Here is a 72089-nt window from a genome sequence, read left to right on the forward strand (position 1 = left end):
CGATCGAACGGCATGTTCGATCGAGTGGGTTGTTCGTTCGGCTGGACAATCCGTTCGGACAGCCTGCTCGATCGGCCGGTAGGCTCGGTCGGTTGGACTGTTCGAGTGGATTGTTTCTTCCTTTTGAGTAGGATGTGTTTGTGTATGATGGTTTGAACTTTTGAAGTTTTTGTTGTAGCATTCGAGGACTCTGAAGTGTTCTTACCTTTCAGGTCGATCGATCGAACGGTCTGTTCGATCTATCGGCTTAACCGATCGGTTAGGAACTTCAGTAGTAGTTCTCAGCAGTGTGTCACTCGATCGAGCAGCATATCCGATCGAACAGCCTGTTCGTTCTGATAGCATGTTCAATCGGGTGGCACTCCAATGCGTCTAACGAGTTGAAAATCGATTAAGTGTTGAAGCATAGTATCTCATGATCCGAGGAGTAATGTTTACCAATCAGTCGTTCGATCGGACTACTTCGTTCAATACCATACCTCATGAGCTTGTAAAATTGTGGGGCCACATGCTAGTCGATCGGCTGGCCTAGTCGATCGGTTGGGCTGTTCGTTCGAACAGCCTAACCGTTCGGTCAGCATCCTGACCTGGTCGGCTTGTTCGTCTAACACTTGGTTGTCCTGGTAATTTGACGTTATATCGAGGTAGTTTGACAACGAGCTGAACCATGGAACTTCCATTCTTACTTGTTTCACCTGTTCGGACAGGAATCACCCAAATCCAGCCAGTGAACGGTTCGGAACGGTAGTTTAATGTTTAACCCGAAATCGGTGAACCTCGTAAATAGAATCCGAATCTTGAACCACTCATCCACTAGAATATTTGGTGAGTTGACTCAAGCTCCGTTTCTACCGGTTTGAAGGCATTGAGCGTAAAAGAGTTGAAAGAAAGTTGGAATTCCTTCTTTCAATCCTTCACATCATGTGAATGTTTAGATCTTCAGTAGATCTTAGCTTGTTTATATGGAAATCGGTTATGACGACGGGGGTAGCCCAAGGATAAACAAAATGATTAATATGCAAAGAGCTTAAAAGGTTGAAAGGTTCATCGGATGAAAAGCTGTAAAATGAGGGAATCGAGGAACAGTAATTAGTCATGTCTAACAGCTCGTCCCACCAACTCACGCTCACCAACTCACAAAGTCAGAGCAGGTCTGCACAAGCACACTCTATTAACCAGGGGTCCAAAGCCTTCAACCCCAAAAGGGGAAACCCTCCATAAGCAAACAGGTCTCGCTAGTATAGTCCATACCATTTCGGGAGGTGTCTTCCACTATAAGAAGACAGCTCATAAACACTTCAAAGACATTCCAAAAAGCATAGAGATTCCTTAATCTCTAGTCATTCAAAGAGTTCTTTGTCACTTCCAAATAACTCTTCATCAGATTCACCTCATTCATTCTATTTGCTTTCTTTTCTGGATCCGAGCCGGCCTTGGAGAAAGAACTTCAAAGCAAATAATTCAAACATACTAGTGAACCTCCTTCCACGTTTTGCAAACGTGGAGGGACCCCGTGACCTGCGTTAGGCAAAACTGAACCCTTCAGCCCTTTTGCCTGACCAGCCCAGCTACCATCCTTGGTCCCTTATTTGTTGCATCAACAAGTTGGCGCCCACCGTGGGGCTACGCCGCTGTTTCTCCTCGAAAGAGACCTGGTACGTGTAGCTCCTCACATTCAAAACCACCATGTCAGAAAGTGGATCTCCGGGAGAGGTAAACCAGATCCCTAACACCTCTACCCCGGGAAGTGGTCAAGCTCACACAACAATAACAACGCCTTTCTCAACTCCGGGGAGTACACCCGAGTTTCTTACCTTTAACACACCAACCCCATCTAGATCTGGAGCTCCGTCTCCCAACGTTGGTGTATCAGATACTCCGGCACGTGTTGAACTTACCCCCGAGGGGGTCGCTAATAACTTCCTTGAGCTAAGATCACTTCTTAACCAACATGTGAACAGAGAAAGGGAAAAAGGTGTAAGGATTCGTCTAGATTACGACGAACCTGAGCCAACGTTGTCTCCTGGACCACCTCTACCACCCTTCGTTACAAGAAGTGAAGCCGGTCCTAGCAACCCTTCAAACCTTCACCCTTATCTGTCCACTGTGACAAACCCCACCGTTCATCCTATTCTCTCTTCCCAACCAACTGTTAGTGGTACTCCTCTGGGACACGAGTTAACACTCGACCAACTCCTACAATCCCCAGTGACCAGTTGTCCCACTTCTCTAACTACTACATGGGAGCAAGCCCTATCCGTGCTCCCTTTAGCACGAAGTGCCGTTGCCAGCACCCCTCTTGGGGGTAAGTTGCTCAGTTGGTCCGGGAAGCCTTCAAGGTTTCAATTTCATACCCAACATGATGTCTCAGATGATGGCCAACTTCCCATGGCAACACTTCATCAATCAGGTGCTTGCCACCCAGGGAAACCATGGCAATAACAGCAACGTAGGTACAAGACATGAAGAAGACCTGGCTAAACCTTACAAGCCAAGTAACCTTTCATGCTTTTCTAGACAGATAGCTGATTATGATTTTCAGTCTAAAATCAAGATGCCAGCTCACATCAGAACGTATGATGGGACTGAAGATCCCGAAGATCATCTTCAGATCTTTACTGGAGCTGCTCGAATAGAAAAATGGACGAACGCTGAATGCTGCCTAATGTTCATGCAGACTCTTGTTGGGTCCGCTAGAATCTGGTTCAACGACCTACCTGCTCAAAGCATTCGAAGCTTCGATGATCTCAGCAGAGGCTTCCTGGCAAACTTCTCCCAACAAAGGAGATACGTTAAAGACGCAACAGTGATCTTCCAGATAAAACAACGCGATGACGAAAGCCTACGAGCATTCATTGAACGATATAAGAAAGAAGGGCTAACCTACGTGGGGGCCGATGAGAAAATGAGAGTGGCTGGTTTTATGAACGCCATAACCTCTAAGTATCTCACACGAGATTTCAACAAATCTCTACCCAAAACCTTGGAAGAAGCCCTTGAAAGAGCCGAGGCTCATATTCGAGGAGAGGAAGCTGTTGATATCAAGGAACAAAGAAAAAGGGGTTCTGGTTGGCGAAGTAGCAGCCCAGCCAGAAAGAGAGGCAACTTTAACTCTTACGACAGACGCTCAAAGGGTTCAGACCCTCGAAGGGTTGAAGGGCGAAACCCTTCAAGCAGAGATAAAGGAATGAATTTCACTCCTCTCACCAAAACCCCTCAAGAAATCCTGGCAACGGAAGAGGTCAAGCAAAACTTCAGACCTCCCAGGCCTCTTCCCAAAAGTCGGAAAAACGAAAACTCCACTCAGTTCTGTGAATTTCATGAAGAAAAGGGACATCACACCAACGATTGCTTCCAGCTGAAAAAGAGAATTGAAGAGGCTGTCAAGTCAGGAGAACTTGCCCACTTGGTCAAGGGAGTTCGAGACAAGATGGCTGAAAGCAAAGGGAAGGAAGTAAACATGGTATATTCTGACGAAAAGGTCCCTTACAAGAAGCAACGGTTGGAGGATTGGGAGCTTCAGTGTGTCTGCTTCCCCCCAACAAGGAAGGACCCACTCCCTGGTCCCCTTGTGGTTGAAGCCATCGTAGGAACCTTACAAACATGCAAAGCATACATAGACACGGGGGCAGCCACTGAAATCATGTTCAAGAAGTTTTTCAACCAATTAAGTGACGAGGAGCGTTCAAGGCTCCAACCCTCCGGGACCTCCATAAAAGGTATCGCTGATATAACCTTGAAGCCTTTGGGGCAAATAACTCTTAACGTCTGTTTCAAAGAAGGTTTAAAGGAAAGGACTCGAGCACTAACCTTCGTGGTTATCAACATCCCTTCCAACTACGACGTAATCATAGGGAGGCCCGGACAATGTGCATTTTACATGGCTGTATCTGTTGGCCATGGCACCGTCAAGTTTCCCACTGAAAGAGGAATTGCAACCCTTCAACCCTCTCAGGAAGCTTACCTGATCGAAGGAGAAAGTTCTAATGACGAGAAAGACAAGCAGGGGTTAGTCATCAACCCTAAGTACCCCGAACAGCGGATAAGGGTCAACCCCAACCTCTCTCAAGAGACTCTTTCATACCTTGAAAAGCTGCTAAAACATCACAGCGATGTGTTCGCCTGGTCTCCCGAAGACATGACCGGGATCCCTCGAAACATTGCTGAACATGAGCTAAGAATACCACCGAATGTCAAGCCAGTTGTCCAAAAGAAAAGAAGTTTGGCACCCGAAAGAAGCCTGGCAGCTTGCCAAGAGGTTGAAAAGCTTGTATCAGCTGGCATTCTCCGAGAAGTTAAGTACCAGTCATGGATTGCTAATCCTGTCATGGTCCGGAAACCCGATAACTCTTGGAGAATGTGTATAGATTTCAAGGATCTTAACAAGGCTTGTCCTAAAGATTGCTACCCACTCCCAGAAATTGATCTTAAGGTTGATTCCCTCACGGGATACCCGTTCAAATGCTTTCTTGATGCATACAAAGGCTATCATCAGATCCTCATGAAAAAAGAGGATGAAGAGAAGACGGCTTTCCACACAGACAAGGGCATTTTCTGTTACCAAAAGATGCCTTTTGGCCTCAAGAACGCGGGAGCCACTTACCAACGACTCGTCGATAAAGCCTTCGAAGACCAAATTGGTAGAAACATGGAAGCATATGTCGATGACCTGGTGATCAAAAGTAAAACGGAATACCAGATGCTTGATGACATCCAAGAAACCTTCAAGAATCTTAGGAAAATCAACATGAAGCTTAACCCGGAAAAATGCTCGTTTGGATTTGAGGAAGGAAAATTCCTGGGTCATATTGTTGGAAAGCAAAGCATCAAGGCCAACCCCAACAAGGTAAAAGCCGTTCTCGAAGCTAAACCACCAAGAACCAAGAAGGAGGTTGAAAGCTTGAATGGGAAGCTTGCAGCCTTAAAGCGTTTTACCTCAAAACTGGCCGAAAGGTCTCTACCATTCTACAAAACGCTCAAGAATTGTTCAGATAAGAAAGATTTCAGATGGACCGATGAGGCTGAGGAAGCTTTCAATCAAATGAAGCAGCACCTTGCTTCACTACCAGATATTGCAGCACCAGAAACTGGGGAGCTCATATCGGTGTACCTCTCAGTCGCCGACGAAGCCATCAGTGCAGTCCTCACCATCGAAAGGGACAAGGCTCAGGTACCCGTCTATTTTTTCAGCAAAACTTTAAAACTAGCTGAAACCAAATATCCTCCCCTTGAAAAACTAGCCCTAGCCTTGGTCCAAACAGCCAGAAGGCTTAGAAGGTACTTCCAAGCACATCCTATACAAGTGGTCACTGACCAACCTGTCAAGAACGTGCTTGAAAAGCCTGAAAACTCAGGTAGATTGGCAAAATGGGCAGTGGAACTAGGTGAACATAACATCACCTACGTCCCACGAAAAGCAATCAAAGCTCAGGTTTTGGCTGACTTCCTAGTAGAAGTCCCAAGCCAAAAGACTGAAGAAGTAAACACCACAACCACTGAACCCTCCAACCCTGAAGCCTGGAAACTATTTACCGACGGGGCTTCAAGCGTTGAAGGGTCAGGAGCTGGTGTGATCCTAATCAACCCTGAGGGGCTAGAGTACACATATGCTCTTCGTTTCAACTTTCAGACCACCAATAACGAGGCTGAATACGAAGCACTGATCGCTGGTCTCCGGCTAGCCAAAGAAATGAAAGTCAAAAAGCTTGAAGTGTTCACTGATTCACTACTAGTATCAAGCCAAGTCAATGACAGCTATGTCGCCAAGGAGCCCAACATGAGAAGGTACAAAGAAAAATCCAAGGAATTAATGAACACCTTCCAGGTATGCAACATCAAACAGATTCCAAGATCCCAAAACAAAAAGGCTGATGCCTTAAGCAAATTAGCGTCCCTCACATTCGCCCACCTCACAAAAAAGGTGTTGGTTGAAGTGTTGAAGGCTCGTTCAATTGACGAATTGGAAGTCCAAGATGTGGTCACCGAGGAAGATCCAAATTGGATGACTCCCATAAAGAAATTCCTTCAAAACAACGAACTACCCAACGATCAAATAGAAGCTGAAAGGGTAAAGATCAAAGCAAGACAGTATGTGGTGCAATGAGAAATCCTCTATAAAAAAGGATATCTTACACCATTACTAAGGTGTGTGGGCCCTGAACAAAGCAAGTATTTGGTTAAAGAAGTGCATGAAGGAATATGTGGAGCTCATTTTGGAGCTAGGTCGGTGGTTGCAAAACTCATGAACTTGGGATATTTCTGGCCTTCAATGCATCGTGACACCGTCGAGCAATTGAAGAAATGTGATGCCTGTCAAATCCACTCCCCAATACCAAAAAGTCCCAAACATGACTTGGTCCCCATAACCTCAGCATGGCCATTCCATAAATGGGGAATGGACATTGTTGGACCATTCCCTCCAAGCAAAGGGGGAGTAAAATTCCTGTTGGTAGCAATTGATTACTTCAGCAAATGGCCAGAGGTTAAACCCCTTGCCAAGATCACAGGAAAGCAAATCATAGACTTTGTATGGGAGAATATCATATGCCGCTATGGGCTGCCAGGGGTAATTGTGACCGATAATGGGAAACAATTCGCTGAGAAACCCTTCAGCCTTTGGTGCAAGGAGTACAGGATCAACCAAATCTTCAGCTCAGTGGCTTACCCGCAGTCAAACGGTCAGGTTGAAAGGACCAACAGAAGCATAGTAGAAGGCATCAAGACAAGATTGGGGAGATATGAAAATAATTGGCTGGAAGAATTGCCTAGCGTTTTATGGGCAATCAGAACAACAGAAAAAGCAAGTCACAGAAAGACACCTTACACCTTGGTATTCGGATCCGAAGCCGTAATCCCCGCTGAAATAGGAGTTGTAACCCAACGAATTGTCAACATGGATCCCGAGGTAAACACACAAGAGACCATGTTGAACTTACAACTCTTAGAAGAGGCCCGGGATCAAGCAGCAATACAAGAAGCCAAATACAAGCAAAGGATGGAAAGCTATTACAACAAGAAGGTCAAGAACGAACGATTCAAGCCAGGGGATCTAGTCCTCAGAAACAACGAAGCAAGCAAAAAAGAAAATCAAGGGAAACTAGGCCCGAAATGGGAAGGTCCATACACCATCCTCGAAGCACACAAAGGAGGATCCTACAAGCTGGGAGATCTAGAAGGCAAAAGGCTCCCAAGGCACTGGAACGGAAAAACTTTAAGAAAATTCTATGTTTAGAAAGTTTGGTTTGTAGCAAAGCAAAAACCTTTTGTAAAAGCAAATGTTGCTTGAATGAATGAAGTTACTTTATCAAACTTGTCTTTCTATCCTAATATCAGGTTGAGAACCTAGCAAAAAACTCCATGGCAAGGGCCATGTAAGGGGATGAGCTCCCAGGCCACATCGCTCAATAGGTTCAAGGGTTGAATGGACCTATATAAGGGGTGAGTTCCTAGATCAATACAACTCCATGAGACTTATCAAAGAAAAACAACAATGTCTCATAGACAGGTTTGAACAGCCTACACCAATCGTTCCTTAAGTCTAAAAAATGTACTCAATAAATAGACTTACGAAATCAAACAAATTACAACAAAATAAAAGAAAAGGATAGATACTACGTCTTGATGATAAACACTAAGGCAAAGTGACTGCAGCACTGAACCCTTTAAAGTGTAAAAAACATAAAGACAAAGTAAACAAAGACAAGGCAAGAATAAATAAACAAGCCTATCAACCAAACATACAAACCAAATCAGAAGCTACCCAAAGTTCAACCAACAGGTACCGAGCTTGAAAGGTTAAAGGCTTCAACCCATCAGCAACTGTGCAAAAAGCTTGAAGGGTTGAAACCCCACAAAACAAACCAAGCAAATGGAACAAACAAAAACACCAACGATAACCATCATGTCATAGTTAGAAAGGCCATAAAAGACCTTCATAAGATAGTCAAAGCAAGCCCTAGTGACTTGCAAATTAAACTACTGTTCAAACGGCCATATAGGCCTAACCAACCATAGGAACCTTAAGGGTTCCCAAAACCTAAACATTGTTTAAAACATTACAAAACATTAAAGTGTTTGCTAAGAAAGCTACGAATAAATGTCAGTTATCAGAGGGCCTAGAACATTCACCCTTAGACTTTTTGGCTTTCTTAGTCTTCTTCATCTTGGCACCTTCTTCACCACCAACAGCAGAGGTTTCCAAACCAGCATCCTTCGAAGTTTCAGGCAGACTCGAAAGGGTATCATCACTGTCCCCAGAGTAAGACCTCTTCCTCGATAAAGAACCCAAAACCTCAGCACAAACCTTCTCATTCAACCCCTCAGGCTTCAATCCCTGTAAAACAGACAAAGGCTTACCAAAGCAAGAGGATACCTCATGAATGTAAGGGTAGGTTAGCCTCTCCATCTGCTCAACAGAAGCCTCGGGGCGAAACATGGGGGACTTCTCCAAAGGTTGTCCAGATTCATGAAGTTTATAGCCAGCAGTAAGGCCCTGATGCTTTCCCAGGTTCAGCAGCTTTGTGTAAACATCACCAAGGGCAGAGTTAAATTCCTTGGAATGCAAAAGGTAAGTAACCACCTGCTGGAAACCATGCTCGATCAACCATTGATTGTCCGCAGTCACCTGACCAACTGAAGCTTTCAACCCTTCCTTTTCTTCACGAAAAGCCTGCTGCTGGACAGACAATGCCTCTCGATCAGCCTTCAACTTCAACAAATTTGCTTCAAAGCTCTTCCTCAGATCACCCATCTCAATGGCATGCATCTTCTTCAGATCATCAACCTCTTTCTTCCACGCCGCCTCCTTCTCTGCAAACCCAGCCACTTCCTTCTTCATCGATGCTAGGGAGGATTTCATTTTGTCTTTCTTCTTAGAGAAATCCTCATACTCCCGCATCCTTTGGCGAAAGCGTGTAATCCCTTGGGGAAGCATGGCAGCAAGGTTGCAGGTAGTTAAAACCATGCGAGATAACATAAAGTCATCATCCATCTCAACAATGGTTTCACGAACAGAGGGAGGAGCAAGATGACTAAGAGCATCCTCACAAACGGCAGCATCCTTGAAGGTATCATCATTCTTCACTTGCCAAGAAGGAACATAAACACCTTCAGGGTCCAACCCTCCAGCGTCCCTGCTTGATGATTCTTGAACAGGAGTAACCTTCTTACCTCGAACCTTCTTGCCATGAACAACCAACTCCTTATCTTGTTCAACACCCGCTTCAACCTGATCCTCCGAAACCTCAATATCATCAGTCAAATCCACTGGCTCAGTGGAAGTGGATTGAGGCCCAGCTTTCAGCAAACGCCGAGAAGATCGACGACTTGAAGACTTAGGGGCAGTAGACTTGGTAAAACCCTTAACATTGGCAACATTAGCATAACCCGTGCCCTCAAACCTTTGCTCAGAGGTTCTCACCACAACATTCTCACCCGGAACAGTTGGAGCATCTTCAAAAACAACATCAGACGTGTCGTCACTCTTGATGAAGTCCAAAGCAGACATAACTGCCAAAAAACAAATAAAGAAAAATAAGTCACAAACAAAGTAAGGTAAAAAGGCATAAAAGGGGAAAATGCATACCAACGCCATTTCTCATTAACACCGGATCCCGATCGGCTTTTGCCCAAATATTACTAACCCCTAAAAGCACTAACAAATGTTCGGGAAAGGGACGAACCCTCGAAGGGCACCCCCGAATGGCTGAAAGAAAGGCATCGTTCAAATCAGACTCAGAAGGTTCCGGATCATTGAGAACAGCATCCGGACGCCTCCATACCATTTTAAAAGGAATGATAGAATCAGAAACCCAGAAAAACTGATCCTTCCAGGATCCAAGGGTTGTAACCATTGATGAAACGAGACAAGTATCAACCTTTGTCGCTTCAAAAGTAAACCAATCGCCATTTTTGGCTAAACGAAAAAACCTCCGGAAAAGCAACAGAGAGGGATCATAGCCAAGAGCACGACAGAGCACTTCAAAGTGCAAAACCCTAGCCATTCCTTTTGGATGAACTTGCCCAAAAGACACTCGGTAATACTCAAGCAAGTTTAGAACAAAAAGCGAAAAAGGGTAACGAAGATTGGACCATTGAAAATGGCGACAATACAAAGCAATCGAACCCGGAATCGGTTTGTCAATAGAAACATCACAAGAAGGGGCGGTTGGGTTAAACTTTTTATCAATACCATATTCAAGGCAAAATAGGTCTACCTCCTCTTGTGTCATCCGAGAGAATGACCTCGCTAAATCCTTAAGGGCACCCATGATAGAACAAAGTAAAAGTGAAAATGGAGAAGAGAAACTAACCTGAGGAAGGAAAAACTGTGAATGATTGTAAGGAAAATGAAGAAAGTTTGCAACTGATAAAATAAATATGAAAGTAAAGTAGGGGTATTAAAGGTAAATAAATAATCCCTGCCAATCCGCCGCCTGACACATGTCAATCAAATCAACTGTCAAATCGTTTCAAATTCAAATTTCAAAAAAGTAACTGCCTCAAACCTTTCAAGCCTCCAAGCAACGAACCTTTCAAGCCTTCAAAAGACATGCATAAAAGTCAGAAGTCTTTGAGTGTACTACACCAAAAACCTCTGACTTGGGGGGCTGACGACGGGGGTAGCCCAAGGATAAACAAAATGATTAATATGCAAAGAGCTTAAAAGGTTGAAAGGTTCATCGGATGAAAAGCTGTAAAATGAGGGAATCGAGGAACAGTAATTAGTCATGTCTAACAGCTCGTCCCACCAACTCACGCTCACCAACTCACAAAGTCAGAGCAGGTCTGCACAAGCACACTCTATTAACCAGGGGTCCAAAGCCTTCAACCCCAAAAGGGGAAACCCTCCATAAGCAAACAGGTCTCGCTAGTATAGTCCATACCATTTCGGGAGGTGTCTTCCACTATAAGAAGACAGCTCATAAACACTTCAAAGACATTCCAAAAAGCATAGAGATTCCTTAATCTCTAGTCATTCAAAGAGTTCTTTGTCACTTCCAAATAACTCTTCATCAGATTCACCTCATTCATTCTATTTGCTTTCTTTTCTGGATCCGAGCCGGCCTTGGAGAAAGAACTTCAAAGCAAATAATTCAAACATACTAGTGAACCTCCTTCCACGTTTTGCAAACGTGGAGGGACCCCGCGACCTGCGTTAGGCAAAACTGAACCCTTCAGCCCTTTTGCCTGACCAGCCCAGCTACCATCCTTGGTCCCTTATTTGTTGCATCAACAGGTTAGATCCGAGCTATTCATGGTGGATTGAAGTCAGGACTTGGTGTTCTTGAAGAACACCATGATGACATCACCCAGGAATGCCTAGATCTTGGTGATTTCATGGTTAGAAATCAAAAATTGAAAGATAGAAAGATGTAGGAGCATGTTTTGATCAAGAAAGTACAAGATTTAGGTTGGAAACTTACTAAAATCGGAAGAAATCTGAGGAAAGAAGAGGAGCACGAGCTGGTCGATCAGAACTTTCCAAAAGTGGTAAAGAGTGACAATGACAGCCCTATTTATAGGCTCCAAAAGAGGAAAGGGCTGGCCGATCAGCCAGGCTTCCCCGATCGGACAGCCTGCTTGATCGAACAGCTTGTTCGATCGGCTGGGCTGTTCGATCGGCTGTTAGCCTGATCGATCAACAGCCTGGTTCGAGGGTTCGGGCGACGATTTTCGATATTCTGGTTTCGAGCAAAGGCACTACGAGTACGATAGAGTTTCCTATTCAAATTACTTTCAGTCCCAACTGCTATATCTAACATACAATCATCTATAATTCTCCTTATCCTAACGTTGCCATTCGTCGTAGTTCGATTTTGATTGCATTTGATTTGAGTTTCGAGTTTCGATTGATTACCACACAACATAAAGTAAACACGCACAGGTAACACATAAGGCACACACACACGTATAACAACAACCACAGTTCGCGTAATTCGAGATCCGAGTTCGATAATGGTTAGATCGGTTTGATTACTGATTAATTAACTTTATCGCATTGTTACTTCCTACCATTCACAGTCGTAAATCGGTTCGCGATAAAACGTTCGATTACTTCGATTTTCTTTCTGATTACAACACTTACTCCACATAATACAAATAAAATTGAAAATAGACTATTTACAGTCAAAGAAAGTCAAAGTTGACTTGGACTTTGACTTTGACTTTGACATTCGAAAACACGGGGTGTTACAAGTTCTACCATTTGGGTTGTAACAACTAACAATTGTATCCGAACCCGACTCGTTTGTTGGAGGAAGCCGTCAAAACCAACGAGAACGTGGACCTTCTCAACGAGGACGTTGACCTTCTCAACGAGGACGTTGATCCTTAAGAAGGGTTGATTGTTATGGACTGAATCCATTGCAAAGTATGAGACTTGTTCCACCTCAGTTGTCCATACAACTAATGTGGGGTTTATAACCCAAATGACACCCTCTCCCATTAGTTCTACCATTTGGGTTGTAACACTCTCCTACGGCTTTCATCGGAGGGGTTTTTTTTTTTTTTTTTTTTTTTTTTTTTTTTTATATAGAGTCGAGCTTAACAAACCAAGCCGTCAAGATCTAAACCTCATTTGCTAATTACTGAAAATACAAATTTGAGAATGTTAATTTGGGTTTATTAAAACATTCAATGCTCTTTTTCCTCCTTATGAAATTTATGCTATGTTTGCTTACTCCTTTTCTAATCACTAACAATACAAGTTGGTGTGTAATTTTATATTTCTATGAATATTTACTTTAATATAACACTAGACATGTTTCTAATTATTAGTCTAGAAAAGCACATTATTATAGATTTAAAAAGAGTATAACTAGTAAGGATTACCTATTTGACTATATGAATTTCCTTAATAATAGACAATGTTAGGTAAATATAAGTTAAAATTAGAAAGTGTAGACAATTCTGGATCGTCAAAATATACTTTAATTTTCATCCGCTATATGTAAATGATTAAACATGTGTTGGTAAGCCCTTATTGGATTTATAGTATTGATGTAACATATGATATATATGAATAATGCATGTACATAACAATAATAGAAGTACGAATTTAATCAACGGTCTAAGATATTTGCTCATGTCGATTTGGTACTTTGTAGGACCGTCGTTACCTACTTACCTTTATGATCATGGAGATTGTGCTTTTCTTTTTGCACTTTTTTAATTCCTTTAATATTTGATAAAAATAACCTAATTTTATATATTACAAGTTGAGTTAGCAAGTTGTGACATGATCGTTATTGCGGCCTAATTCGATGAAGCTAAAAATGAGTTAGTGTTTTGAGTTAACGGGTAAACGGGTTGACACATTAACGAAAAAGGACACGATTAAAACGTGCCTAAACTGGCTTAACTTATTTGTTAAATTTGTTAATAGGTTGACATGAAACGTTAATGACATTTTTATCAAAACAATATAGTTTTATTGTTTTATAAATAATTAAGTATGTACTTAATTTTTGGTAGCTTTTTAGTTATCGTGCTAAGTGTATTGTTATTTCTTAATCGTGTTCATATGAACCGTGTCAATATTTGTGTTAAGTATTTAATTGCGTTAAATGTGATTTATTTTAGATTTTTAGCTCACAAAAGTTATGTAACTCATTTATTAAATATGATTGTATTAAACGTGTCATGTTCAAGTCAATAATGATTTCAAATGGGTGATTTCAGACAAGTTAATTTTTTTGAGTTAAGGAGGGACATGGGTTCAAGAAATATAACTACCTAAATTCGGTTTTATCAAATTCATTGGAATTATTAGCGAGTATATTCTGTTATGTGTATATTATTATGGTTAAGTTTTCAGTTCTGGTGCATTTGATAAAAATAGAGAATAAATTGTTTATAGTTGTACTTTAAAAAGAAAATATTGACACGAATAAGTGCAAACTGAGGATTGTATTTTTCTTTCAATCTAGAGAAAAAAATAAAAATAGTTCAATAATTTCATTAGGGTGTAGGGAGTGGTTAAACACTTTGAGTGGCAAACCAAACAACCGACCAATCAGAGCGCGCCATGTCAATCAGTCAAAAGTGTTTAAACTTTGGTGAAAAGTGTTGGCAATGGTTTAAACATTTGGTGAAGTGGTAAACTATTTTTTTTTAAAAAAAAAGAAAAAGGTGTGATTGGTTGAGATAGAAATGGACCCCACCACAATACCCTCCCTCTCTCTCCTTCCTCCCTCTTCCCGAATCGGTGTTCCCTCACCGATTTTCCTCACCTTTTCGGCAAACAACATGCGGCAACATGTTGGCGGTGGGATGGTAAGCGGTGCCGGGTGGGTTTACCGCACCCACTCCGGACACCCTTATTTCTTTTAGTTTTTTTGAATTTATTCTAAAGAAAACAGCTATAATTGTTTATTGTTGTACTTTAAAAAGAAAACAATGACACAATAATTGCCGTACGAGGGGACATAATAGACACCTGAAGCATCAACCAACGGTTCATTTTTTTTTAATTTTTTTGGGGGGCATTTCTCTTACAGTCCTGATTGAAATAAGAGGCAATTAAATTTGATGCTGTCAAATAACCATTGGGACACGTGGATCAACATGCCCCGTCATTTGTCATTTTGTCAATGTTAACAGCATCTCCAACGGTCGTCAAAGCTCATCTAACAAACTGGCTAGTTAGCATGTTATATCATTCTAAATTCTCATTTTTTCTCCAACAATAAATCATTCTAAATCTTTACAATAATAAAATAAAACAAAATAAGTTTGTGAGTGGGTGGTCCCTACCATATCGTACCAACCTAGTCTCGGCTGAATCAAAGCAAATGGACACACTCCTTGGCATTATCTATACAACGTGTTTGTGTATTTAGAAGGCGAGTAACAAGCTAAGAACATGTACTCCGTCTTTGAGGATTCGCTTAGTTTTCTTTGGTATATGAATAGGGTGAAATGTTTGAATGTTGTTTGGTCGAATTGGAGTCTATGTCCTTTGTAATTTTGCTTTCCGTTATTATATCTCTAGTTTCTTAGGGTTAGAGCATAAACGACGACGGTCCGTTGCTCAAGTTTGGCAGAGCGGACCACCCCCACCGGACAATGCGTGGTCCTTGAGTGAAATTGCAAAATTGGGGGATATTCTGCACCATCTAGAAATTATATACCTGATTTGTGAAGCAAAATAACAAGAACTAAAAGATGCTTAGCTGTTTCGTTTCTATTTCAAGAAAAAAAAAACTATTTTAAGAGTTAATTACATAAAAAATGTTCATGTGTTTATAAATTTGCATCTTATGTACATACAGGAACCAATTGTAAACCTAAACTCACCTTCAACGGAGTTCACAAAGCTTAGAAGATACTAAAGAAAGCTTCGGATGAAAAAGAAGAAACTCTAGAGAAAAGGTGATGTAAATTAGGAGAAAGGTGTATAGCATTGGAAACGTGGCAAAGAAGGAACGTGGCATTCGAGGCAACGTGGCAAGAGAAAGAAAAAAAAAATGGTTGAATGAATTGTACACAAAGCTTAAATAAGTTGTAAAAACCCTACAGTAAAAACAACTCACATAAGTATTTACAAATTAACATAGGGGAAATTAAATGAGATATCAAGAATCGGGTATATATTTCTTGTTTCATGATGTATTTTCAACTAATTATTTGTTCATGGTTGTAAAATGTTTTAAAAGTGGGTTTCTCATAACAGTTTAAGATTGGTTGTTTAAAACCTATGATGAAACAAATTTAAACAAGCAATTCCAATCACCCCTTAGTTGCATAAGTTTCAAATGTTTGTTACTAATATAGGTATTATCGTACATTTAAAAACCATAAAGAAAAAAAGTTACGAAAAATAACTATAAAGAAAAAAAATAGAACGGGCACATCAAAATTTAAATGTTTGCAACTTTCAAATATTTTCATAACTTACCTTTAGAAACCATAAGTATATTAACGAACACAATAAATCGATATAAAATTAAAAAAGAACGGACATCCTCAAAAAACATCTCTCCTCTTGAACCATCGGTTGAATGGTAGGTAAAATTAAGACTGGGTGGTGTGGTATAAAGTCTCTTGGGATTTATAGTGTCACGTCAGTGTCACGTATACACTACATAAGTGAGTGGCTTTATCATTAACTTGCACGGTGTGAGATAATGCACCTTTAAAGCTCATGTTAAACAAAATACAAAAAAGGAAATCAAAGACGAAAAAATCTGATTGGTTGGAATCTATGGGCCGTACATGCACATTCCAATGACGCTCGTTAAAGGGATGGAGCCCCCCCCCCCCTTGCGCCTAGGAAATGAGGAGAGGGGCACTATCAAGGTTGATAGGGGCGCAATACCACACCACCCAACTTAAGCAAGAGTTTTTGGCTCAAACTTCTTTCTTGTCACTTGTAAGATCCGACCCCTTATATGAAACTAGAATTGTCTGTTTTACATACACAAAGCTCACGTATTATTTTGGTTGATCGAGTGGAAAGTTTTTCGGGGTCACCCATCATAATTGTTCCCATTTAAGTGCACTTAACTATGAAGTTTTTCTATCATTCATCGTCAGTGCATCCAAAATGCATTAATGATACTTGAGATGAGAAAGCTCTTGTGATCCATTATATCCGGATTGAACAAAACAATGTGAAATTTGCCTAATGTGTCACAAAACAATCATGACGATGCGTGATGAAAATCCTTCGAATTCCAACACCTCCATCATACTATTGACACCCCAACTAAAACACCATTATTGTTTCAACTTTACATTTCACACTATCATCCCATTAGAACTCCACGTAACCCACATTGTTTCATCATATAGTGAAACAAAATCAATTTGATCATCATTATTATTCATATACTTGTATGTATAAAATATATCTATATAGTTCAAATATAAATATTTTTGAACTTGTTGTATGAACACTTGCTAGATAGGGAAAACAAAGTAGTTTTTCTTTTAAGAATCATAAAAGAAATTAAATACACGTTTTAGAAACTAAAAGTACCAAGCTTAGAAGAGATAATAAAAAATCGGAAAATCACAAAGGGACAACAAAAAATAAGGTGAGGCCAAACGTACTCATCATACAAGCTTAAGCTTAAGGTACATCTCTCTATGAATAAAAGTAGACAGATGATGTGATTGATTATTCAGTAAATGACAAAAACACGTTCACTAGAAACCATGTGATAGGTACATTTATCACAACCCTAAAAAATATTAAAGGTATATCTTTTTTAACAGCAAAGACCCGAGATCACCTGACAAAAGGATCACTCTTTCGCCTAAAATATAAAGCGTGGTGACCCAGCCCACCACTCTAGGTGGAAACCCATAAGTGAAAAAACTCTTTGGCCCAACCTATCTGGCCCAACCTGAAGTAAATTGCTCAAACCAAGATTAAACTCACGACCTCTCGTAAGAAAAGTCATCTGGCTACTGCCAGACCAAATGACCTTTAGCAGTGGCGGATTCAAGGGTTTCTATGAACCCCTCGGTTTGAAAACAAGTAGAGGAAACTTTGGATGATTTGGGAAAAATTATTGTAAATCTACCGAAAAGAAATTTTCTGGATACATAAATGTATCTTAGATGTAAAAAATAATTCGTAAATCAAATTGACATTTATGTAATCATGACTTCTTTTACTCTAAAATTAACGGCCACAATTAATACTTCAACAAAAATCATATTTCATTTTTAATAAATTGATAAAACCAGAGGTGGTTAGCCCAAAGCCCCAAAAATATCTACTTATAGTTGCAAAGTACACCAACTTAAGTCACGGGGTGCACACACAATACCTGAACTCACTAAACACTCACCAGTCCAGTCAGTCACCATGCAAACCCCTGAACCCTTTACAGACCTTGATCATGAACCCCTACTGGACCACCACCACCCACCACAACAAACCACCACAAAACCTTTGTTCACCAGGGTTGTGTCCGGTGTCACCTTTGTTGTATTCTTCTTTGCTTTCGCTATCGTATTCATTGTTCTCAACCAACAGAATTCTTCTGTTCATATCGACACCAATTCGGATAAATCTTTTATAAGGTATTCGAAGGCCGATCGCTTGTCGTGGGAACGGACCGCTTTTCATTTTCAGCCTGCCAAGAATTTTATTTACGGTAAGTAGTTGTTGTTTACAGATCGGATTTATGTTTTATGGTTGGTTTTTTATGTTATTTTGTAATTGATGTTTTTTTTTGGTGTTTATTGTTTGATGATCGGTGGATGTTATGATCTTCAGATCCAAATGGTATGTGTTTTTCATCATCTTTCTTTACTTTTACTGAAATGTTGGGTTGCAAACGAGCGGATCGGAGCCGGGTTAGGCTCCGGCTTGGCTTGTTTATCATAACGAGCTGAAATGTTGAGTTTGGGCTCGGCTTGGCTCGGCTTGGCTAATTTAGCCCTCTAATTAACATTTTTCTACTCGTGAGCCGAGTTTGATCTATGTTAACTTAAATGAGCCGAGGTCAAACTTTGACGAGCTGGTCCTCAGTGGCGGATCTTGCCCGTTGAACCTGCCAGGCCCGAAAGACACGGACACTAAAATTAGCACTACGGCCGAAAAACTTGCCAGGGCCGAACATAGTATATATACAAAATTTCGATCGAAATGCGGAAAATTAGCACTACGGCCGAAAAACTTGCCAGGGCCGTGGCCCTGCCACGGCTCCACTAAGATCCGCCCCTGCTGGTGCTGGACTCGGCTTGTTTACACTCTAATTGACGAGCTTGATCTCTCTCAAGTTAAATTGAGGCGAGATTGAACTTAGACGATCTCATGCTCGACTTGGCTCGTTTACACTCCTAAAATGGTTAATTGATATGTTTAAATATAAAAAAAATAATAAATGAGAAAATAAATAAATAACTAAACTAATTAAACAAAAAAGCAAATATATAATCGCTTGTCGAGCCAGCTCGTTTAATTAAAAAGAAAACATAATTTTATACGAGCCGTGAGCTGTTTGAACAACCCTTATGTTTAACCAAAGTTGTTGTTCTACTTTAGGTCCGTTGTTTCACATGGGCTGGTACCATTTGTTCTATCAATACAACCCATACGCACCGGTTTGGGGCAATATGTCATGGGGTCACTCAGTGTCCAAAGACATGATCAACTGGTACGAGCTGCCAGTCGCTATGGTCCCGACCGAATGGTATGATATCGAGGGCGTCTTATCCGGGTCTACCACGGTCCTTCCAAACGGGCAGATCTTTGCATTGTATACTGGGAACGCTAATGATTTTTCCCAATTACAATGCAAAGCTGTGCCCGTAAACTTATCTGACCCGCTTCTTATTGAGTGGGTCAAGTATGACGATAACCCAATCCTGTACACTCCACCAGGGATTGGGTTAATGGACTACCGGGACCCGTCAACAGTCTGGACAGGTCCCGATGGAAAGCATAGGATGATCATGGGATCTAAACGTGGCAATACAGGCATGATACTCGTTTACCATACCACCGATTACACGAACTACGAGTTGTTGGATGAGCCGTTGCACTCCGTTCCCAACACCGATATGTGGGAATGCGTCGACTTTTACCCGGTTTCGTTAACCAATGATAGTGCACTTGATATGGCGGCCTATGGGTCGGGTATCAAACACGTTATTAAAGAAAGTTGGGAGGGACATGGAATGGATTGGTATTCAATCGGGACATATGACGCGATAAATGATAAATGGACTCCCGATAACCCGGAACTAGATGTCGGTATCGGGTTACGGTGCGATTACGGGAAGTTTTTTGCATCAAAGAGTCTTTATGACCCATTGAAGAAAAGGAGGATCACTTGGGCTTATGTTGGAGAATCAGATAGTGTTGACCAGGACCTCTCTAGAGGATGGGCTACTGTTTATGTATGTTATTTTCTTATTAGTTTACCTTTTTTTTTTTTTTTTTTTTTTTTTTTTTTTTTTTTTTTTTTAATATAACAAAGGTTATAATGTCTAGATAATTATAACAGAATGTTGGAAGAACAATTGTACTAGATAGAAAAACCGGGACCCATTTACTTCATTGGCCCGTTGAGGAGGTCGAGAGTTTGAGATACAACGGTCAGGAGTTTAAAGAGATCGAGCTAGAGCCCGGTTCAATCATTCCACTCGACATAGGCACGGCTACACAGGTTTTATTGTAATTTTAAGTTATTGTATAATGTAACGTGTTATAAAAACTTTTGGTCAAATATTATGTTGAGAAAATAGTAACATGACATATGGCGATTTGGTGTTTGTAGTTGGACATAGTTGCAACATTTGAGGTGGATCAAGCAGCGTTGAACGCGACAAGTGAAACCGATGATATTTATGGTTGCACCACTAGCTTAGGTGCAGCCCAAAGGGGAAGTTTGGGACCATTTGGTCTTGCGGTTCTAGCCGATGGAACCCTTTCTGAGTTAACTCCGGTTTATTTCTACATTGCTAAAAAGGCCGATGGAGGTTTGTCGACACATTTTTGTACCGATAAGCTAAGGTAACACAAACACAAATTTCCATATGCAAGTATTATTATTATTATTATTATTATTATTATTATTATTATTATTATTATTATTATTATTATTATTATACTGAAAATATTATTTCTTTTTAAATTTGAACAAAAATTACAGGTCATCACTGGATTATGATGGAGAGAGAGTGGTGTATGGGAGCACTGTTCCTGTGTTAGATGATGAAGAACTCACAATGAGGCTATTGGTAAGTAAACATTTACTTCGGGCTGTTTGTTTACCTCTTAATGAGGCTCTTAATGGTTCAGATCTCTTACTGGTGCTGCACTTAATGGTTCAGACTGTTTGTTTAGTGAGCAGATGTCTGAATGGTTCAGACATTTGCCTCTGAATGATTAAGTATTATACAAAGTCTGAATGGTTAAGACCTCTAATCTGAATTGGTCTGACATTTGTCTCTGAAGGGTTAAGCATTATACTGGCTCTTAATGGTTCAGACCTCTTACTGGTTCAGCACTTAATGGTTGAGACCTCTTACTGGTTCAGCACTTAACCATTCAGAAGTTGCCAAACAGCCCCTTCAATTTTTTATACATTAAATGATTAAATTATAAGTTATAGTACCATTAAACTTATAATGAATTTTATGTTTTTTTTTCTTCTGAAAAAGGTGGATCATTCGATAGTAGAGGGGTTTGCGCAAGGAGGAAGGACGGTTATAACATCAAGGGTGTATCCAACAAAAGCGATATACGAACAAGCGAAGTTGTTCTTGTTCAACAACGCTACAGGTACGAGTGTGAAGGCATCTCTCAAGATTTGGCAAATGGCTTCTGCACAAATTCATCAATACTCGTTTTAATTACCGGCTATTGCTATCTTTTTGTTATTGGTATTTATGTATCTTAATTTTCTTTTAAACCTTTTTATTTGATAAATATTGGTTCTTGTTATTGTGATTCTAGTAGTAAATGAATGGTGTTTTGGGTTATCTGTTTTTATGGTGTTGCTAAAGAATACTTGTAGCTGGACTTGGGGTATTCATCGGTTTAGGTCTCGGTTTCCTCTGTTCGAGTGTTTTTTAGTCGAAACCAAAAGAGACACTAAACCGTTAATGTTAGCAAAACCTTAAAACCCAAAATTTAACAAGATACGTGTTCATCGCTTTGGTTCCCTTGGTTTCGTAATGTGTTGAACAAATAGAAAAATCCATAGCTCCGAATTAAGTTTTCTTGATATAAACCAAAATGTAAGTCGATTCGGTTCAGTTTTCAGTTTCTTCAGTTTGAAACCGTATTTTGAACACACTAGTTACGGTGGTGATATGCAGAACCAAAGTAAGACACTCCAACAATCAAATCAAATATTACAATGTTTTAAGTATAACATGAATGTATACTTTACTTACATAATTAGAGGTAACGTTTGACTACATTTCACAATTCTCAAAACCTTACCAATACCTTTGCTATATTTTATATTTAGGGCTGTAAACGAAGCGAACGAACACAAACAAGACCATGTTCATGTTTTGTTCATTAAGGAAATGCAGATGTTCGCGAACAATTCGTGAACAGTTGTCACAAACACAAATGAACATTAAACTTGAAATTAAAAAAAAACACCATTAACTTTAAATATCTGACACAAGTAGTCAAATACAACCATTAAATAATAAATCAAGAATTCAAGAGACAGGAGTCTACTACAATCACAATACGATAAATCAAGTTTAGCTAACTTAAAACATAATTATCTTAAGTTACTTAGACATATCCCAAAAAATGTCTTTAATATCCAACTTCTTCGTATGTTTAGATAAGAGTTATATTTTACTATATTTTAATATAATTATTAACTAATGTTTAGGGAGGAAAGTAAAACTTAAGAGGGAATATTAAAAACTTCTAACAAATTAACATAAGAGAAAAATGCCCGGATAGTCCCTGTGGTTTCGCCTTTTTTCACCTATAGTCCCCAACTTTCTAAAACTACCTGAATAGTCCCCAACTTTTCATTTTTTGTTCCCGGATAGTCCCTGAGTCTAACTTCAGTTTGTTTTCTCTGTTAAATGGGTGTGAAATGACCAATTTACCCTTTCCTTTAAAAGGCCAAACCACAGGGACTATCCGGGCATCTTCTTCATTTTTATTTATAAAACCCCACCACCACACTTCATCTTCAACCTCCACCCACCATCACCCTCCTCCACCATCACCGGCCGCCGCCGGTCTCCGCCGTGCAGAACCACCGTCGTGTCATATTATGCTACACAAACTATATCTAGTGTTTAACATGGCCAATAAGGATAAGGTATAACCACCACAAAATCAAGGATGCCGTATATCAGATACCTCAATTAACCAAACGACTTTGATTACACAAAATCAAGCCCAGTAAAGTTGACACAAGCTAACTTAAAATTCAAGTACCGACTGAGAAATATTATGCGGCAAGTGCCGAAGCACAACCTTGGTTTGATCCAATGCACCTTTCATCCGTACGACACAATCAGAAACCACCAAACCCTAAATGAAGTATTCAATCAGAGAATTCAAACCCTAGGCGGATGCAATTCAACCCACATCCGCACCGGAACCGCCGGACTCATCACCTCCATCTCCGCCTCCAACCTGAACCGGCCTTCCACACATCAGCCGCTGCCCACCTCCATCCTCTTCACACTTCAACCGCCGGCCGTCTTCAACCACTCACCACATCTCCGTCGCCCGTCATCAACCCGAACTACCTGCTTCGCCGGCCATCATCTCCTCTGAGTGGTGGTGGTGGAGATGAAGGAGATGGTGGTTTAGAGAGAGAGAAAAGGTTTGAAGGTGATGAACTGATGATAAAGAATGAATGTGGTAGGGAATCAGGGATGTTTGGTTTTTATATTTTAAGAAAAAATATATAATTAATCCATTTTTTTTACTTAAGGGTATTATAGTCATTTTACATCAACTTAACTAAGAAAACTAACCTCCATCCACGTTAGGGACTATCCGGGAACAAAAAATGAAAACTTGGGGACTATTCAGGTAGTTTTAGAAAGTTGGGGACTATAGGTGAAAAAATGCGAAACCACAGGGACTATCCGGGCATTTTTCTCTTAACATAAACAAACAAACAAACACGAACGAACGTAAACGAACATATTATCGAAGTTCACGATCGTAGTCGAACAAACGAGACCATTGTTCGTGTTTGTTCATGTAGTTAATCGAACAGTATATCTTATTCGTGTTCGTTTGTTAACTAAATGAACGAACATAACGAACTTTCCGTCGAACGGTTCACAAACTGTTCACTAAACGTTTTTAATAGAATCCGGATCTAAGTCCGGATTACAAACGTTTTTAAACTTAAAACCCGAGAAAACGAACACAAACCCGGTTTTCTTCCCGCCATGTTATCCCTCTTTCCAAAAACCCTATCCTCTTCATTCCACCCCAAAACCCTAATCCCTAACCACAAACCCTCAAATCTCCGATCTCTCACTGCAATTCATTCCAATTCACACCATGAAACCGAAAGAAACTTCAAATTCGACACCGGCAACACCTTCTTCCGCCACGAAAGCGCCACCGGCCGCGATCTAGCCGTTCTCGCAGCCACCCTACACAAAAAGTCCACCGGTAACCTTCGGGTTCTCGACGCGATGTGCGGGTGCGGAATTCGGTCCCTTCGGTACTTAGCAGAAGCCGAAGCTGATTTTGTATTGGCTAATGATGCTAATGAGGAGTGTAATGGTGTAATTGTGTCGAATTTGTCGAGTGTTTCGAGTGCGGGTGAGGGGAGGTGGAAAGTGAGTCATGCGGTTGCGAATCGAGTTTTGGCGGAGAAGTATGTGGAGAGGGAGTTTTTTGATTTTATTGATGTTGATTCGTTTGGGAGCGATTCGAGTTTTTTTCGGATGGTGTTTGATACTGTGAAGATTGGTGGATTGATTTATGTTACGTCGACCGATGGGTTTTCTTCGGGTGGGCATCGGCCTGATCAGTAAGTTTGTATTAGGATATTATTGTTTATCAGCTTTATGTATCATGCTTTAGTACTTTAGCTAATTAGGATGTTAGGTAACTGAATAAGCCTTGGTTATGAAATGCGCGTAACAGGAGCGCATAATGCGCGCATCATATGATGTGGTGATGAGATCACATCACTGTAGTTGATGTGTTCTTCATATGATGCACCTTGTGCAGTAATCCGGTATTTGAACAAATTAGACTGTAGCTTGGTTTAAAAAAGCGCGAAGCGCTCCGAAGCGTTTTGGTTCCAAAAGCTTTAAACGAAGCTTCAAGCGCGAAGCGAGAGCTTCACGTATACGAAGCGCTCAAAATTAAAAAAAAAATATATTGTACACATCAATATGACCTATTCTACTTGTTAATCAATAACAAACACAAAAACATGATTAAAAAACACACTTAACACATAAAAAACATAGTTAAAACATAAATTAAAGTCGAAACACACTTAGGGTAAAGAAACAGGCCTCATTTAACCCTATTTTAAGACTGTTGGGCTTAAAAATGGCCCAAATGTGACCTGATTGGGCTGAAGCGTCGCTTCAAACCATCATCGCTTCGCGCATAAAGCTCGCTTCACAGCGCTTCACGTAATGTAACGCTTCAGACCAAAAAAGCGATGTTTCCAGCGCTTCAGCGCTTCACGCTTAAAGCTCGCTTTAAGCGCGCTTTTTTAAACACAGGACTGTAGATAGCATCAGGTCTGAGTTTCTCTAATCTGATAAAACAGATATGACGATTGGTTGAACAAGTCTGACTGTCGACTGAGCAATAGTTTGAGTGTTTGAGCAAATTAGACTATGGATTGAACAAATTTGACCAGATATGACAAGAATATCTTATATTTTAGTGTTTAAAAGTTAACAAATTAAAATGTTGTCTATACATATTATTTTAGTATTTTATTTAATAGCAAACGCCTCACGTAGGTACGTGATGTGCATCACGCATCAGCTCTTGGGATTAAAACTAGGCCTGTAAATGAACCGACCGTTCATGAACTCGTTCGGCGGAAAGTTGGTTTATTTATTAAATGAACTAACATGAACATAATCTTTTGTTCATTTAATTAACGAACGAACATGAACACATGTTTTGTTTGTTCATTTATGTTCGTGAACGTCCGTTTATGTTCGTTTATTTACATTTGTTTATGTTCGTTTATTTACATTTGTTTATGTTCGTTCATTTATGTTTGTTCGTTTTAATTTAAATACATAAGTAGTTATATTTATATAAATATTAAACATAAAAGGAACTTTCTAACTATTTATATAAATATAACTGATTGGTATTTGAGCTTTCTAGTAATAAAAATGTGTTTTCCGATGGAATTTATCGTAATTAATCACTAGTTTATATAAAACGTTACTTTATATTCGTTTATGTTTAGTATATTGTGCTCAATTATGTTTGTTAAATTATGTTCATTTGTGTTGTTTATTGTTTGCTAAATTATGTTTGTCTGTGTTCGTTTACGTTCGGTAACTGTTCGTTTAGGTTTTAAATGAACAAACCAGCGGCGGATCTAGAAAATCTGCCAAGCCGTAACGTTTTATAAATAAGCCGTAACGAAATCGAAAAAACCTCAAATTTTTCCAAAATTTACACTAATTTTTTCAAATTTTTCCGCGCCAAGCCGTAGCGGGCGTTGCCCCCCGGCATAAGGTAGCTCCGCCACTGGAACAAACATAAACGAACACGAACATACCCATTTTCTTAATAAACGAACATTAACACAAAAATGTGTTCAATTATATGTTCGTGTTCGTGTTCGGTTAAAGTTAAATGACGGAACACGAACATGCCTGTGTTTGTGTTCGTTCGATTCATTTACAGGCGTAATTAAAACCATCCGAGCGCCACACGCCTTTTAAAACCAAATGAATAACAACAATTTTTGCTTGAGTTTCAGTGATTTGATCTAGAATTGCAGCATAGCTCTTTACTGGTGTCTGAGAATATCATTTGAAATTCTTTCTGACAAGTTTTATGTTCTTTAGTTCTTTGGCTGCATATGGGGCGTATATTCGGCCGCTTCCTTACTCAAATGAAATCGGTTTGAGGATGCTTATAGGCGGAGCAATGCGGGAAGCTTCTGTTTTGGGTTATCACGTTTCGCCGCTTTTCTCATACTATTCGTATCACGGGCCTGTGTTTCGAGTGTTGCTACGCGTTAACCGAGGAAAGCCACCACATGGCATGTACTACTTGTTACAGTTTGTTCTACTTTACAAAGTTTCATAAAAGCCAAGTAATCGTGTTTCTAAATATATTTTCGGTTTCAGTCATTATAGGTTTATTGGCTACTGCGAGTCTTGTGGACATTCTCAAGCTATTTCTTGGGTCAAACTTGGTCAAATAAAGTGTCCTTGTGGATCAGATGTATGGTTCCTAAAGTTATTTTTGTGTTATTTTAAAATAGAGTTAAATACCATTTTAGTCCCTGTGGTTTGGGCCATTTTGCCAGTTTAGTCCAAAGGTTTCATTTTTAACCTGTGGGTCCAAAAAGGTTTCACAGTTGCCATTTTAGTCCACTTGGTTAACTTCATCCATTTTTTCTGTTAACGAGAAGGCCAATTTGGTCATTTTGTATGTAATTCTGTTAACTAAGAGGGCAATTCAGCCATATAAAATGACCGAATTGGCCTTCTCGTTAACAGAAAAAATGGATGAAGTTAACCCAGTGGACTAAAATGGCAACTGTGAAACCTTTTTGGACCCACAGGTTAAAAATGAAACCTTTGGACTAAACTGGCAAAATGACCCAAACCACAGGGACCAAAATGGCAGTTTACTCTTTGTGTTATTTTAAAATATTAGTTTCTTTATGTGATCTGTTAACTGTTTATATTTGATCTTACAGGTGCCTGATTCGCTTATTGTTTGTGGGCCGCTATGGACCGGCCCACTTCATTGTGCATCTTATCTTAAAGAAATGCGTACTTTGGCAGGAGAATGGGGATGGTTGGGTGATGGTACGAAAAATGACCTTGATAAGTTATTAAACCGGATGATTGATGAAAGCGATCCCAATTTACCGTTTGGTTACAACCAACTTGACGAGGTTTGTACTGTTACATAGAAAGTTTGTGCATTTTCAGCGACTACATTAACATGTTATTATAGGGGTGCAAACGAGCCGAGCCGAGCCCGAGTTTGACCAGGCTCAGGCTCGAGCTCGAGCTCGATTAACTTATGTGAGCTCGGGCTCGAGCTCGGCTCAATTCGAGCTTTGTTTTCAAGGCTCGAGCTCGGCTCAATTCGAGCTTTGTTTTCAAGGCTCGAGCTCGGCTCGTTTATATTTTCTCAAGCTCGAGCTCGGCTCGTTTAATATGTATTAATTAATGTATTAAATAAAAATAAAATAAATAATAGAGTTTTTAGGCTCGCGAGCTCGATAAGTGAAGCCCGGGCTCGTTTACTATATAAGCTTATTTTTAGGTTCGAGGTCGGCTTGTAAACAAGTTTGAATAAGCTCGGCTCGACTCGGCTCGTTTACACTAAGGCTCGATAAGGCTCGACGAGCCTAACGAGCTTCAAATGCGAGGCTCGAGCTCGGGCTCGATAAACAAACGAGCTTTATATTAGGCTCAAGCTCGGCTCGGGCTCGATAAGGCTCGGCTCGCTTCGAGCTTTTTCTTGAGCCGATCTCGAGTAGCTCGCGAGCCGCTCGGCTCGTTTGCACCCCTATGTTATTATAATGTTTTTCGTATATGTGACAGATAGCAAGTCGTGCAAAGGTCAATTCTCCTCGTATGGTGACCCTAATGAGCGCCATCCAGCAGGTACTTGGTAAAAGATGTTTGCATATTGTTATTTAGCTTTTTATTTATATATTTACTTGTTATAAGATGTTTGTATGTGGTTATTGCAGAATGGATACAGTGTTAGTAGATCACATATATCCAACAATGCAATCAAGACAAATTGTCCCATGTCAGAGTGTATTAGGATCACGAAAGAAATCCAAAACGCGTAGCGTTGCTGTTCGTGTGAGCCGCCTGCAAGCAAGTCCTTAGGAAAGTTGATTTTTGTGATCTTATAGAAACAAAAGTAGGAAATGTATGGTTAAATTAAACCTTTTGAGCCTTTTTCAAGCTAGCTTAGACCAAGCGGTATGGGGGCCGGCTTAGGCCCGGCGCCGGTCCCCCACACCGCCCCCTCGCCCCGTCTTGTTAAACCCGGTTCCCAGATGACGTTGTTGACGGGCTGCTTTCTTTCTCTCTCTCTCATCTTTGTCTCTCTTCTCTCTCTATCTCTCTCTAAAATCAAATAAAGTTTTATATTTTTTAAATGTTATGAGGCCCCATCCTCCACCCCCTAGGTCCATCCTCTGCAAGCCCCTTCTACGTGGGGCTGACGTGGCGGCCCATCCTCATGGGGATGAGCCTCCCCATACCCACTAGTCTTACAGAGTTCAATTTCATATATCTCTATTACACACACTAGGAAGTTTGTAAAATATTTTGGTCCAGTTTTATTTTTGGAATTGAAATTGGAGTTAAATGCCATTTTAGTCCCTGTGGTTTGGGTCATTTCGCCAGTTTAGTCCAAAGGTTTCATTTTTCGCCTGTGGGTACAAAAAGGTTTCACCGTTGCCATTTTAGTCCACTGGGTTAACTTCATCCATTATTTCTGTTAACGAGAAAGGCGATTCGGTCATTTTATATGGCCGAATTGCCCTTCTAGTTCCCAGAATTACATATAAAATGACAGAATTGCCCTTTTCGTTAACAGAAAAAATGGATTAAGTTAACCCAGTGGACTAAAATGGCAACGATAAAAACTTTTTGGACCCACAGACGGAAAATGAAACATTTGGACTAAACTGCCAAAATGACCCAAACAACATGGACTAAAATGGCATTTAACTCTTGAAAATTGGGAAGGCTTGATGAGGGCGAGTGTAGAGCACGCGCTTGAAGGAGCGGTGGGAGTAGTTTGTCTAAAATGGAGGCGCCACCGTGTTAGACTGTTAGGCACTTTTTTAATTGGGAAAGAGGATTCTAATTGCTGATACATCCCTAAACTATGATGTTTATTTCATAAATTGACTACAATTTTTGTTTCTACCTTTAAGTTTAACACTTGTCCAAATCACACCCTCCATAGATTTGGACAGTAAAACTAGACGATTGAGATTGTGGAAGCCTAGAATTCTTTTAAACGTGTTTTTGGAAATTTAAATCGTTATATATTTATAAAAAATATTCATTAAATTGCATGTTTATATATCATTGAGTATCTTTTTTTAGTGATAAAATGATTCAATCTATTTGTTTTTTTTTTTTTTTTTGCAACGTAAATATTTTAAATAAACTTTAACAACTCTATGTTGATTGTTGAAATACTTATCAAGCTAAAACTATACTAAGCATATCCATTTTTATCATACATGATTTTAATATAAAAGTTTAAGATTCTTGTAAAATAATTAGAATAAAACTACTACAATTGTAGTTTATACATAATCCCATAAAAATTTTATATTCTTCATTCAATAATTTAATGTTCAAAAGTGTTTATTTTACTTATTTAAAGTCTAAACTGCTAGAAAAAGTCAGATTTATCGACTTACATTAAATAAATAAATCTTCCATTGTTAATCAAAACAAAATATTGTCCCTTAAAGCGCCAAACAAAGTATAAAACAAGCACCAATTTGTCAAACAACTAAAACCTCAAACCCTTTGTTTGCAATAAAACTAGAAGAAACATTAAAGTGTTAAATGTCATCTTAGCCCATGTGTTTTGAGCCATTTTACCAGTTTAGTCTAAATATTTGAAACGTTGCCATTATAGTCCAAATATTTTGAAACATTGTTATTTTAGTCAACTAGGTTAACTTCATCCCATTTTTCTGTTAACTACAAGGGCAATTCAGTTATTTTATATGGTCGAATTGCCCTTCTAGTTAACAAAACTACATAAAAATGACTGAATTACCCTTCTAGTTAACAAAAAAAACGGATGAAGTTAACCTAATGAACTAAAATGACAACGTTTCTAACCTTTGAACGAAACGGCAAACTTGCCCAAACCGTAGTTACTAAAATGACATTTAAAACAACATTAAACATATGCCGGCTCCCCCATAATCCCGACGAACAAATCATCCAAAAAGCCAACTACTTCAACGCTGAGAGTCACCAAAAGCCTTCTTCAAGGTTCTCATATTTGTTTCATCCTCCAATTTTCACCATATATATTCAAACCCCATTAAACAAACTCACAATCCTGTGTTTAATGTTTGCAGTGAAACGTCGACGTTTTTATGGAGGATTCACAGGATGTTTGCGATCACGTTGACCGGGATAATAACACTACGTGTTCCACGTCAGCAAGTTCCGGTTACCGGTTATTTGACCGGCAAACCACTCTTCACCAGTTGATGGGAGGGGGAAAAGGTATAACTGTGTAATTTAATTTGTTATATAATGAAGTTTATGAAATAATAGTTGCTCTGATTGTGTAATTCGCTGTTAATTGATGAAGTTTTTGCGAAGTTTATATGATTTATGCGGGCTTAGTGAATTTGATTGGATCATTTAGGTTGTATGATTGATTGTATATGGCTGCAAATTCATGAATGAAAGTAGAATTAATTGGAAGTGTAGTGAATTGATTGATATTAATGTATTAGAATCTTATTTGGGGATTTTTACTGTTTTTTAATTGACTTTTAATGATGTTTAGGCTATCTGTTGTGGTTTAACATAACGTCCGGCCAATGGACTTTAACTAACCCACCCTTTAATTATCACGTTGTGGTTTAACTAAAAAAAATTAAAAAGAAAAGAACAAAAAAAAAGTAAAAAAGTGTGATTACACGAGTTAGTCTTAGGGGCTTTTGGCAACTTCTGAATGGTTAAGTGCTGAACCAGTAAGATGTCTGAACCATTAAGGGGCTGTTTGGTAGCCTCTGAATGGTCATTAAGAGGCTACCTCTTAATGGAACCATTAAGAATTTTACCAATGAGAAGGTAGAAAAATGTGACATGTGATGATTTACCATTCAGAGGTTATCTCTTAACCATTCAGACTTGAGGTTACCTGTTATTCATTCAGAGGTTTTAAACCATTAAGAGGTAGCATCTAAGTGTTGAACCAATAAGATGTCTAAACCATTAAGAGTCATATAATGCTTAACCGTTCAAATGCAAATATCTGCCCAATTCAGACTAGAGGTCTTAATCATTCAGACATTGTATAATGCTTAACCATTCAGAGGCAAATGTCTGAACCATTCAGACATCTGCTTGTGAAACAAACAATCTGAATCATTAAGTACTGAACCATTAAGAGGTCTGAATCATTAAGAGCCTCATTAAGAGCCAAACAAACAGCCCCTTAGTGGTATGATATGTAGTGAAAATATGATTTGACTAGGTTAGAAACCCGTGTATTGCACGGTGGAATAAATGAAATATTAAATAGTTAGTAATGAAAAGTTATAAATTCTAAAACGATAAGATTGACTTTTTTAAGGCTACAAATTCAGAAATTAAAGTAGATTCAAATGGAAGTGTAGTTTTTTTTTTTGAACGGCAAATTTTGGGATCACTGACGAACCACTGGAGTATCATCTCCGCCAGCGGAACCACCCGATCATATCCATCTCCACTAGGCGTAATGCCTATACACCAATTCAGGAGGAAACCCAATAAATATGGGAAAAACCCCCTTGTGGGAATCGAACCCAGGACCTGTTGATCCCAAAGATTTATCCCACCCCCAAGATGCCACTAGGCTATAAAGCCATGGACAAATGGAAGTGTAGTGAATGGATGATTCATATATAAGAATCTAATTTTGTATATTCCTTATATCATTTTTAGTTGACTTCTACTCTTTTACTGATGTTTAGTGAAAAAATGTTTTGATTCATGTTTTGTTTCTTGATTCTTAGCGGCTGATGTTCTGTTGTGGAAACGACGGCGTATTTCATTGGGCATCATTGTCGTTGCAACGGTCGCTTGGCTAATATTTGAGCGATCGGGATTATCATTTTTAACAATTTGTTCCAACGTTCTGCTCTTCTTGATCGTACTGCGCTTTCTACATGTCAATTATGCTTCTATGAGGGATAAGTACGCATGCTTTTACCGTTGTATATTATACTATGATTATATAATAAGTTTGGCTTGCTTCTAGTATGACAACATTCACTTACTATAGCTTTTTTTAAAATTGCGCAGACCGATTCAAACATTGCCGGAACTGGTCTTGTCTGAAGAGATGGTCAACTATGCCGCTGCATCGTTTCGTATTAAAGTCAACTATCTTTTACTTATGGCTCATGATATCACCCTTGGCAAGGACTTCAGGCTCTTTTTCATGGTTTGTAATCACAACTCCATAAGTATGTTTATTTTACCGTTGAGTAAAATGCCATTTTCGTCTCCGACGTTTGGAACCTTGGCCAGTTTTGTGACTTTCGTCCAAAGGTTTGTTTTTCCGCATCTGTATCCAAAAGGTTTGAAATCTTGCCATTTTCATCTGGCTCGTTAACTCCGTCCATTTTTCTCCGTTAAGTCAAGTCCGGGGTATTTCCGTCTTTTTGTTGGCGGTTCAGACTTTTTCAGGGTATTCGGTCTTTTTACATAAAGTGTAAAAGACCGAATTGCCCTTTAAGTTAACAAAAAGACATAAATACCCCGGACTTGACTTAACGGAGAAAAATGGATGGAGTTAACCAGCCGGATGAAAATGGCAAGATTTCAAACCTTTTGGATCCAGATGCGGAAAAAACAAACCTTTGGACGAAAGTCGCAAAACTGGCCAAACCTCAGGGACGAAAATGGCATTTTACTCATTACGATTAGATAATCAGTTGCGTTGGGGCTAGTATGAAACCAATTATTTGACCTCTAAAAGATTAGATAATTATAATCCTAAGCAACATCTGCTTATCCAAACACTAAACTGAATATTGTGACTTCAAGTTACAATCAGTGGCGAAGCTTGAGATTCCGACAGGGGGGTCGAAAACGTACACGCCCAAAAATTTCTATAAAACCGGGGGTCGAAAACGTATATACCCAAAAATTTCTATACGAAAACTACATACTCTCCGGTCTCCACTACTAAGCGAAAAGTTCGGGGGGTCGGCCGCCCCCTCCCGCCCCCACTATCCTACGCCCTTGGTTACAATCATTAGGTATTTGGTTCCAAAATATAAATCCAAACACCCTTCGAATATTATTGTAATTCGACTTTCTTTTCTTTGGTGTGTAAACAATATGTTTATGCAGGTAGTAGGCTTTCTGTGGTTGTTATCCGTTTTAGGGAGCGTAATCTCTTTCTTCACGCTTGCGTATATAGGTATGCACTTCAAATTTGACCCATTTCTTATGCAACTCTTTTAGCGAATCTCTTAGTTAGACATTGTAATTTCTAATAGAGTAAATTACGTTTTTGACCCCTGTGGTTATATCACTTTTACTATATTAGCCCAAAATAAGAATTTTTAACATATCTGCCCCATGGTTTCTATAACTAACCATTTTGGCCCCTAAGTCTAGAGATCATGGGGGCCAAAATGGTTAGTTATAGAGACCATGGGGGCTAAAATGGTTAGACTTAGGGGCCAAAATAGTTAGTTATAGAGACCATAGTGGCAGATATGTTAAAAATTCTTATTTTGGGCTAATATAGTAAAAGTAATACAACCACAGGGGCCAAAAACGTAATTTACTCTTTCTAATATGTTTTGGGATTGAAATGTGATGTCAGGGACGATTCTTTCGGTGACACTACCTGCATTGTACAATAAATACGAAGAACAAGTAGACCGATGTGCAGGTACAATTCAAAGAAGCTTTTCGAGACATTACAAGATAGTTGACGAGAATGTTATGAACAGAATCCCGCGCAGTGTTGTACCCAAGGACAAACCAATGTAAACTATGCTATATAGCAACTTTTTCGGTTTATTTAAAATTGTACAATTAGTTATCTAAATTCTTTTCGAAAAAAAAAAATATGATTTAAGATGTTTTACGCGTTAACATTATATCTTTGAACTCTTTAACCTACTTGATTACGATACAAGCGTTTGTTGGTTCTTTGATGTGTCTTTTGTAATTTTTTTTTTTTTTTGCCATCTTCATTTACTCATTGTCATCACTTTTTCGGTTTTCACTTTTATGGTACCCCCTCGCCCTCTTAAATTCGAAGGACTTTAAGTTTACTTGGAACAAAATGTCGACTGTGGGATCAGGGGCGAAGCATTGAAGGGGGCGCGGGGGGGGGGGGGGGGCGCCCTACCCTCCGAACTTTTCACTCAGTAGTGTTATGTATGTACGTTTCGTATAGAATTTTTTAGGTATATATACGTTTTCGACCCCCTGGTTTTATAAAAAAAAAAATTTAGGTATATACTTTTAGTTTCGGTGACTTCCGACCCCCCGGTGGAAAATTTCAAGCTTCGCCACTGTGTGGGATTTCACACCAAATGTTTCACGTCTCGTTTGTCACTGCACATGAGGGTATTACATGACCTGTGGTCTCGAGTTCTAGCTTGCTTTGCTCAAATTACTGAAGGAATTCAATCTTGTGCTGCTCTGCATGAAAAAAATCCGATTTCTGCGGCACCCAGTTCAAAAACTACCACAACCGTCATCATCCCACTGCTGCGCCTACAACTACCATGACCAACGACACCCTCGCTGCTCAGTGACGGATGTTGGAAACTAAAACATCAAGAAACAAAACTAAACATTTGAATATAGGCATTCTTTTAATATAGCAGTAGTTATAGCACTTTTTAGTTATTCCACTACACATGGTCTAATAAATTTACAAAACGACACAATTAAAAGAAGACAGTAACATGGAGTTTCCGCGAAAACGACGATTGGAGAAGACAGTCACATGGAGTTTTATCGCACTTTTTAGTTATTCCACTACACATGGTCTAATAAATTTACAAACCCGACACAATTAATAGAAGACAGTCACATGGAGTTCGCGACGATTGGAGAAGACAGTCACGTGGAGTTTGAGAAAAAGGATCGGAAAAAATTTGGACCATTTCTCGATTTGTGTTGCGCAGAGGCCATGCTAATCTTCTCTGTATCGTTCCAATTTTTTCGGATGTTCCCGAGGGGCCGAATATCAACACCAATCTCAAGGATTTAAACTAGCCAGAGGTTCATGTTTTGGTCGATGTGGGACAAACTGACATACTTGAACCGTTTGACTGTTTACATATATTTTCTTGTCTTTTTTTTCCTCTACAGAAACATTTTGGTTTTATTAGTTATAATAACTACTGGAATTTGAAATAGTATAATTATCTCAAATTGACTACTTAACTTTGATTTACAATGTCACCATATGTTGGTAATATGTGTCCTTCCTATTGTCAGCAATGGATTTCTTTTTCAATCCAATCAAGCATTTGAAAAAAAAAAAAAAAACAGTAATCGTCTTCTCTTTTCGCTGTAAACGAACCAAACTTTCAGCGAACCGTTTGACGGGAAGTTCGTTTATGTTCATTTGTTTAATAAATAAACGGACATGAACAAGGAATTCCGATTGATTAATTAAATGAACGAACACAAACATAGATCGCGTTCGTGAACGTTTAGTAACGAGGAAAGTTAGAATCAGTTTTGATTTGTAGAAAAGTTAGAATCAGTTTTGACTTTAATTATTGGAGGAAGAGTTATTTTTACTTTCAATCATACCATTTGATATTTTATATAAAGGGAAATCAAATATAGGCCAATCATCGTATCAATATGTGTATGATAAATTTCAAAACGTGTAGGATAAATTTTGACGTGTGTAAGAAAATATTTATGTGTGGAGGATGATAGTGTTTATGACTAATTAATTAGTCAAGGATAATAATAAATGAGTTGAAAGAAAAACTATTTAATATTTTACATTTGTACCCTTTGTTATTTTTATTCTTAATTTAGGTTTTTTCTCAAATGAACTTTTCCTTTATCGCGTATTCTTGAAGTATTTAAAAAAGGGAAACTATTGAAATTGTATGTTTTAATGATCACATTTGCAGTGCAACACGTAACATACGTTACGTTCATATTGGCTACAAACCTACTGGTAATTCTCATTTCTGCTGCTACTATTATTATCGTTGCAATGTAAGACCAGTGGCGAACCCAGGAATTATTTGCTGGGGGTGCGGATGAGTGGCTCAAGCATATTTTCAAAGGGTGCGGTCGGGTTTTTTGCCTAAAATATATACTAATTTTTTTCAAGGGGTGCGTCCGCCCACCTTGGGGATAACCTAGGTCCGCCCCTGTGTAAGACTACATATACATAACTACATATTCTAAAAATAAAAATAAGAGTGAATTATAAATTTTTCCTTTATCTTTATACCCAATTTCATGCGGTGTCATTTGCCTTTAAAATTGATGGAATGTTTGCTTTATTTTCAAAAATCTTGCACGTTATGTCATTTGAGTTAATTTTTTCTATTAAAAATTTTAACGGGTTAAAGAACGTAACATGCAAGATTTTTAAAGATAAAGTACAAATCCTATCAATTTTAAAGACAAAGGACACCGCCTGAAATTAGGTATATTGATAAAGGACAAAACTTGCAATTCACTCTTTTATAGTTTAAGTAATAATGTTATATGACCGACTCAGTTACACGGTCGGCTTCAAGTTTCAAACCGATGGAAATTGTTCAAACAACGGCTTTATTTGTTTTAAGTGGTTTGGTCGGATAAGACGCTTTTTAAACACTATGGTTTCGGTTGGTTTCGGTTTGGTCAGTAATGACACAAGGATACAAAAGGTGGTAGTTAGTGGCAGGTTTTGGTCAAAAAGAGCAACCACCATAGATTGTATTATTGACTAGCCGGTAGTGTACATGTGTTTCTTATGTAGCAATACAAGTTTAAATAATGTCGAATTCTATAGTATTTTTTAACGGCAAATTTTACTCAAACTCTATTTTACACAAATTATACTAAAATACTCTCGTTGGCCAAGTGATTTAAACGTGAGACATCCTCTTTAAAAGACATTTGCATATACCAAATGGCAGCCCCACATTGGCATGTCGAATTCTATAGTTAAAGAATAAAAGATTGATCATGATTCATGATGACGATGTAAGTACATATGCCCGGTTAAATATAGTGGCGGACCCAAGAAATATTTTCAAAGGGAGCGAATGAAGGGTTTAACCAAATTTTCAAGGGCTGCGATCGGGATTTTGTCCTATAAAATACACTAATTTTTTTTTTCAAGGGGTGCACCGACCATCCAACCCTCTACCTAGGTCCGCCCCAGAGCAAGGTTAAAGGGGATCTCATTCTTATGGGTGAAAAATAGAGCTAGATTTCAATCATTGGGGGTGGAGTATGTGGAGTAAACTCGATATTGATAAAATCTTAGATCCCCCAATATGAGTATATCCAAGACCACTATATGAATCACTTAGAAAAGTGTCATTTTGATGCATACCTATAAGAACCTAGTATATCTAGTTTGTCGCCGAAGGGGTACCCGCCAAAACATGCCGGCGGCCTAAATGGAAGCGGTTTAGAAGCCCCTAAACCGGATCGGCCTTGTACGCGGTTCCCAGTCCAATCGGGCCAGTACACTCTGAGTGTGCTTTGTTCAGATTTAAGCCCATTTATGTGCTATGTTGATTTATCAGGCCTAAAATGTTGACATTAAAGTCCAATAGTTAGCCTCACTCCTTACTTTTAATATTACACTTTAGTGTAATCATTTGTAACATCAAATGATTATTTTTATTATATTATAATATAATTTTTTTTAAAGTAAGATATTATGAAGTTTTAAATTCAGATCAGCACAGATTATCTAAAAGTAAAAGTGATAAGGTTTAAACAGAAAACTTATAAAGCAACAGTAATTTGAAATTTTGGTGACCAATATAACAAAATTGATTGCCATTCACATTCACATTCACATTTAATTCTACAAAAATCAAGCAACACTATCTAAATTGTCTGTAGCGTAAATGTTGAAAGATTATAAAAGATGGTTATCATGTAAGATCTTAAGACGCTATTCAAAAAAAAAAAATGTAAGATCTTAAGACCATCCGTAGTGGGGGATTTTTTGGCGTTTTTTCCCAAATAAAAGCGGCCCATAATGCCCCTAAAAACGCCCCATAATGCCCCTCTGCCACCCCAGGGGCGTTTTTCTTCAAAATTTTGCTTGGGGCGTTACAAATCAAACGCCTGGTGAGATTCTTTTGGCCAATCATGTCACTATACCCATTTTAAACATTAGTTTTAATTAAAAAAACAAAAATAATAATGGGTAATCATTGCAGGGACATTATACCACTAAATCCGTTATAAGATAATGTCCCATAATACACAAAAACTGACTGGACTGCCACATGACGGATAATACCCAAGGGTGGGGCATTATCTTCCCCCTGCCACTATACATGTTGTAAGAAGATAATTTGAAAGTGACCGATTTTTAGGTAAGACCACACCCACCCTAGAGAAAACCATGTGCACATGGCTTGTTAGATTTCATTTACTAGGCATGTCTACTTGCAAAACTTGCCTTTCTTATACATATCCGAACCTATCATTTAAAACAAAAGAAACCGAATCCTTTATTATAAACAGACAACGTTGTTGCATAAACTTTTATACATTTTGCTTTACATGTAATGCATAGATAAGTAGATAAGTTTATAACTCCCATTATATATATGAAACCCTTAACCCTATGTAAAAGTGGATTATCCATATATTATACTCAAAAGTTATTTAATTAATATCTATCTAATACAGAAACACACTATGTGTTAATGAGAAGAAAGAGCAAAGCAATAACCAATTTGCACTATAATAATTTTAAGATGACATTACAAACTTCATGACAAATACATACATATAAGATGCCTATAATCCAAATAAGGCATACTATACTACTCGATCATAAGAACACCACGATAATAACGCTATCATTAGATACAGTTCTAAGCGGGTGCTAACCAGCCACCTCAGCAATAGAGCTACCCCCACCCCACCCCGAACCTCAAGGCAATGAATAAGCCATATACAAATATATATATGTTTTTAAAACTTTAAGTTTAGTTTCAAACCGAGAAAATTAAAATTGTCCCCCTTGAAACGTCTGACCAAACTGCCAGTTAGATGGTGCCACGTTGTAGCTAGTTATGGTTTTTCCGTCACTGGTTGTCACTTGGAAAGAAAGACTTTGACCGTTAAGGTAATTGTTGCTTTGCCAGTTTTGCCCCCAATTCCTTGACATGGGTTGCCACCCGGTTTTTGACCCCTTGATTGAAACCGAATGGACATCCCCTGCACCTCCGACGTTGGTGATCAAAACCAAGTTAAAGTAGGAGTGACCATTTATTGTGAACCTCACTCCTCCTTTCTTAACACAAGGCACCCTATACAAAAACAATATGTTGTTATTATTATTATTATTATTATTATTATTATTATTATTTAAGTGAAGTCAAAAGATAACATTATCATATAGTGTCATATATATACCTTTGGAATGAAACTGGTACGATTCCAGCTCGATACTGTGCAATTTTCAAGAATGCAGGCTCGGCCAAATCAAAATGTTGGAGAGGAGGGTTGCACCACCCGCCATTGTCATTAGGTTGGGCAGGGTTAGGTGGACAAAAATTGGTGGCGGTGACAATGATGGAGCCAGGCAAGCACCATTTAGGGTCGTCATTGCATCTCATCTCGTAACAAGACCCACAACTTAAGCCATTGTTAAAAAGTGCGGTACTCAATGCGGCAGTGTTGGTACCGTATCCTTGACTATACAAATTTCCATAGCCACAAGCACCCCCTATACACAAGTAAAACATATTAAATTTTATTTAAGACATTATATAGTCGAAAAACAAACACTTTTATATATGTGTGTGTATATATATACCCATTGTTCCGGTGGCATCTCCGCCGCCATAGAAGGTGGCATGGGCACTTTCCCAACCTCCATAGACAAGACTAAAGGAAGATAGAAGTAGAGAGACAATGGTGAGTGTTGAAAGGGCCATTGAAGTTGTTTAAGGAAGGTGATGTTGGTAGAATGTGGGAAATAGAGTTAACTAAACACTTATTATATAGGGGAAGTTGGAAACAAGCAAAACACAATGGGTCCATATATTGAATTTTATAAAAGAATTGGATATTTATTTTTTATATACAGAAATCATGTAGTCAATGGATTACATTAACATCCTATAACCAAACTCACTATTAAAAGTTAGACAACAACATATGAATATACATCGTTAGTTATAACATATCTTTTTTGATTTGTATTGGTGAGTGTATTTAATATTTTTATGACTTTTGTACGAGAGGTGAACATGGTTGTTTCAAATGAACTACCAAATTGATGCCCCACCAGCACATGCAAATTTTCAACTGTCTTTTTACGTGTTTGACGACATCTTAATTTAAAAGAAATAAAGTAAATTAAATATTTTCTGTGAATTTTATAAAAGAAAAATATGTTTGTTGCATTTAGCAAGTGCCTCGCAAATACAATAAATAAGAGAAGAAAATTTAATAAATATACAACTCAACACTTATTATGATAACATGATAAATCATGATTAAGTATACATAAATAATATGACAAAACTTATTAATACATATATATAACACTCTCCTTGGCCTTGGTTATCAACTTGATACATCTCTCGTTAATCCTTCTTAGAAAAACAATGTGATAAAACTATAGCAAAGGAAAAAAGGTACATGGTGTATTTTTTCCCCTTGATGTTTATGTATTAGTTATGTTGTTTAATTAAGAAAACTAATTGATACAAAACTTTGTGAAGGGAAAAAGTGTAATGTGTATAATATTTATAATACTCTTTTAGTTTAGGGTGTAATGAGTGGTTAAACACTTGAGAGTGACAAACTAAAAAATCAACCAATCAGAGTGCGCCACGTCAATCAGTGAAAAGTGTTTAAACTTTGCTGAAAAGTGTTGACAATGATTTAGACACTTGCTGAAGTGGTAATTTTTTTATTTTTAAAAAAGGAAAAGGATGTGATTAGTTGAGAGATTACATGGACCCCACCACACACACCTATCTCTCTCTCCTTCCTCCCTTCAGTGCAGCCCTTTCTCCTGAACACATCTCCCCGCGTCGGCATATGGTCCCCGATTCAGCACTGATACCGTATCGGCAAAGGGTTGGCGGTGGTGTTTGCCGCGCGGCAACAGCCTTTGCCACACCCACACCGGATACCCTTAATATATATTTTTTACTTGGTAGATATCGTCTTTTGTAGAAGTTACTCAAAACTTTTATAGTCAATTATGAATAGGCATGTCATATGATATTTCAATGTACAATCTCTTATCTTAAACAATATTGTATTATCTTTGTTTAGTACATATAAAAAAGACAAATAACCTTTTATACGCATTTTAGAAGAAAAAAGAAAGAAAAAAACTCATATAGCCATGAGAGAAGCAAATTTACACTTTATCATACTTTTATTTGTATAGTGAAAGTGTATTGTATAATTTTGTTTAACGTACGCTGTGAAAATATAATGTGCGTGATTAATTTTATAACATGCGTGATTAGGTTTTTTACCCCATGCGTGATTTCTGATTTTGTACATGCGTGATTATGGTTTTCAACATGCGTGATTATGTTTTTTCAACATGCGTGATTAGGGTTTTTGAGTTTTATAACGTGCGTAATTTCATCTCATACACATCGTACGTTAAATAATATTGTACGTTAACCAACCCATACTTGTATATTATATACGTTTTTTTTTCTCTTAAAAAATGACTGGAGCCTCATGTTACGTGACATCATTAGTTTTAATCATGGGTTCACATCGAGTAAATGTTATGTTCCTTAGATGGCACTTAAAACATCATTAGTTTTAATCATGGTTCACATCGAGAAAATCTTTTCAGTTATATAAGTTCTAATCAGTTTTATATTGACAAGTCTTTTATATATTTTATAGATTAACATAATATAGGGTAAACGACAAAATTTTAAAATATGAATTAGACATAAATATGAGCGTAAATTTTATGTTTTATGCTAACTACAAACTACTACATGATGAAAGATTGAAAGATGTTAAACTGAAAAAAAAATTGCATATGCTAATCGGCAATACTTGTTGTATTGTTTATAATTATTTTATCTCATACATACTTCAAATCATTTTAATCTTGAGTAAAATGCCAAAATGGTCCTTGATTTTAGGGCACTTGTGCTACTTCAATTCAAAAATAAAACTATTGTATCTATGTCCTGAAGATTTCATTTTCATTGCCATTTTCATACAATTGACAAACTGAGTTAGAGTTTTCTGTTAGCTGCTTCATTTTTGTCGTTTTTTGCATTTAAATGAAGGATATAATCATCATTTTATGAAATAATATGTTTTAATTAAATGAGGAAAACGACAAAAAATGGGAGAAGTTAACAGAAAGTTCTAATCCAGTTTGCAAATTAGAAGAAAATGACAACAAAAATGAAACCTCAGGGAACCAGATACAAAATGTTTCATTTTTCAACTGAAGTGTCAAGCCTAAACTGAAAGACCATTTTAACATTTTACTTTTAATCTTATTCCATAATATCTAGGTGGCGTGAAATTTGCAATTAGTTAAAAATAAATATATAAATATTATTATTAGTGATTAGTGATATATTGCTTAGATTGCGCCGTATTATATTCATTGTAGGAAGAAAAACGTGCAATTTTCCACCATTTTTATTGAATATTTGGGGCGGCATTTGAAAATTGCATGCCAAAGAAATAAAGCTGGAGATTGAACAGGAGGATCTTAATTAAATAAGATTAAAATTAAAGGTTAGATGATATGAGAGATTGACAATATGCAACTATTTGTTTATATATTTATCTACTTTATACTTAATACCTAGACTTACAAAATATTTTTCGAAAGTTTGAGAGCTTAAATATTTAGTAAAATCATCATCATCATTGAATCTATATCTATACTATATAATAAAAGAATACTGATTTGGGACATATGTCATTCAATGAGGGCATCAAAAATTTATTAATAAATTTTAAATTTTAAATTAAAAAAATTTAAATATTATATTAGAATACTAGGTTATAACCCCGTGTATTACACGGGTTGAATAAATAAATTTTATATACCAAATAATAAAACATTATCTTTTTAAAAACTCCTTTATTGCACGGGTTAAAGAAATATAATTTTATATATTAAATAATAAAATAAGTTATATTTATAAGAACCATATGTATTGTACGTGTTGAATAAATGTAATATTATATACCAAATAATAAAAAAATTATATCTTTAAAACCATTATATTACACGGGTTGAATAAATGTAACATTTTTTACCAAATAATAAAAAAAGTTATATTTTTAAAAACCCCCGTGTATTACATGCGTTGAATAAATATGATTTTATATACCAAATAATAAAAAAATATATTTAAAAAAACTAACGGATTTTTTTATATTTAAAGTAGGATAAGATTGAATATTAATCTTTATTTATTTAGTTAATATAAGATTGAAAAATCATATGATTGAATAGGTGTGAGGTTGTATTATAATAAATCGGTTAACCGTACTGAATGATAGAGATAATAGTGATTGTTGAACAAATTAATTAATCGAATTTAACAGAAACATTTGTGATGTTAGGCGGATTTTTTTTAATTATTTGAAAGTTAATATCAACTTTGGAATTCGTATGAATTCTTATTAGATTTGATTAAATAATATTGATAATAAAAATTTGTATTAGATTAGATTTTAGATTTAATTAAATATTATTAATAATAAGAATTTGTATTAATTTAGATTAAGTATTATTATTTTTAGTACTATTAATAATTTTAATCAATTAAATGAGAGAATGATAAGTGTCACAAAACAGATTTCTTTTATTATATAGTAAGTATAGATATAGATTTATATTGTATTTCGGTCTATATTCTTTATATAATTCTTATTTCATAACAATAAGCAATTAACAGTTACCATGTGGATTAATTTTAATTATTTTATATTCATATAGCACGTTGTGATGAATTTTGTTTCTATAAACGATAATTACTAATTAGCTGGAAATAAAATACACAACTGCTAAGTTTACTTCTTTTTTTAATAAAAAAAAGGTAATTCATTTGATATACGTTTTATCTTTTAATATTATTGATAATAAAAATTTGTATTAGTTTAGATTTTAGATTTGATTAAATATTATTAATAATAATAATTTGTATTAATTTAGATTAAATATTATTATTTTTAGTATTATTAATAATTTTAATCAATTAAATGAGAGAATGACAAGTGTCCCAAAACAGGTTTCTTTTATTATATAGTATAGATAGATATAGATGTAATGAGTTAAAATAGTTATCATATCAATATTTTAAAATCTATATCTATCTATACTATATTTCTATAAAAGATTTAAATATTATATTAGAATATGTAATGAGTTAAAATAGTTATCATATCAATATTTTAAAATCTATATCTATCTATGCTATATTCCCATAATAGAAACCACTTTAGAAACATTTGTCATTATATTAGACCATCTCTTATAGATAATTAATATAATACAATTGAAAAAAAAAAACTTAATTACACAAAACAGAATAGATAATTAATATAATACTTGTGGTATTTGGTTTTATCTTCTGAATTCGGAAAAAAATAAAATATTAATTAAATTACACAAAATTCTAAATTTAATTGTAGGCCATTGTTATATATAGTATAGACTAGGTGATGCCCCGTCCACGTTGCGGGGCGATGGCCGAATAATTCTCAATCAACTAAAAAAACAGTAGTATAGTTTTGCTAGAAAGAAAAACTAAAAAGATTGTTAGCTAGCTCTTTGACACGATTTTTAACTGTGGGCAAAGTCATATTTTTATTTTTACTTGAGGGAAAATCAATTTTTTTTCCCGATGGTAAAATCCTAATTTTTAGACAGGGAAAAACTATATTTTTATTTTGTATTGGAGGCAAAAACGTAATTTTGAATTGAGGGTGATATCGTAAATTTGAGCTGAGAGGAAAATCGTAACTTTTAGCTGGGGGCAAAAGCGTAATTTTATTTTGAACTGGTGGCAAAGACGCAATTTTAAACTGGGGGTAAAACGTAATTTTAAATTGGGTATAAAATAATAAACTGGTGTAAAATCGTAGTTTTTAGCTGGGGGAAAACAAAATATTAGTTTGAACTGGGGCGAAAACGTAATTTTGGCTGAGGGTGAAAGCGTAATTTTTTTACCGAGTGCAAAATCGTATTTCTTAGCTCGGGGCAAAAGGGTAAATGTATTTTGAAGTTGAGGCAAAACCGTATGTTTTAACTGGGGGCAAAAACGTAATTTTAAAATGGGTATAAAATAATAAACTGGTTGGACTAATGAGTATTGCTCGTCGTCAATTTGGACCAATGGCAGGTAAACACTATTCTAGGGCAAAAACGTAATTTTAAAGTGCGTATAAAATAATAAATTGGTTGGTCCAATGAGGGAGGGCCATCCGCCCATTTGAACAAATGGCAGGAAAATACTATTCCCTACCATGTTTTTTATATATGTTAGAATAGAATAGAATAGAATTCATCTGATATAGAATATAATTATAAATTCACACAAATTCTTGTATATAAAAAGAAAGATATTGAAGAGTTTACTTTTTCTTTGTTGAATGTTTAAGTTTAGAATTCACCTTCAAAGTTTATTTTTTACAAGTTTAATTTTTAAAATATATATGTTGTCATCATCTTAATAAGGCTTCTTTTAGTTAAAGTCTAATAAAAAATAAATAAAAAAAGCCGTACCGAGTATGTCATTAGTTTTTTTAAATATAATTTTCTTATTATTTGGTATATAAAATCATATTTATTCAAGCCGTATAATACACGAGAGTTTTTAAAGATATTAATTTTTTTTATTATATGGTAAACCAATATTACTTTATTCAACCCGTGTAATACTCGTGGTTTTAAATATATAACTTTTTTCATTATTTATTATATAAAATTAAATTTATTCAACCCGTACAATACACGGGGTTCTTAAAGATATAACTTTTTTTTATTATTTAATATATAAAATTACATTTATTCAACCCGTGTAATAAACGAAATTTTTTAAGATTTTTTTTTGTTATTTGGTATGTACAATTACATTTATTCAACCCGTGTAATACACGGGTTTCTAACCTAATAACAATATAAAAGTAGCTCAAATATAAAATATGCATGATGCGTCATCTTTCATTTTACCTCCATAACAAACTAATTATCTTTTTTCCAAAGTGTAAACTACAACTTTCGCCTGTTTGATGATTTTAACACTTTCTATTAAATAATTTGAAAATTTGTGTTTATCGTCCATTAGTTACTGAATCTTACAGTTTTAGTTTCAGTCTACATCACTAATATCGTTAGTGTAATTTTGTTAAGTCATGATATAAAAACTATAATATATATAATCCCTTTATTAATTTTAACTAGGTTAGAACCCCGTGTATTACACGGGTTGCATAAATGTAATTTATATAATAAATAATAATAAAAATTATATATTTTTGAAAAAAACTCATATATTGCACGTGTTGAATAAAATATAATGTCATATTGTAAAATCGAGAATTGTTATATCTAAAAATGGTGTTCTTTCTACATGTTCATTCAATGTGCAATAAATGATAGGTTTAAACCAATTATAACAGTACGTCTAACATTATAGTTGAAACTAAGTAGTCTAGAATTGACATTTAAAAGAATTGTGCGATTATAACTGTGAGGCCGGACCATTACACTGATGCGTCTAAAAACACTTGCAATTTGATAAAAGCATATGCCCAACCTAGAATACTTATTTAATTATAGCAAGTGAAAAAAAATTATTATTAAATACATAATAAAACCAAACGTTTATCCTTATCTAAATTTTTGTTTAAATTTATTATAGAATAACAAAATTTTATTCTTATATAATATTTTATTTAAAATTATTATTATTATTTAATATGAGAGATAAATAAGAAAATGAGATGAGAAAACACAAGAAAGTGATACGTGTCCAAAAATTTTTTTTATTAGTATAAGACGATTTTAAAAAATTTCACTGAATTATAACGTAGCCTTTAAACTTCTTTATACTTATATAAAAATGATAAAGTGAAGGCGGCTATGAGTTCTAAAATTATTTTTAAGTGTTTTTTTTTAAACATATAAAGAATAAATTGCACTTTATAAGTTATGGAATTTCTAGACCACAGTCGATATGTATAAATTTCCAACCATATGAGGGTATTTTGGTCATTTTACTTTCATGTGAGGTCTATTTGGTCAGATTTAACCACAAAATACCCTCATGTGGGGTCCAATTGGTCAAATTTAACCATAAAAATTAACTGAGTTAGGGTTAAAGGACATAACTTGCAAGTGTTTGCAAACATCGAGTACGTTTTCTGTAATTATTGAAGAGAAAGGACACAGTTTGCAATAAGTGACATACATAAATGACGCTTTTTGTAATTTACTCATAATATAAAGAGTTAAATGTCATTTTAGTCCCTGTTGTTTGGGTTATTTTGTCAGTTTAGTCCAAAGGTTTTATAATACACAGGGTTTATAAAGATATAACAATATATAACTTTTTATTTCCGACTAATTTGACTTATAGATGTTGAGTTATAACCGATATCTTTAGAATCGTTGTTATTATAAAAATTATTAAGAACTTCATGTATTGTATGAGTTAAACACATGTAATTTTATATATTAATCAATAAAAAGTTATATATTGTTATATCTTTATAAACCCTGTGTATTATAAAACCTTTAGACTAAACTGACCAAATAGCTCAAACCAATAAAAAGTTATATATTGTTATATCTTTATAAACCCTGTGTATTATAAAACCTTTAGACTAAACTGATAAAATAGCCCAAACCACAGGGACTAAAATGACATTTAACTCTTTATATTATATTAATTTATATTTAGTGTACTAATAAATATTTCAAAATACTATATTATCTCCTACACGAATAGTTTAAATTTATATTAAATTTAATTTTATAATTATCTTTTAATTAATATTAATTATAATTAAATAGGAGATAAAGATGAGAAAACTAAAAAATAGATGGCTTCAATGAATGACATGTGTCCCTTTATTGGTTTCTTTTATTATATAGTATAGATATATACAAACAAAACAATCAAATATTATTAACATATATATACACACACGTTTAAGACATACATGAAATTAACAAGCACCACTGCCTCTTCCTCTCTCTTCAAGAACAACACTGTTGATCACCACGTTTGACCACTATACCACTGTTGACTACTGCAATCCCTAAATTTCAATCACTATAAAAAATCACCACGCCTTTCCGATGATTTACTAGGCGGCGCAGATGCTTAGGTGGTGGTTGTAGTCTGTTCTGGTGACGATGATGATGTTTTTCTAGTGGAGGTTGGTGTTGCGATAGACCAAGCGGTGGTGGGTTGGTAGTTGTAATATGCAACGGGTGCGACGACGGTGGAGGCTGGTGTTGGGTGTGGTGGCTTGGTGGCGGTTACAAGAGGTGATGGGTATTGTAGGCTTATAATATAGTTGTTTTTATTTATAAATATCAAGGTATTGTAGTCTTTTTTTATCATGATTTAACATAACTACACTAATAGTGTTAGTGATGAGGACTGAAACTGTTAGAATCAGCAAAATAGTGGACGATAAATGCAACTTTTAAACTACTGAACTAAAAGTATTAAAATCAACAAACCATAAGGACAAAATTTGCAGTTTACTCTTTTCCAAACTATTTTAGTATAATGATAATCTATTAAGTTAATTACGTTTTTCGTCCCTGTGGTTTGTCAAAAATTACTATTTCAATCCATTAGTTTAAAAGTTTCCAAAACAGTCCCTGTGGTTTCACTTTCGTAACTATTACGGTCCATCTCCATTCACCTCATCCAATGTACCGTTACGTTCTTAGTGAAAAGACTAAAATAAGAATTGTTTTGACAATTTTTAAACTAATAGACTGAAATATTAATTTTTGACAAATCACATTTACGAACAAACGTAATTAACTCTAATCTATTCCAAAACTAGGACTATATTAATACAATGATAATCTCTTTACACTCTTAAATATAAAGCATTCTTAATGATAATCTCTCTACACTTAAATATAAAGCATTCTTCTAATTTTTAATAGCTTTTAATATACAATAGTTTATACAAATATGCAAAAACGTCATTATAACGTCTTTATCAACTTTTCGATGATAAAATCCTGGCCGTATCAAATATAATATATTATATTAAATATATGATAAAATTCGTATGAAAAATTGATTATATCAACTTCTTACCATTTCATATTATACAAGATACTAATTATAATACATTTTGTTAGGTTTATTTTAATGGTGATGTTTCTCTTGTCATTGTCCTTGGACCAACCCGTAATTCTTTAGGTACAAATCTTAAAGCCGGTTTGTATCAAGAAACTAAATTTTGCTTAATCAATTTGTTTTATTTATATGCATTTGAAATGTTAATATTTAATTAAACTTTGTTACGATATACAATAGTAAAAGTTACTAGAATAAAATGTTTTTTTTTAAATTATACTTTAATATTGTATTATTATAATTACTTTTGGACATATTTTATTTTTCGCTTGTAAATTTTAAGATATTGTGTATTATAAAATTTGAGTATGTCATTATGGCGTGCTTATTTTTATCTACGTATAGATATAAATATTACGCAATACTAACTTTTAAATATTAATGTACAAGTGATTGAATCACAAACGTACAACTGTCATCAAAACTACGTCGCAATTTAGATTTTCTTTTATAAAATGACACGTTTAATCTTTCGTTAATTGAGTAATATAATATAATTTATATAAATTTCGAATATATCATAACGACATGCTTATTATTATCTACGATTCGATAAAAGTTCTATTCAAACGAGTCAAATATAATTTTCTTTGTTATTTGCCATGAGATGCAAATTGATACCGTCTGAACAACATAAGTATCGGTGCCATATCGTTTTTTATGCTTTTGTCAATGTGACATATTTTAGTAATATAATGTAACGTTTTATAATTACGAGTATTTCATTGCGACGTGCTTATTTTTATCCACGATTCGATAAATGTTTTATTCAAACGGGTTGAATATAGTTATTTTTTTGTTGTTTATTGTGAGAACCGAACCGGTATCATACAAACAACACCGATAGGATATTCATTTTTATAGTTTTCTTGACGTGACGGTATATAAGATATAACGAGTGATAGTATGGTAACGACAACATAACGAACTGAACTAATACCAGCCTCGATTGTCTCCCGATCTTCCTTTCAATCCTTTGTGGTTTTTTTTTAACATGTAAAGATTTCACATCTTGGAGGTATGATAGAAACGTGATTCTACCTAATTGTTTTATTTGCAAAGAGCCGTGTATAAGTATAAATCATAGAAAAATACTAACACGTGGATTGCTATCTAAACGATAAATACTTTGTTTAATACTTTAATGTACATGTTAGCCTTTAAATATCGATTTGATAAATAATTTTGATGCTACGTGTGTCTTAATTAGATTACTGAATGATTGTGTTAACTCCTTTCGCAAAATTCATTGATTAGAAAGATTAGCTTACGAATTTATGTTGGATTAGACAAGTAATTGTCAATTTTAATGTGGCCTACCATGTTACTAGCACATGCAAGTTCCTGATATGGTGGCCGTATTTTTTGAATATTAATTTAATCTCTTTGAATTGAATGTTAATTATAAAGTATATTTATGTTTATTGTTATTGTTATATACAATGGTTAATATCGTGTTGGATTGATGAGTTGGTAACAAGTTTATAGGTTATAAACAAGTTGCAATCAAGTTATAAAGAGTTGAAGAGATGGTAAACATGTTGACGGGTAGTAATTGTATTGTAATTGGGTTAAATGTACATTTTACGTATTTTTATTATTTTTGTTCTAGTTTTCAACAACTTGATGGGTACAACTTCTTTGTGGTTCCCTCAGTTTACCAGTATGATTCGTGCCAGCCAAGCTTTCGGCATCCAGTTTAACCGGTTCAACCTGGCGGTATTAACCGATTTTTATAACCTTGGTTTTATGTGAGGTGTCAATAAAAAGTTACGGTCTTTGTACTTCGTTCTTACAAAATCAAGTCATTGTGTTTAATTATAGAAAACCATTTACTTCTGTAAGAAAACTAAACACAATAAGTGTTTTCCGCAAAGGTATAAATGAGTTGAATCAAGCTTAAACTCAGCTCGTTTCTAGCATTATTTTTAAAACTAGAGCTAGGGTACATTCTTAAATTGTCTTTTCGTCTTCCTCGTAGGTGATGATACGTGAATCAAGTTTGAGTATTCGATTTCCCATTCTCGCGACTCAACATGGCTATAGATGTAAATAATATGGCTATGGATGTGAATTTGGTTTAGGCATGATTATATCTTACAACATGGTTTAATATGTTAAAAAAATTGAAATGTCAAACTATAAGAAAGGGCACTATCATGATATAAAGTGGTCAATTGTCATTTAGTAATGGAATCTATAAGGATTATATCAAAGTGAAGTTCAAAATGGTCCATTTGACTTTTAAAACCAAGTTGAACCACATTGTTGGGAGAAACAAGAAGAAGATAGCCATCAAATATTCAAAGGGTAGTTATTAAAATGGTCTTTGTTGCATGTTAGCCACTAACCATAGACACAAGCAGCCCCCACAAGCCCACATGACCTTTCAATTAAGGTGCATTTTTTCACATCAGTGTTGGGTTGCCATGTGCATTTAATCGGTCTGTTGGTCCAACCTCCCTATGGACCATGTCCTGTGACTCAAGTAGCATAAAATTTGGGCAACCTCAAAAGGATTGGGTTGGAACTAGGGGTGTGAATGATCCGAGCTACTCAAGCTCGCCTAGAAAAAAAGCTCGTAACGAGCCGAGCTTTAACAAGCTCGTTTAGTAAACGAGCCTGAGATTCGCTTACCGAGCTCGAGCTGGCTCGCTAGCCTAAATGAGCTCATTGTCTATATAATTTTTAATTGTTATATTAAATAATAATAATTACTATTTGTAAAATTATGAAAAAAAAATAACTAAACTATATATAAAATAAAAACTATAATAGCATAAATTAAAAGTAAAGTACACAGATGGTCCCTGTAGTTTAACAAAATTTGAATTTGGTCCCTAGCTTTCTAAAAGTACACGAATGGTCCTTGTGGTTTGCACTTTGTAACACATTTAGTCCCCAACCAATAAATCTAAAGGCTTTAGCATGTCCAAGTTAGGGATTAAATGCGTTACAAAGTGCAAACCACATGGACTATCCATGTACTTTTGGAAAAAGCTACGGACTAAATGTGTTATAAAGTGCAAACCACAAAAACCATCTGTGTATTTAACTATTTTTTGAAAGCTAGGGATCAAATCCAAAATTTTGGTAAACCACAGAGACCATCCGTATACTTTACCCCATAAATTAATTAATAAATAATAAATGAGCCGAACATGGAAAACTACCTACGAGTTGAGCCAAGCTCGAGCTTTAGAAACGAACCTCGAATAGAACCGAGCTCCGGCTTTCATAAGTTTAACAAGCTCGAGCGTAGTCAAGCTCAGACTTGGCTTGGCTCGTTTGCACCCCTAGTTGGAACATTTCCAAACTTTTTTTTCTAACAAAAGTATTCATCAAATAATCTATTTTTTTATCAAAAATAAATATGAGGGTTAAAATGATCATTTTTAAATAGTCATTTTTTCATTCAAAACAAATCGGATATTTAAAATTTTAATTTTTAAAAATAAATAACTTTGAAGACAGTGTTTCCAGGTACTAACAAGGTGTTAGTCTATGAACAATTTGAAAGAATTTGGCGAAACACAAATGTAAAAAAAAAAAAACAATGTGAATCAATATGTAGTGCTGCTTTCGCTGGCTGATATCGAAGGGCCTTCAGGTTTGACATAATGAAATTTACCTCCAGAGCTGATATCGAGCCCCTGGAAGCCGCCAAGTGGATCCTGTTGGGCGGCTGCAAGTAGAGGGTGGCGGTGGTTTGACATGTTTGACTGGTGGAAATGGTGGTAATGTGGTGGTTCGGGCTGTGGATGGTTCGTGAAGAAGTTTGATTGGTTATAGGGAACATGATGCATTCCCAAATTGTAACCATCTGAACCGCTTGCTATTTCTCCGGTCGCCATTCTGAGTCTTTCTAGTTCTTGCTTTAGCGCCTCGTTTAGAGCTGTATAAATATAAATATCCCGATGATTTTGGGAAATCAGGTTGTCGAAATTTAAGAATTAAATAACGTTTTGGAAATCTTACCGTCACTTAATTGAGCTTGTTGTTCCATAGCTTGGAATCTAAACTTAAGTTCGGTGTTTTCAGAAGACAGGCCAGTTGTATCCCTCTGTACAAAGAAAATAAAAATTTATAGATTTCAGAGTAAATTACAAAAATCGTCCTTTATGTATGTCACTTATTGCAAACTGTGTCCTTTATCTTCAATAATTACTGAAAACGTACTCGATGTTTGCAAACCCTTGCAAGTTACGTCCTTTAACCTTAACTCGGTTAATTTTTTGTGGTTAAATCTGACCAAATGGACCCCACATGAGGGGATTTTGGTCATTTTACTCTCATGTGGGGTCCATTTGGTCAGATTTAACCACAAAAATACCCTCATGTGGGGTCCATTTGGTCAAATTTAACCACAAAAAATTAACCAAGTTAGGGTTAAAGGACATAACTTGCAAGGGTTTGCAAACATCGAGTACGTTTTCAGTAATTATTGAAGATAAAAGACACAGTTTGCAATAAGTGACATACATAAAGGACGATTTTTGTAATTTACTCTAGATTTCATGGTCTTTATTTTTTCATATGAAAGCGTTATTGACTTATTTGTATGCCGGAGATACTAGAGTCGGTTGAAAAATCACCTGAAACAGAGTCAATTGTGCTGACAGAGTGGTTGCTTCTGTTTGCAAGGTTTGAACTTTTCTCTCGAGCTCAGACATATAACGCGCCTTCCTCTCTTTTGAGCGCGCTGCAGATTGTCGGTTTGCCAAAATCCTGTACACCACAAAGCATAAGATGATCTATAACTAGCACGAAAACAGTAAAACCTTTTGCCTATGGCTTCCAAATATATAAGGAAACTGTTGATGATGGATGGATATGTGTCTGAAAGTAGGGACTAACTTTAAGCAATTGAATAGAACAACTGTACGAAATATTCATGAAGATAACTACCATTTTTCTAGCATACAAGAGGACTAGCTTTGTGTTATTCTTCAAGTCTTCAACATATAATGAGACTTCTTATTTCACAATTATGTCTGATAAGTGATAACTTGTTCATCTGAATAGAGTCAACTAACATGCAACTAGGGGTGCAAACGAGCCGAGCTACTCACGAGCTACTCGAGCTCGGCTCGAAAAAAGCTCGAACGAGCCGAGCTTAAACGAGCTCGAGCCCGAGCCTAAAAACAAGCTCGTTTAGTAAACGAGCCCGAGCTTCGCTTATCGAGCTCGAGCCGACTCGCGAGCCTAATCGAGCTTTCTGTTTATATATTTTTTTATTAATATATTAAACATATATTTATATAATAATAAATACCATTTATATAAATAGAGTAAATTACGTTTTTGGCCCCTGTGGTTATACCACTTTTACTATAGTAGCCCAAAATAAGAATTTTTAACATATCTGCCCCTATGGTCTCTATAACTAACCATTTTGGCCCCTAAGTCTTACCATTTTGGCCCCCATGGTCTCTATAACTAACCATTTTGGCCCCCATGATCTCTAGACTTAGGGGCCAAAATGGTTAGTTATAGAGACCATGGGGGCATAAATGTTAAAAATTCTTATTTTGGGCTAATATAGTAAAAGTGATATAACCACAGGGGCCAAAAACGTAATTTACTCATATAAATATAAAAAAATAACTAAATTATATGTAAAATAATAATTATAATTAATATAAAAAATAATTAATAAATACTAAACGAGTCGAGCTCGAGCCGAGCTCGAGCCGAGCTCGAGCTTAAAAATATACCTTCGAGCCGAGCTCAAGCTTCAGAAATAAAGCTCGAATCGAGCCGAGCTCGAGCTCGAGCCTGGTCGAGCTCGGGCTCGGCTTGGCTCGTTTGCACCCCTACATGCAACTGCAGTTCTAAACTATCCTCATTCCTGACATAATGGAAGCCCTAATCTGATGTAACAATCATGTGTTCATATTCCTAAATCACAAAACTGCATCAATTCGGCACAATTAGATTAAACTAAATCATTAAATTAGCAGAGACCCACAGCAAAATACTGTTAACAACTTCGTCCATGTCTCAAATCAGTAAATCTAGCAAATAGTTATCACAAATTGCATAAAAATACCACCTCTTATTTCACAATTATGTTTGATAACTTGTTCATCTTATCATCTGGATAGAGTCAACTAACAACATGCAACTGCAGTTCTAATCTATCCTCATTCCTGACATAATTAAAGCCCTAATTTACTGTAACAATTAGGGGTGAGCATGCTTTGGTTCGGTTATTGCCTAAAACCGAAACCATAACTGCACACTTCAGTTATCAAAAAATCATAACCATTCTGTTTTGGTTAATCGGTTATTGGTGGTTAATGCGGTTTCGGTTTGGCTATTGATCGGTTTTCTCATTGTGTTTTAAGTTGGGCTTTAAATGTGTGGGTCATGCAAAATTAATGTGCAAACAATAAACATACACAGTTAAAGCTTGTAGAATTATCAATTATATTTCACTACCACATGGTTAAACACCAACTTAAAAACCTATGGTCCTATGCCATGTTTAAAACATTCGGTTCGGTTCGGTTATTTGCGGTTATGAAAATAAGAATAACCGTAACCGGACCGCAACAATCGGTTATTAAAAGTATAAATAACCGGCCCTACGGTTTTTTCGGTTACGGTTCTAGTTAATTCTGTTTTATGCTCATCCCCTAGTAACAATCATGTATTCTTATTCCTAAAACACAAAAACTGCATCAGTTTTGTTCAATCAGATTAAACTAAACCATCAGGTTTACGGAGATCCACATCAATTACCGTTAACAACTGCATCCACATCTTAAATCAGTAAATCTAGCAAATAGTTAACCAGACATTGCGTAACAATACTACCTCTTTTTTCACAATTATATCTGATCAATGTTTTAAAAACCGGTTTTTAAGTCATACCGGGTTGGGCTTTAAAATGGTTCAACCGGTTGAACCGGGTTGTATCAGGCGGTTGAACCGCATTACTAGTTAACTCTATAAATTCCATAAAGTACCAATTCATCTCAAAAAACAATCCAATCTCAACTAGGATTTATGTAACTGATCATAGTTTTATCTAAAAACAATCCAATCTCAACTACCTCTTATTTCACAATTATGTCTGATAACTTGTTCATCTGCATAGTGTCCAACAACATGCAACTGCATTTCTAATCTATCCTCGTTCCAGCCAGAATTAAAGCCTTAATCTGATGTAACAAACTAACAATCATTTATTCATATTCCTAAAACACAAAAACTGCATCAATTTTGCTCAATTAGATTAACCTAAATCCTTAAATTAGCAGAGATCCACATCAAATTACTATTAACCGCTGCATCAACATCTTAAATCACTATATCTAGCAAAAAATTTAGCACAAATTGTTCCTTATTTCACAATTATGTCTGATAACTTGTTCATCTGGATAGACTCAACTAGCAACATGCAACTGCAAATCTAATCTATCCTCATTCCTACCAGAAAAGAAGACCTAATCTACTGTGACAATCATGTGTTCATGTTCCTAAACTATATTGCATCAATTTGCTCAATTAAATTTGTAGAGATCCACATCAGATTACTGTTAACCGCAGCATCCACATCTCAAATCACTAAATCTAACAAAAACTTAAATCACAAATTACGTAACAAATTCTACCTCTTAGCACGCTTCGGATCCAGATTCCACAACTCAGCAAGCTGTTCAGGAGCCATAGCCTTCTTCGCTTCAATACTCTCACTCAAAAAACTCGAACTATCAACCGAACTACTATGCCGATGCCGAAACCTACCACCGCTATTTTCTCCGGCACAACCGCCACCGTTATCATCCTCTAAACCTCCACTGCCACCACCGGCATTGTTACTCCGACCGTTATCCAAACTTCCGCCATCGTTCAAACCAGATCCGAGCTTCTCAATGTTCATATACGTGCAAAACAGATCTTCTTCAGATCCTAACTCTTCGAAGCTTCCAGAAGGTGCATCGTACGGATCTGACGCTAGATCTAGATCGTCCGGTAACCGGAAGTTTGTCTCGGAGTGTGCTCGCCGGTGATGCGACGGTTTGAACGGAAACGACGTCGCATTTAGCGGATTATTATTTGTGTTTGACTGATTTTGCATTTTAATTAGTTGCGTAGGGTGTTCAGTGTTTCTATACTGAAATCTGTTTGAAGTTGTTTGCGTGACTGATGCAGAAGAAGGGGGTAATCCGGGTCTGAATCTTGTTTGGTAATTCGGGTCGACGGGTTATTACCCGGCAGAGGTTTACAACCCGGTTTTATAAGCGGCTCGGTTTTTTTAGTGGTCAAAAACCGCAAACCACCCAAACCGATTTGGATTGTGTTCAAAAGTGTTTTTAGCGTTTCAATGGGTTTTTATCAGTTATTTAGGTGGGCTTAAGCCGATTTGGGTTGGAACTGATTTCAACAAAAAAAAAAAAAATCCCAAACCATTAGCTTAGATTGGATCCAAACCCGTTTTTTCGGGTCATCAGGCCCAACCCGGTATTTTTACACCTCTATTACCCGGTGAGTTTATTTGGGCTTGATATTGTAATCGGCCCGGGTTGGAAAATACTAGGATCTTTAATAGCTTAAGGCTAAAAGTTATGCAAATGATATTCCCTATAGGGCTTTAAACATCCAAAAATTAATCTTGCAATCATGCATGATTTAGATTTTAGAGGTGCACATATCTGTTTTCTAAGTGTAAAAGCATTGATCTGGTTTCCTTTTCAGCTTCTAGCCAGACTGATTCAGTTTCAGTTTTTGTTGGCTGGTTTAAACCCGGTTTCAATAAGGCCCCTAAATATAAATTTGCGAAAGATGAAAAGTATTGTAGACCAAAGTTGTTAGGTTAATTTGTAAATAATGAAAACTTTTGGATTAAAATTAAAAAAAAAAGATATTTTGTGAGGTTAAAATTGCAAAAGATGAGAATCTTTTAGGTTAAAAGTAAAAAATCAGTACCCAAAGCATGAGGTATAATCTAGGGCTGGCAATTTTACACGAATACACGACACAAACCTACACGAAGTTAACAGGTATCGTGTATGGCCTTAACAGGTATCGTGTACCAAACAGGTAGACACGAGATTACCTGTTAATTTTCGTGTATAAACAGGTTAAATACCTGTTTACCTGTTAATACCCGTTAGTACACGATAAGAAATTAAATTAAATAAAACTCATTAGCCATGTGCGTGTGGGTTCCTTAATTCCTTTCTATTTTCATTTCTCATTCAATTAAAAAAAACCCTAAACTCCCTCTGTAACTCTTAGATAACATGTCGTGTTCGTGTTTTTGTTCGTGTTAACAAGTATTAACTGGTAATTTTCGTGTATAACAGTCGAACAGTCGTGTTAACAGTTATTAACAGGTAATTTTCGTGTATATCGTGTCGTGTTCGTGTTCGTGTTTGAAAAAAGGACACGATAAGTTATCGTGTCATATTCGTGTATGGGATTTCGTGTATCGAGTCTTATCGTGTCGTGTCTTATCGTGTACGGGTATACACGATATGCCAGCCCTACTATAATCCTATGATGCATAAAAATAATATTGCTAATTATTATTTATATATAATAGGAAGACCACTTAGCTATAGTAGTTTGACTTTTTTTTTAATATATAATAGGAAGACCACTTAGCCCGGTTTGACTTTTTTTTAGTTTGAAATTCACCCTCCTAACTTTATGAATTGACAAATAGACTCCTTTCACTTTTTTAAACTTTGTAAAATGTCATTTTAACCCACTCGAGTTTGCGTGCTTATTTTTATATACGAGTCGGTATGAATTTAAGTTGATTTACGCTTCGACACGTATATATATATATTTTTTTAAAATGAGTCACATCAAGCGTAATACGTTTTTTTCATGCTTATTTTTATGGACATATTTAGTTGGTGCACCATTTTACGTAAATTTTGTTTGAAAAATGAGTCGGGTCAAATATAATAAGTTTTCATTAGAGGGTATAAATTTAAGTTATTTTATGTTTCACAAGTCATTAGATATAATACGTTTTGGTTCTTATTTTTATTTAAGTTTTCAGTTAGTCTACGATTTGACGTTTATGTACGCATTGGTCTAAGCTCAAGTTGATTTACGCTTAGACATAATGACATTTTGACCCTCTCGATTTTTACGTGCTTATTTTTGTGTACGTGTTGGTATAAATTCAATTTGATTTACGTTTAATGTAATTATTTTCGAAAACGAGTGATGTCAAATGTAATACATTTTTGTGGACGTTTTGATTGTTAGATCTTTGGTCTTCATAACAAAAGATGCAAGAGTTTTAAGATCACTAAATATTAGGGCTGACATAACGGGTTAACCCGATCCGTTAAGACACGAACACGAAATACGTAAACACGAACACGACACAAAATCTTATCGTGTCAGATTTTCGAAACACGAACACGAACCTGTTAATAAACAGGTTACACGAAACGACCTGTCAAGACACGAAAAAATTACCAACGTATCATATGACCTGTTTAAGACACGAACACGACCTATTAAGACACGAACCAAATTGGGGAATCTGTGAACCAAATTGGGAATGGTGGTGTTTGTGAGAGATATTTAAAAATTAGGGTTTGGATTGTGGAAAAAGAACCGCATGTGTTTGTGTATAATTCATCCCAACTCCCATAATTGATGACCCCATTTCCACACCCACATATAATATTTTTTATTTTTGAATTATTAACATGTACTTAACGGGTCTTAACAGATTAACGGGTTTTAACCTGTTTAGACACGAAACCTGTTAAGTTCTTATCGTGTCAACCTGTTTTAGACACAAAACCTGTTAAGGTCAAACACGGAACATGATAACTTCGTGTAGGTTCGTGTTGTGTTATCGTGTTCGTGTTAGAATTGCCAGCCCTACTAAATATGTGTTGGTTTTATTTACTTTTCCTTTGCAAAGAGTTTAGGTTAAAAGTGGTTAAGTTGTTATTAGATGTATGCTGGTGTTTTCTAACAATTTCTTCAAGGGTAAGTAGACAACCCAAACATTCACATTTAACTAGAAATCGAACAACATTCTTATAACAACCCTCCTAGAACCTTAACGTAACCCTAAACGTTCCTAAATATACCCCGTATGCGAGAAACGGACTCAGAATACCCTAATATTTACAAAAATCAAATAAAAATAAATATTAGAGTCGCTCGGGGGCCGCGACCTAGTCACTCTGGGTCTGTCGCGGGGCGCGACTACCTAAACTTGTCCGGCACACAATTGTGCCACGTGTTAAACACGTGGCAGGGCTACCCCCTTGACTGGGCGAAGCTATAAACGCCACGTGGGCTCTCGCGGGCCAAAATACCCTACTGTTATCATTGATATCCTACTGATATCATTGATATCCTACTGATATCATTGATATCCTACTGATATCATATCATATTTAAAGCATATTAACTTGTGAAAATTGTATATGACTCATCCGGTTACCCGTTATGCATATACGCGTTCGGTACGGTTTATGTAACTAGTTTGCATAAATTAGCCGAAACAGGTCAAACCTTATCATTTTTACTTCAAAATCCAAAATATATTTAGTTTACCCATTTTATACAAGTCTTCATACTTGTTGGGTCTAAATTACATTCTAATCCGGTCACCGCTTAATCTTGCGTTTCATACCATAAACTTTCCTTTAAAACTAACCGGTCAAAGTTACAACTTAAATAAGATCCGTTAGGAATCTAATAGGTTATTAAAACCTTCGTTCCAGATTAGGAGCCCAGTAAAAGCTCCCTGCACTTGCTGATTAGAATATACGACTGAGTATAAATTACATTTAGCTCAGGTAAATACTTTTAACTTATTTTCCCTTATACGGGTTTGGGATACGTTAATTATTATCGCTTGGTCGGGTATTGAATATTTAATCGATTAGTGGTTAAATCATTGAGATAACCCGTTTTAATCTGTTTTGTTTTGATCAAAGGATTTGGGGGTTAATGACTGTGGCCTGGATATCCTCGGCTCATTCATTTGAAATGGCCACGACTTAAGCACAGGGTGTAGGCATACACCTGACAGTTGCGTATGTAAAATGATATACCCACTCGTGAGGAAACTTCTTGTGGGTTTATATTAGTGGTGTGTCTATTAATCTTTTCTCAGTTTTTAATACCGGGCCCTGAACGTACGACAAGCATGTGAATCAGCATACATGATTATTTAAAATAATTGTCCCAAGTTATAAAGAATATTTGTGCCTTGTGCATTTAAATCAATTTTCATAAATATTTTCAAAAGAGTCAGTTAATTATATTTACCGGTGTAAATTGACTTATTTTTCAAAAAGATTAAGTGCAGGTAGTACTCGAAATGTGCTGGAAGCTTCTGAGTATTAGTTAAAGAGTCTTGCAAGCTCTTAATACTTTAAGTCTGTTGAACAATATTTACTTTCTGTTTTAGATCCGCCTGTAGATCCATTATTGACCATTTGTATAGTATTTTATTATACTTTTCAAATTCGGTTTGTATTATTATTTTAGACTTCCGCTGTGCATTAAACTGTGATTAATTGTCTACGATGATATCAATTACGTCACGATACTCCCCACCGGGCCCACCGGTAATACGTTGAAATATCGGGGTGTGACAATAACCCTTTCTGACATGAAACTAGTCTGACACGGATGACCAAAAATAATCATCTTTTTAATATGGTCTGTTCAGACCCGAACCCACCCTGACTCGGCAGCCCGCCTGACTCCAAGTGAACCAAAGTGAAATGAATAAATCATTTGTAAGAAATAGTATATATGTTATTATGTGTTTTATAACTAAATCATTTGTAAAAAATTCCTAGACACACACGCACATACACATAGATACAAGTGCACACATTCACACACAATACATATACGTAGGTAAGTGTATGATATCATGATCAATCATTATTAAAAAACCAAAAATTAACAATAATATAAATGTTGGTCGGAAAATGGTCAGAAGTTTCTGACTAGCTTCTGACCATTTTTTTTTTAATTTTCGTTTTTAAGTTTTAAACGTTATTTTTCGGTTCCCCCTTTGTGCACCCTAACTATACATATTTTTTATTTTACCAACTTATATGTATTATACATATACGGACGTATGTGCATACTATCGGGATCGGTTATTTAAAACTTGCTTGTATCACTATACATGTGTGTGTTTGTGTATACACTGAGACATATACATACATATAGACACATAGATACAAGTGCATACATTCTCACACATTATATACAATAATTAGAAAACAAAACTATAACAAACGTTTTTCTATTTTCTATTTATTTAAGTTTTCCGACCACATATTTTTTCTTTTATTGTTTTTTTGGTCGGAACATCGTCCGAACTTTCCTTTAAATTTCCGACCATATTTTTTTAGTCGGTAAATTGTCAGAAATAGTCGCTAAAATTTGTTTTTTCTTTTTGTTGGTATTCTGTCGGAAAATGGTCGGAATTTTCCGACCAAATTTGTTTGGTTGGTCAATATAATGGAATCGACCGAATCGCCCATTACACAAAGCATTTCATTCCTTCAATATCATTCCATCTGCCCCATATTATTTTTTATTTCATTCCATCTTTTATCATTCGATAACACCACAACCCACTGTCGTCGCCACAACCTTTGTCACCATTGACACCCACCACCTTATATGAGTTTATCACACTATACAATGTGTAAGTTTAAAAATTTAAGACTCTAAAATACAATGGAAAAAGGAATTTTACCAACCATTTTAACACTTACAAGTATTTATAAAAGAGGTGAGGGATCTTATCAAGACTATTGGTTCTTTTATTATTAAATCTCAAATAAGTTGATTTTTTATACAAATTCCATATTTAAATTGTAAAATATGCTTAATAATAATTAATACTTGTAGCATATTCATGTGTGTGCGTTCAGTGATCTTTGCATTTGATCTCCAGCGTATTAACTTTGTCGATTTTGTGTATTTCCAATCTAGTATGTATCTTTAGATCTCTGGCAATGTCCGAAAGCTTTCTTTCACATGCGGATTAGTGCTCTAGTTCTACTTATTAGATTTTGAAAAATGAAAAGCTTTACCTAAAAAGAGGGTCTTGCAAAACTTCTTCACTCAAGGTCAAAGTTGTCTTTATGAAGACTTGTTAGAAAGGTTGTTTAATATCCAAATGATAATAAAAGTTCAGTAATCAATATCACATGCATATGATAGCAGATGCAACATAGCTTTTGAACAACTAACAAGGAACTAGATAGATAGAAGCATTTTACAACTTTATTTTCCAAATGGATATAACTCAACTAGTTAAATGTTGCTAATGCATTATTTTTTCAACCATAAATACCAAAATATAGAACAAACAACTAGGTCGGCACATAGAATGCAATGGAAATTTGATGATTAATTATAGGTAACAGAGCATTGAGGTTCATTTACTTCAACAACGCCTTCAAGCATCTGGATAACCTTCCTCATGGTTGGCCGCATCGAAGGATTTTCTTGTACGCACCAAAGTCCAACCTTAACAAACGTCATTAGCCTCTTGTAGTCATCTAAGGCCTCCGAATCATTCTCAAGAAACACTTCCAGTCTACCTTCTTGGTAGCAATCCCATGCCCAATCAGTTAAAACCGCCACCACATCCTTAGAATCACTCTCATTAAAAACCACACTCTTTCTGCATGAAATCATCTCTAGTAGCAACACACCAAAGCTATAGACATCAACTTTTACTATGACCGGGGTGCTCCTAAACCATTCAGGAGCAACATATCCTTGTGTTCCTCGTATTCCAGTACTCGTTCGACTTTGATCCATCATCAAAAGCTTTGCCAATCCAAAGTCAGAAATTTTAGCATTGTAGCAATCATCGAGAAGTATGTTTTGAGGCTTTATGTCACAGTGGATGACTTTCGTACTACATTCTTCATGGAGGTCTGCAAGTCCCTTTGCGATGCCTACAATAACATCACTACTTAGTTTCCAACTCGGTCTCACGTCTCCAAAAAGAAAGCCTGCCAATGTACCATTACTCATGTACTCATAAACCAATAGCCATTGATCACCATCTTCACAAAAACCAAGAAGTTGGACCAAATTTTTGTGATGAGTCTTTGCAATAGCATTGACCTCGGTCTGGAATTCCTTTTCACCATCTTTCAAAGCCCTGTCTCACTTCTTCACTGCCACGATTGTTTCCCCTATTACACCTTTATAGACTATCCCAAAAGCACCATTTCCTAGTTCATCCTTGAACTCGTTAGTAGCTTCAACCAATTCTTGATAGGTGAAACAAGGCAGATTGGTATCAACAGATTTATTACTTGGGTAATGATTTTTGGTGGTCTTCTTGTATATCCGAAAGAAGCCCATGTAAATCACACCATTGGATAAGAAAATTACAAGCACACATGCACTTAAGATCATAACTATCAAGCTTCTCTGACTTTTATGTTTTGGTGAAAATACAGAAGGGGGTTGTTGGTAAAAGTCACCTTTTCGAGATTTCAGGAAGGCCTTCACAACTAGTGAAGGATCTTTCTTTCCATTTGAGAGTGGAAGCTTCTTCTTCCAACATTGTTTGTCCCTGTAAATTGCAACAACGCAGAAACAATCTTGTAGGCAGAAAGTTTTGCAATTTTCTTCGGTAGTCGGTTACACACGCACATAGTCAGATTCTAGCCAATCAATGTTAGTGAGCTCGATGAAACCAAATCGGTCTCTATCATAGCCTTTATCACAGGTTTGAGTGAAATCAGGCTTGTAATCTCCATTTGGATCATTGGGATCAAGCAAAGAGAATCCTTGTGGGCACTCACAGTTTGCAAGATTACCATCAAGGCTGCAAACATTGTTAAGCCCACAAGCTTCGCTACCGTCAGTCCCATCGATCCAGTTACATATGTTTTTTTGGCAAGGACCATAAAACTTCCCAGTAGGATTCTTGAGATAATAATATTGAGTGAAAACCCCATCGGAATCTAGATGTCACACCCCGATTTCCACACGTTTCACCGGTGGGCCCGGTGGGGGATTACCGTGACATAGTTGGCAACAATACAGTCAAACAACACAATATATAAATGCACAGCGGAAGCAAAAGATATATATATTTCAACTAAATGTTATTGTAATATCATGTATCACAAATAGTTGAAAATAATCCACAGGGGATCAAATATATAAATAGGAACATTGTTCAACAGCTTGACGTCCAAGCTTGCGAGACTTATTGTGGACGCTAGGAGAAAGCCAGCCTAGTTCGTCTAGTACCTGCAGTTAACCTTTTTGGGAAAGTACGTCAGTTTACACTGGTAAATACATTCAACCGACACTTTTGTAAAAGGTTTAATAAAAATTGATTTGAATGCACGTGGCACAAACTTTTATAACTTGGGATAATTATTTTAATATAATAATTGTAAACGAATTACATGTTTCTTTGCGTTCAGTAGCCCGTTCCGTAGACCGGGTTAAAGACTAATAGACACACCGCAGGTATAATGCCCACAAGGTTAATCCTTAAGTGGGATACCATTTTTCATATGCAGCTGTCAGGTGTACGCCTACACCCCGTGCTTAGGTCGTGGCCATCTCGTAAGATGATGCCAGGGATATCCGGGACATAGTCATTAACCCCCCAAAGGCTTTAAGCAAACAAATCAAATTTTTAACGGGTCATCTTGGCAATACTTAACCACTAATAGATTAAGGTCAAATGCCCGACCAAGCGGTATTCTATATACCGTACCCCAAGCCCGTATAGGGAAATAAGTTAAAAGTATTTACCTTTGCAAGTATAATTCACAAACAGCTAATGCAAGTAGCTTTTACTGGGTCTCCTATTCTGGAACGAAGGTTCATAATAACCTATTAGAATCCTAACGGGTCTTTGATTAAGTTTAAACTTAGACCGGTTAGTTTTAACGAAAGATACGGTTCGAACGCACGATTAAGCGAAGACCGGAATAAAAATGTGATTTAGACCCGACAAGTTTGAAGACTTGTTTAATATGGGTAATCCAATCACATTCTGGATTTTGAGGTAAAAACGACAAGGTTTAACCCGTTTCGGCTAATTTATGTAAACTAGTTACATAAACCGAACCGAACGCGTAAATGGCGTAACGGGTAACCGTAAGAGTCCTACACAGGTTTCCTTAGTTAATATGCTCTAAAGAGGTTGTGGTATCAGTAGGATACCTTCCATTATGCCCATAACGAGTTTAATCCCAATATACGCCCCGTAGGGGTATTTTGGTCATTTTAAAGATTATAAAAGAGATTTCCGGGTTATACAGGAAATCTAAGTTTTCTGACCAGGTTATAAAGTTCAAAATACTTTATTTATCATATGGAATCAGTAGCAATTGGATTCGGGTCAAAATACCATGTAGAACTCATTTTAGGTCCGAAAAGGGTATATTCGGTATTTACCGAATCAATGCCATAACCACAGGTTATGAGCAAGTTAAAAATAATTAAAAATCTTTAAAAATCCCAAAATATTATTTTACATCAGTGTGTAAAAGGTTTGGTGTCGAAATTTGGGTTTAGATAGGCTTTATGCTAATGCGCCGTTTAATTACTAAAGTTTCCTTAATTGCGCTATTTAGCATAACTCCTATTGTAGACCTCGGATTGACATGAAATTTTAGGGACATGTTTAGAAGTCAGTAACTAAGGTTATTGTCCTTTCACATGTCCAAAATTCTCGTTTTAAGGTCACAAGGGCATTATGGTCAACTTTAAGCATATAACGGAAAATGTGCAAACGACTCGGACAAACAACGAACCAGCCACAGAGGGTTATACCATCATGTAACCTGGTCCTAAGAGAGTCCTAAGGCATATCTAAATCATACCAAATCGGGTCAGAACTGAAGTCAAAGCAAAAGTCAAAGTTTTGCGACTTTCGGTTCCGAACCGGGTCAAAACAGTAAATGGTCGGATCAAACAAGCCTAGACTAGTTATAATACTTATTATCAAGTTATATGAGTGATAAAATAGGTTACATGCCATCTACATTGTTAATTATGCGTTAATTCGAAAATTAGCATTCTGTTGACTTTTTCTAAGCAACTTTGACCCGACATTTGGACTAGTTAGAGTGGGAATCAGAGGGTGCCCTTTTAAGGGTTTAATGCCCACATAATTACCAACATATAACTATCTTTGATTCGACTAATCACTGGACCATTAGTGATTAATCGTTAAGTCAACCGTTAATTACGACGGTTTGACTTCTAAGCTATAACTAAGCAAAAACTTAACTAAGAAGGGTTAAGCACACTTACTGAAGTCCTATGCACGACCAGGGATGCTTAGAGAGGACACTTAAGCTCCAGAAATGATCAGAAGTGTTGAATGAAGGTGTGGTTACAATGGTTGCATACAATGGCCTTTTATAGTGTTCATGGATGCATTAGATCATGAAACACAAGTCTACAAGTGTAACCAGATCATCAACAAGTGTCTCTGAGGCCTAGGGGTCGTTTAGGGGGCGCCCATGCTGTTGCAATAATGGTTTAAGTCGGTTAAAACACCAAACAGTACTGCTGTTGCCTTTTTCTGTATCTGGGAGGCTGACGCGGCCCGCGTCAAAGGTCCTTTAACCTTTACGCGGCCCGCCTGAATCTTCCTGTCAGAACCCATATCTTTCACTGTCCACGCGGCCCGCATAAGCTTGGAATAACTCTTACGCGGCCCGCCTGAGGCCTGTTGTAAGATTTTTCAAATCTTTTTACATTATTGCAGCTGGCTCTTGGCGTTTCGAAGGGGTAACTTTGCACTTTGGGCCTTTCTTATTTACGTATAAGGGCCTCGTGACTTTTACCCAACTTATTAGTCCTCGGTTAGTTTATTACTACCCGAAAAGTCATAACTTTCAATGTTGACGCTTTTAACCCCTCATGTACGAATTTGATCATAACTTTCTCATTTTATAACGAAACTTGATGAAATTTATATCGTGCATTCTAGTGAGCATATTTTACCGTTACAAAGCCTCGGGTTTGTTAAAGGGTCACTCAGAGGTACAACTTAAACATGTTGACACATTTAACCCCTGTAGCTTGTAATCTCTCACTTTCTTCCACATTTCGTTCTGTATGATCCATGATTCATTCGTTGGAAGGTACGAGCATCATGTAGGGTTACTGTAAAGTATATTTATCCCTTGTTGACATTTTGAACCCTTGAATTCACATACTTTCAATGTTTGTCAACTTTAGTCCCTCTATAGTATTCTTTAACACGTTCAAGCTTATGACACGTGTCAATACATTATAGGACCCAAATTTTCGAGGTGTTACATCCTCACCCCCTTAAAAGAAATCTCGACCTCGAGATTTACTGAAACAAGTGAGGGTACTTTTCTTTCATCGTGGACTCTACCTCCCACATATACTCGGGACCTCTACGGGCATCCCATTTAACCTTCACAATCGGTATATACTTCCTTCGAAGCTTCTTAACCTGTCGATCCTTGATCGACACAGGTTTTTCAACAAATTTTAAGCTCTCATCGATGTGTACATCTGTATGCGGTATAACCAGTGATTCATCAGCGAAACACTTCTTCAGATTACAGATGTGGAAAACATTATGAATACTACTGAGCTCTTCCGGTAAGTCTAATTTATAGGCAACCGATCCGACACGTTCGATTATCTCGAAGGGTCCAATGTATCTCGGGCTTAATGATGGAGAGGGTGAAACCCGAGCTTTAAAGTGTATATCTTGTGTGTTTTGTTTAGTTTTAAGTAATTATATGCAGTGAATAAGTTAACTACGGAAAATTATGGCTGTACAGATTAAATTGCTTAATTCGGAGAAGTTAACTGGGTTGGAGAAAGGATTGGATACAACCAACATATGCATATTATGTGACTTGGAGGTAGCAAAAGAGAGACATCTTCTAGCATTCGGTCACATCATTAAAAAGACAAGGGCATGCACATGAGGAATTGGGGAGTATTATAATACCATCATCAACATTAATTGAAGGATCACATCAACTTTAAAAGAAAGAAAAGGAAAGTGGCGGCTAGTTGGGAGAAGCAAAATACATGTGGGGGACTTGAGTTTTGACGTGAGAGAAGTAAAATACATGTTGGTGGGGGACTAAATTTTTAACATCATCACTAATCATCATCAAACATCCCATCATCATGAAATAAAAAGGATGCTGTGATTTTGAGGGGGGGCATTCACGCGGAGGTGAGAGGGAAATGGTGGCTGACTTCTTTTGGGATTCATGTGAACACAAGTCAAAAAGGTATTTTATTGAGTTAATTATGAATGCAAATCAAAAAGGTAACAAAAACATTGATATGGGGTTTACGGGTTGAGTCTGTGACCTACGGTCCGCAGATGAATTCACAAAAAAGAAACATTGAATTTGAGTAGTGGCTTACGGTGTCACATGAGACTTACGTATGGCAGCTTATGTCCAAGTCCGTATAACAACTTTTGGGCTCCCACTTCGTGGGCTTCATGGGCCGATGATTGGCAGTAACAATCATTGAATTACATCAGCAAATAGGAGGAATGGAGGCAGCGGTATACCTTCTTTTGGCTCTCGATCCATCATCTTCAACATCATAATTCCCCACCAATCACCAAATCATCATATCCCATCCTTCACAAGATCAATCTTGTCTTCATCATTCTTTCAAGCCGTTGAAGATTGCACGCACATCATGAGCGGCTAGTCGTCCCGTGACCGTCTCCAGGAATAGGGTTTGTGTTTAAACATTGGGTTGCTTATTGTTACGAATTTTTGGATTAGGATTCGGTTAAACCTTCGGTTAGTCGTTCCTATTGTTTTTGTTTTGATTAAACACTATTTGATTATCGTAATCATTCTTGTTCATCAATTATTTGGTTTGTCATCAACAACCGGGATTAAATTCTAGGATGTCATTGTTTTAAACCTTTAATCATTGAACTTGACTATGTTTATGAAATCTGAAATTGGTAATTAATTGGACTACTATTCATTTGCATCAATCTTTCGGTTTCGATCGTGGATCATTGCAATCAAATATATTGTCCGTTAGTTATTTATCAAAACAAGTTTTCAAATCATGTCTATGTGGTTTCCAATTGGTCGTAACTAAGTAAACCGATTTTCTGCATAACCTGAAAACCCGGAGATTGGTCCCTTTTCTTATAATTGTTTACACTCTAATTTACATTTTTTTTCGCAATCATTCTCACAACTGCAAAAAGCAATTAGGTTTTAATTTAGATATTAGTTATATACAACGAGCTTTCATACTTTCCACTGATTCCCCGTGGATTCGACACCCTACTTGCCCTTTACTAGTAAAAGGTGAATAGGACACTTTACTTTATATTTTTGACCGACCTTACGACATCGATCAAAATGGGGCCGTTGCCGGGGAGTCGGTGCGCTTAGTTTAGTTAGTTGTTTTTCGAAAAAAAATTAGAAAAAAAAACAAAAATCCAAAAATATTTCTTTTTGTTTGTCTTTTATTTGTCTCGTTCAGTATTACGCTCGGTTTCTTGTTTGTCTGTGTGCAGGTGATTCTCGAGTTGCATGCATACCAGGTTCTCAAAGAAATCATCACCGCTTTTGTTTGATCCAAAAATAGAAAAGACTGCTCGACAGAATCTCGTTCTTCTTCATTCAGCAGTGAAAGCTAAAGCTCAGTCGTCAACAGTTGCTCAAGATCTTGAACAAGCAGCTCACGAAATGGCTGATCAAGAGCCACAAAACCAAGCCCAAAACGATCCAATTCCACCCATTCCAGATCCACCAATCCCTCAAAACCAAAACCAGCCCAATAACCAAAACCAGAATCAACCACCACCACAACCATTTCCACAATTCAACCCAGGCCCACAAAACCAACCGGGAAATCTGAATCTCCGACATGGGGAAATTATTCGTCTCAACCAACCACAGCATCAACACGAGTATGATGAGGGTTTCCAACACAGAGAAGGCAGTGTGCATACTTGGGAATCCGGTTGGGAAGATGATGATTATCAGAATCAGTACGATGGGAGATATGCTGGTTACAGATACGATGAGGGGTACAATGTGAATCAAGGCTATCCAGAACAACAACAGGGCAATCAAAGACATCGCATCCCGCAACCGATTCCACAAAATCAAGTTCATA

General features: G+C 36.6%; 5 protein-coding genes and 2 pseudogenes across 6 annotated transcripts; 3 read left to right on the forward strand and 4 right to left on the reverse strand.

Moving 5' to 3' along the window:
* The first annotated feature begins 17818 nt into the window (after positions 1 to 17818).
* Positions 17819 to 21454, forward strand: LOC110869034 (beta-fructofuranosidase, soluble isoenzyme I). Its single transcript, XM_022118333.2, has 7 exons — positions 17819 to 18110; positions 18233 to 18241; positions 19004 to 19860; positions 19968 to 20129; positions 20241 to 20476; positions 20616 to 20703; positions 21127 to 21454. Exons 1-7 carry the CDS (start codon positions 17819 to 17821, stop codon positions 21316 to 21318), a joined length of 1836 nt encoding a protein of 611 aa, XP_021974025.1. The 3' UTR covers positions 21319 to 21454.
* A 2361-nt stretch (positions 21455 to 23815) lies between these two features.
* On the forward strand, positions 23816 to 28781 carry LOC110869035 (tRNA (guanine(26)-N(2))-dimethyltransferase). Its single transcript, XM_022118334.2, has 6 exons — positions 23816 to 24455; positions 26488 to 26688; positions 26773 to 26869; positions 27351 to 27551; positions 28210 to 28272; positions 28362 to 28781. Exons 1-6 carry the CDS (start codon positions 23863 to 23865, stop codon positions 28464 to 28466), a joined length of 1260 nt encoding a protein of 419 aa, XP_021974026.1. The 5' UTR covers positions 23816 to 23862; the 3' UTR covers positions 28467 to 28781.
* Positions 28782 to 30503: 1722 nt separating this feature from the next.
* LOC110869036 (reticulon-like protein B16) lies at positions 30504 to 34497 on the forward strand. Of its 2 annotated transcripts, none has more exons than XM_022118335.2 (6): positions 30504 to 30655; positions 30753 to 30894; positions 32397 to 32577; positions 32686 to 32827; positions 33742 to 33811; positions 34223 to 34497. In XM_022118335.2, the coding sequence occupies exons 1-6, from the start codon at positions 30542 to 30544 to the stop codon at positions 34390 to 34392; spliced, it is 819 nt and encodes a 272-aa protein (XP_021974027.1). In that variant the 5' UTR covers positions 30504 to 30541; the 3' UTR covers positions 34393 to 34497. The 2 variants fall into 2 exon arrangements, with proteins under 2 accessions (XP_021974027.1, XP_021974028.1); XM_022118336.2 differs by having other exon boundaries at positions 30550 to 30654; positions 30744 to 30894.
* A 1010-nt stretch (positions 34498 to 35507) lies between these two features.
* On the reverse strand, positions 35508 to 35600 carry LOC118480670 (annotated as a pseudogene).
* Positions 35601 to 39296: 3696 nt separating this feature from the next.
* LOC110869037 (expansin-A8) lies at positions 39297 to 40564 on the reverse strand. Its single transcript, XM_022118338.2, has 3 exons — positions 40400 to 40564; positions 39997 to 40309; positions 39297 to 39890 (listed from the first exon to the last, which is right to left on the reverse strand). Exons 1-3 carry the CDS (start codon positions 40518 to 40520, stop codon positions 39587 to 39589), a joined length of 738 nt encoding a protein of 245 aa, XP_021974030.1. The 5' UTR covers positions 40521 to 40564; the 3' UTR covers positions 39297 to 39586.
* A 12812-nt stretch (positions 40565 to 53376) lies between these two features.
* LOC110869038 (transcription factor RF2b) lies at positions 53377 to 58109 on the reverse strand. The gene is made up of 4 exons (XM_022118339.2): positions 57569 to 58109; positions 54542 to 54674; positions 53925 to 54009; positions 53377 to 53841 (listed from the first exon to the last, which is right to left on the reverse strand). The coding sequence occupies exons 1-4, from the start codon at positions 58033 to 58035 to the stop codon at positions 53510 to 53512; spliced, it is 1017 nt and encodes a 338-aa protein (XP_021974031.1). The 5' UTR covers positions 58036 to 58109; the 3' UTR covers positions 53377 to 53509.
* A 6225-nt stretch (positions 58110 to 64334) lies between these two features.
* On the reverse strand, positions 64335 to 65306 carry LOC110867111 (annotated as a pseudogene).
* Positions 65307 to 72089: the final 6783 nt, after the last annotated feature.

Source organism: Helianthus annuus, chromosome 7, assembly GCF_002127325.2.
Source record: "Helianthus annuus cultivar XRQ/B chromosome 7, HanXRQr2.0-SUNRISE, whole genome shotgun sequence".
Taxonomy (NCBI): Eukaryota; Viridiplantae; Streptophyta; class Magnoliopsida; order Asterales; family Asteraceae; genus Helianthus; species Helianthus annuus.

Coding starts and splice junctions, on each gene's coding strand:
- LOC110869034 (XM_022118333.2), top strand. CDS start 17,819: ATGCAAACCCCTGAACCCTTTACAGACCTTGATCATGAACCCCTACTG. Junction 20,477..20,615: donor TTTTGTACCGATAAGCTAAG/GTAACACAAACA, acceptor CAAAAATTACAG/GTCATCACTGGATTATGATG. Junction 20,704..21,126: donor AACTCACAATGAGGCTATTG/GTAAGTAAACAT, acceptor CTTCTGAAAAAG/GTGGATCATTCGATAGTAGA.
- LOC110869035 (XM_022118334.2), top strand. CDS start 23,863: ATGTTATCCCTCTTTCCAAAAACCCTATCCTCTTCATTCCACCCCAAA. Junction 24,456..26,487: donor GGTGGGCATCGGCCTGATCA/GTAAGTTTGTAT, acceptor TATGTTCTTTAG/TTCTTTGGCTGCATATGGGG. Junction 26,689..26,772: donor GGAAAGCCACCACATGGCAT/GTACTACTTGTT, acceptor TTTCGGTTTCAG/TCATTATAGGTTTATTGGCT.
- LOC110869036 (XM_022118335.2), top strand. CDS start 30,542: ATGACATTTAAAACAACATTAAACATATGCCGGCTCCCCCATAATCCC. Junction 30,656..30,752: donor ACCAAAAGCCTTCTTCAAGG/TTCTCATATTTG, acceptor CAGTGAAACGTC/GACGTTTTTATGGAGGATTC. Junction 32,578..32,685: donor TATGCTTCTATGAGGGATAA/GTACGCATGCTT, acceptor AAAATTGCGCAG/ACCGATTCAAACATTGCCGG.
- LOC110869037 (XM_022118338.2), bottom strand. CDS start 40,520: ATGGCCCTTTCAACACTCACCATTGTCTCTCTACTTCTATCTTCCTTT. Junction 40,310..40,399: donor AGATGCCACCGGAACAATGG/GTATATATATAC, acceptor ACTTGTGTATAG/GGGGTGCTTGTGGCTATGGA. Junction 39,891..39,996: donor GTACCAGTTTCATTCCAAAG/GTATATATATGA, acceptor GTTTTTGTATAG/GGTGCCTTGTGTTAAGAAAG.
- LOC110869038 (XM_022118339.2), bottom strand. CDS start 58,035: ATGCAAAATCAGTCAAACACAAATAATAATCCGCTAAATGCGACGTCG. Junction 54,675..57,568: donor GATCCGAAGCGTGCTAAGAG/GTAGAATTTGTT, acceptor TGTGGTGTACAG/GATTTTGGCAAACCGACAAT. Junction 53,842..53,924: donor ACAAGCTCAATTAAGTGACG/GTAAGATTTCCA, acceptor ATATTTATACAG/CTCTAAACGAGGCGCTAAAG.